Source organism: Anopheles nili, chromosome 3 (genome assembly GCF_943737925.1).
Source record: "Anopheles nili chromosome 3, idAnoNiliSN_F5_01, whole genome shotgun sequence".
In the NCBI taxonomy this organism is placed as follows: Eukaryota; Metazoa; Arthropoda; class Insecta; order Diptera; family Culicidae; genus Anopheles; species Anopheles nili.
In genome coordinates, this window is record NC_071292.1 from 335312 (window position 1) to 398835 (window position 63524).

Genomic DNA, 63524 nt, shown 5'->3' on the forward strand with positions numbered 1-63524 from the left:
AGTAAATCAGGAAAATAACCGCCCACTTCCTCGTGCACTTTTCCCACTAAACTTATCTGATGCAATGGTCCATATCGAACTGTGCCTTGCGAGTAATTTTTAACCACCTTTACAATAAATACAGAATGATAAATTTTATATTATTGCTTGGAAGTTAACAGGCAAAGTTCATATAAAAAATAAAACATAACATGAGACCAACTCGAAAAGTGGTGCAAAGTTATATTTTGTTGTTTCATTTACCTGTTCATTATACTGGCTCATTGTGCACGTTTCTATATCAGAGTTACGGCCCAATACACCTGCTTTAACCGTAAGGTTGGCATAATTTTCCGCCATATGTTCCAGTAAATCGGGCAAATAGCCTGCGGCATCGTGCACAATACCCATTACGTGATCTGCATATCCTTCTTCATCTTCACGAAACACCACTTGAAAGAACTCTTGAACAAGTTCCATCATTTCCTCTTCCGAAAGGACACTGATTTCATCCTGATACATGTGTACCACCGATGCTCCCCCGTTAGGGTGCACCTCGATTCGTATGAACCTGCCATACTTAAGACTCTCAAGTTTCTTTGAATATGGATGACAGTTTGGAGGACGATTTATTGAGCTACATCGCCTAGATGTTATTCCACTCATTGAACCATCCTGCGATTGAGAAGATATTGCAGAAGATGTTCCTCCTCTGCGACACTGTATACCTATATTGGCACGCTTGATTTTTGATCTTTTATAGCACCGCGAACATTCCCGACTACCAGTATTTTTATGTACTGACACTGAAGAACTGCCATGCTTATGCGTACTAGATGAGGTATGCGCTTTAATGTCTGAAGCAAGACTAACCTTCTTTAAGGGACTCTCCAAAGATAGTTTCACATCTGTTACATCTTCCTTTTTAATTGATAAACCATGTTCGGCAGAAAATGTTGCCATCTCGTCGCCCGTTCCGTTTGTTACTTTCTCTTTTCGATCTTCCAAAGATGCCCGTCCCATCAAAACGTCTGTTTTCGGGGAAACACTTTCTGGGTAGTAGGCCTGTGAGCCACCAGGTTCTTTTTTTACATTGTTTTTTTCTTCCACATTTTTTGGGGATTCTATCTTGATTAAAATGTTTGAATTGATCTTATTGATAGATGCTGTTAAGTTATTGAGGGTACTTGTACTGTTATTGTTGAGGTTTGTTGTAGTCAACGCGCTGTTTGCAATGCAATTGAGGCTACTATTGGCTACTGCTGCATGCTTGGTAGAGCCCAATCCACTATTGCCATTCGCCGCAGGAGTCACTGCGTCCGTATCTACTAAAGCCGTTGTAGTATTTGTTGGACTCGATACGTCTATCGTATCACATTCTCCGTTATCCCCATCAAAATTTAGAGCTCTCGTAACATCTTCTCTTGTTTTATCCGATTTTAGTAGTTTGTTTTTTGCAGGAAGATAAACTTTTTTGATAAAAACGTCTTGCTTTTTAACACTTGCCAGATCACTCTTACTACGTTCTAGATTCAACAGTAAATTTACTGGTGATATTGGAGTTCCTGAATTTGTTGCTAGAGCCGCGGCAGCTGCTGCCGCCGCTGGTGAACCAATGGTTGCTGCCCCATGATCTAAGAATATAGCAGCTGTCACGGTACTAGTAGTGGAACAAGCTGGAGAAGTCGTTTCAATAGAGAGTTCCCGTTTGATTGTTTGATGCGCGGCCGCAAATCCAGCAAGATGCTGTTGATGACGGGTTTCTTTGCTCTGTACCATTGTTGCTCCAATAATCCCCAGATGAGGCGACGCTGGTTCAGAACAAAGATTTGAAGCAATAGTATTGGAGTTAACACCTGATGGTTCTGAGGCATTGATACGATCCTTAGTTCCATACTGCTTATTTCTAGTGTTGGATGTACCTTCTTCTGAGCGGCGTCTTTTTCGTTCCTGGAATACAAAAAAAATATGAGCCATCAATTAAAATCAATGGGGATATTCTAAACTTTACTTACTTTCACACGATCTTTGTCCTGGTCCTTTTCACGATACCGAACTCTTTCTCGATCTCGATCCCGATCCCGAACCCGATCTTTGTCGCGTTCTCTATCATGGTCTCGAGCTTTATCGCGATCTCTATTTCGATCACGATCACGTTCCTTGTTCTTTTTCTTTTTATGGCTTTTTGATAAACCTATTAGTATAAAATGAGAGAAAAATAATTGGATCTCAGAAAACCTACGTTTAATGGCAACAACTAAACTTTTTTTTTGCGATTGCTAAAGACAAAATATTTTCCACAATCCAAAAACAATTAACATATCACTATTAATTGTTTTCAACGTGTTTAGAGCACTGTTGCATATTTATATTCAATACAAATTCAAACAAATGGATTATTATTTTTCCTATTTGCAATCTATCAATATTGATCAAACAAAAAATTTCAATAAGCAATAGATGAACATGTTGCAGCATGGAAATAGAAGAATATTTGAAAAGGAAATTTAAAAAAATATTTAACTTGTGCATGGCGGCAACACTTGTCAAATGGCGCATGATTTGCATCTGAAGGTCATTCTTATAATCAACTACCATAAATCTCCATGGTTGATACAACAGTGTACGCACAATGGTGTTGTTTCTAAAGCACCGTTATAAAAGTAGTGTAATCAAATACATTTCTCCTTTTTAAAGACAAAATTTATATCCATAGCCTAATATACATATTATTTGCATGTTCCTCGATATTTCCTATAATAAAAATGCACATGTTATACGCAAAAAAAACAAATTTGCAACAAACGTAAACAAAAACACAATTGGTTAAATGCGCATCATTCAAAGGCTAGACGGACACATGCTTGCGCGGACGTTCTTGTTAAAAAGCATGATGACGATGGCGTACAAGAACTGGCTAACGGGTTACTAAAAAATTAGCAGTGCAGAACACTGCACTTTTAGTCTCTAATTATAAAAGGGGATACAACTATTTGCTTTGGTAACCGATAATCTATGCCATTCAACATCATTCAATCTATGCCATTCAACAACATGAAATTTAAAGACAAAATAACCTTGATATGCATTTCAAAAGGCTTAGTATAATTAGCTTCATAAATGAAATGCAATATTATAGACAAATTATACATAACAGAACAGGGCACAATTGATGAAATAGTACCAGGATTCATGTACATTTATAACATCCAATCAAACAGGCAGACACAGACGCATATACCCAACCCATGCTTTAGTATTATTATTATTTACCATTATCGTAACTGCGCTCACTGATCAGATTGTCCTTTGCCGGTGTTGAACTTTTTTCATTATTTTTAGCATGCATTTTCACTGTGGCTTGGTCTACGTGATTTGTAGATGCCAACTCACTTTCCACAACCATCGTCTTCGCCCCCGTTGCAGCTGCACTCGCCGCAACGATTGTTGACTTCAACGCTGATGATGCTATTGGTGCAGAATTTGAGCTGGCGTTGGTAGGAGTATCTAACATTCTGGTTGTTCTACTACTGCATGATGGATTTGTATCAAGAGCAACAGTGGACGATTGTGTTTTTATGCATCCATTGCCGCTCCTGTTGCTGTTATTGTTATTTGTATTAATATTGCTTGAATTTACGTCGCCCCCACTGTTGCTGCCAATGGCGGCTACTGCACTTGCTGAATGCTGATGCGTACAATACTTATCCGTGTTTTGCACATTCACTGGATTGTCCGCCATCACTTTGTTACTAACGCAGCACGGTTACATGCCCGTGCACACCACAAGATGAATTAACTTATACAAAATACCTCTTATAAGCACATTTTCACTTGCAAAGGGTTTAATCGAGATGTTTGACTTTTCAATCTACAAAAATGGCGGCGAGATACAGCCTCGCCCACACAAGACTATCTTTCGATGTATGCAATGTTTGACAGATGCGAAATATGTCACTCATGGAAAAAATCCTCGTTTTTAAATGTCCTTCAATATCCTAGGATAACCATTACAAAAACTAACCGAGTCAGCCCGGGATAAGGCTATCTGCGGCTGTTGGGAGGAAATGCCTTTCAGCTCACAAAAAATTACCCAAACCAAATACGGCCAGGCCGTTCTTAAATAAATAACAATAACAATATACTAGGATATTTCAGGATACATTTTTTATTTTTTGTCTGATTTTAACAATTTTAAATCAGAATTTTCAATAGGCAGCTAGATAAATCGATAAATCTATAGATAGACGATTTTATAGCTATTAATGTACTTAGATTCTCTTGCAAGCATTATAAAATTGATTCAGCAGGTCAAAACGGAAGGTAGTTTATACCTACTTAAAATTGAAAATACGACAACTCTTCCGCAAAAGGCGACAGACAGAAAGTTATTATCAAATAGTGCTTAAAACTGCTTGTTCATTTTTTTAATAAGGCGTCTCATCAAAAATTTTAACTAATTCAGAGCAATATACATTCCATTTTAAGTATATTTGAATAACTTAATCAACATTATTTAGTTTCAAACCTCAACTGTCCATAAAACTAAAATTGGCTTCTTTTACAGAATGTTTCACGAGTGGAAATTAGCAACATTCATTTTCGTTCTATCAGCTACTTCATGCAGTGATGCATATCGAATTTTGGGTCTCTTTCCTCATCCTGGGTTGAGTCATTTCAAAGTGTTTTATCCAATAATGCGCGGTATGGCTGAGACGGGACACAATGTAACGGTGGTTAGTTATTTTCCTGATCCCAATCCCGTGCGTAACTACCACGATTTTCGATTTGAAGGGCAGAATATCTTAACAAACACTTTTAGCTTGGAGGTAATTTTAGAATATAAAATAATTACGAGTGGATGAAATGGAAATGGAATTCCTATAAAATTTCATGTTGTCAATTTGTACAGAATTTTTCAGGCCGGACTTTTATGGATAACTTTAGAGAGTTCTTTGAACTTGCTGCATGGGGGAGAGGAAGCTGTGAGGCGGCTCTGCATTCTGCCGCAATTAACGAAGTACTACATATTCATCGCTCCGATCCATATGATTTGGTTGTGATGGAAGTCTTTGCTACCGATTGTATGGCGGGAGTGAGCTGGATTATGCAGGTTCCCTTCGTTGGATTGAGTAGTTGTGCCTTGATGCCTTGGCACTATAATCGAGTTGCCTTACCAGACATACCCTCCTACATACCGTCAGAATTTAGCACATTTTCTGAGAAAATGTCAATTGCAGAAAGATTTGAAAATTGGCTGGTTACCAGGACTATAAAATTATTGTACAAGACGATGGAAAATAGTGATAATTTGTTACTACGGTCTAAATTTCCTGATGCTGTAATACCGGATGTAAGTGAAATTGTGCGTAACACATCTTTGATACTAGTCAATCAGCATTATTCACTCAGTGGAGCTCGGCCATTGGTGCCATCTGTGATAGAAATCGGAGGTGTGCACATTCAAGCCTTGAAGCCGTTACCTGATAAATTACAAAGCCTCATGGACCATGCACACGCCGGTGTGATAATAGTATCATTTGGATCTGTTTTAAAATCTGCAACCCTCCCGATTCCTAAACGCAATGCAATGCTAGAGGCATTTAAACAATTAGAGCAAACAGTGGTTTGGAAATGGGAGGAAGAAATGGAAGATAAACCAGAAAATGTAATTACACAGCATTGGCTTCCTCAAAGAGACATACTGTGCCACAAGAATGTAAAACTTTTTGTGACTCATGGAGGTTTACTGAGCGTTTCTGAAGGAGTGCATTGTGGTGTACCGATGGTAACAGTGCCAATATATGGAGATCAGTTTTTAAATTCTGCCGCATTAGTTCACCGTGAAGCAGGAGTTTGTATGGCCTACGAAATGCTTGATAATGTCACCTACGTTTCTCAACGTATTCGTGCTGGCCTAAACGAGAGGTGAGTATTCTGTATGTAACCTGTTGATTGTATTTCATTAATTTATAATTGATTCTATGGTATAGAACATGGCTAATGGCGCAAACGCTATCCAAAGCTTATCGGCAACGTCCCCAAAAACCACTGGATTTGGCAATCTGGTCATTAACCAATGTTATTGAAAACGGAGCAAAACGTTATGAACGTTCATTTGGTTCGGAACTCGCGTGGCCTATCTATTACTCTTTAGATGTGATATTAATACTGTTGCTCATCACAAGTCTATGGGTACTGATAATGCTGAAAGGCTGCCGAAAATTATACTACATTATACGACTGGCATTGAATGGACTTTGCACGAAAAATCCAACAAGCAAGCATAAAGAAACCTAAACAAACAGAAAATTGTGCAACAATACCAGGAGGTGCACATGGAATAACACTTGATTAATTGGTAATATATATATATTATACAACATATATATTATACAACTATTATTATACAACTTATATATTATACAACATCACGTATGAAACTTATCTTCCTTAAACTAGCAATCGAAATATTGAATGAACGAACCACTTGAATGCTTACTGAGGCACGGGATCATTCGTTCTAAATTTTTTAGGTAAACCTGTCCTGCGAAATTCACGCCGCTCGGCCAAATAAATGTCTGTACATTCCTTTTTGAATGCATCATTTCGGTACCATTGCATACTGCATGCTTTAAGGGCATCGTTTTGCTCCTGACATTTAGACACCATGAACAAACCAGAACCCTTGCAACATTCCTCAAATGCTTGTACTTCGGCAGTGCATTTTTCCTTTTTAGCCCTTTCTCGCATTATCTTCGGAATCAGTACTTCTATCTCAACTTTCCGAAGCCGTCTATCCTCTGGATCACCTACGAATAAACTTATGTAAGAATGCCATTTTCAAACCCTGAAGAATATACTTACCCAATCCATGCGGTCCTCCTTTATTCGCTCCAAGAGGAATATTGGAATCGGATTGATGATTATCGTAGAAATGCGCCATTCAATTTAATTCAATATTTATCATCAAATGGCAAGGATTTATTGAAAAGATTGGCGTGATGCTGTTTTGGCTGCAAATAAATGACAGCTGAAGTATCAGCTGATGGTTCATAATTCCTGAATAAAAATAAAAAAGCCAGAACAAATGCCTTTCTACCTTTAAACTGAAGCTGTAGTTTTGCAGCTCCCTACATAAACAACACGTTCTTGGTTATTACGTTTAAAAACAACGATTTATTAAAAATATGATTTTGTTTCGCGAGTTAAATTGCCAAAAAAACATTTTTGTTGCCAACACTTTAAATGCAATTTATTAACAGGTTTACAACGTCGAGTTCAAACTAGGTTTGTTTTTTCAGAGATAGTGTGAAAACGTTAAAGATGGCGTATTTTAGTGATAAAACTAATATGTTTCAAGCGAACAATGACTTATAATTTAGATAAGATCATCCGAATTCTGGCTCGCAAGCGTGCTATAAGCGAAACCAATTGATTTAACATGTCGGATGCGGATAACGAGTACTGAACGGTGTAGAAAAAAGGGACAAGGTTTGTTCAATTGTAATTTACAATTTCCGTGTAATACATGATTTTTTTATTAAATATTATCTCTACACTGTATCTCTGTGTTGGAAAACGTACAAATATGCAATTTATATTGAAGTATCACAAATCATATTACATGAACTATTGGTTAATGATGTGTATTGTTAAGGACTTGATTTCAAAGATTGGATTTTTCTATGGCTATCGATCAGATGGTCGTAGAATCAGAATAGATCAGATATGGCTAAACATCGATAAGAAATTGATAAACTGTGTGTGCATTATTTTCTGAGGATTATGTCGATTGCATTTCAGGGCATTTGACGAATGCTGTTCAGTGATTTCTCAATATTTCTATAGGTCCGTGGAGGTATCACTTCTAATAATACTTTGCTGTAACTCGGATGATCGGAAAGTTGTTTGAACATGTTCTTCGTGTAGTTGCGAGTCTCCAGTGACCCTTCGAGAAGCAGATGAGCTCCAGTTAGTATTAACTTGTCCCGGGTTTCTTTCGGCAGTGTATACACTTTCTCGCTAGATATCTGCTGCACAACCTTATCTAGCAATTTGGCAGCCGTTGTTCGGACAACTGCATTTTGATGAGTGGCTCCTTTGAATGCAATGATATGGACCACCTTGGGAACTGACACGTTTTCGCACATCGACTCTAATGCCTGTGTTGCGTCGGCTCTCAGGAACTTATTCGTGTCAGCCGTACGGTGAAGCAGATGAGTGGCAATATCTTCCGCTTCTCCTTCAAGGCAACGTCGATGAGTAGAGAAAAACTCTCCCGATGCTTGGCATGCAGCACGTGCAACTTGCGATCGTAAGTTACGCACTTGCTTGGCCAACGCCACTGAAAGCAGATGTATCTGTGTATCGATGACTTCCGGATGGTGTCGTATGAGCCGAACAAAGAACTGTAGCCCACTGATGTTCTGCTCCCAATTCGGGCTTTCCAAATGCGCAAGGCAATTGCTTAAGGCATCTTTGGGTTTTTCAAATTTTCGCAGCGTTTTTTGAAATATCACTTCGTTAAGCTTGTTCTTTGCCTTCACTCCGGATACTACTTCTTTGACTGGAGCGATCTTGCTACTCCTTCGAACCAGAAAAGGCTTTTTGTGTACCTTTTTCGATGCCAAAGGTATGACGGATTCCTCCAAGTCTTCTTGGGGTTCGAGATGCTGCAAATTTCGCATGCTGGTCGACTGTAAGCGACTTCTGTTATGTGATAATTCAACTTCTTCACCTTCGTCATGTTCAAGCCGATTGTAGCTACTACGATTGGTTGACAGCTCTTCCGTAGAATATGATCCTTGCAACGGATGGGGACTTGGTGTTGGATAACGTTTTGGTGTGCAGGGTGGCTTAAAAATTACACCTGCATCAACCTTACGATCCTGTTCATCTTCCTCGTCGTAATCGGATTCATACTGAATCTGGTTCGAACTGATACCATCCATTTCACTGTGGATTGGTGTCGCAGCTCTTTCATCGTACCATCCATCGTCTCGACGTTCGTTGGAGACTTCCCTGTCCGTAAGTGAACGGTTCGACTTGAGCGAAATGGTGTCTCCAGCGGAGTTGTTTTTGGTGGATGTGTTACTATAGGAAATGTTGCTACCACGTGAATGTCGTCCATCCGACTGTGATTGTCGGTGGACCGCCGAATCTATGGCCTTATGTGAATTAACCGATTGCGGCCTTGACGCGGACGGCGCAAGTCGACTGTTCCGATCTACGGAACCGGAAGCAATAGGATGCTGTCCTTCTCCATTGATCGTCACACGAGATGGGTCACGGAAGTTAAAAATACTGTTGGAAATGATTCTGGTAGAAGTTGAATCATTACTAGACCGTTCGTCCTGGTCACTATCATAGTTTTCGTCTCGGTGAATGATGTAGCTCTCCTGGTTAATGACAGGCACTGAATGATTCTCTCCAAGAAAACGGGACCGACGAGGTGTACTAGGTGCAGTGCCACTACTGGCCCTTACATTTGTCTCGCAATAGTAATTCTTCGTTCCGCCGTGGCTCGCACTGTTGCTTCGATTGTTTGTCCCGCTGCTGGCAGCAGTATGATGGTTGTTATAGTTGTTACTCGGTGATAAATTGGGACGCTGATCTAAATCTTGCTTCTGCACATGCGTATTCGTTTGCTGTTTGTTATGGCTGCATGAAGCAATCCCCAACGTATGATGTAAAAGAGGAGAATAAAAACATTAAAAATTATTGCCATACTTTTTGTAAGCGATGCTTTGCGAGAGATCATACGATCCCGAATGCCATAGGTTGCGAAGGCCAGTCTATCAGAAGGATAAACGCCGTTCGACCTTCTAACACGCATTTGCCTTGTAGTATCGATCAATAAAGCAATATGAATAGAATGATTGATCCTTGCCGTGAAGGCGTAACTAAAGCCAAGGACCGTTATACATGTACATATATACGAATTCAAATTAATCGCAACGGTGAACGAGCAAATGCTGCTTATCAAAACTACGACTTAAATCATAAGAAACCCCCTATTATTGGAATAAACATGAATTACGCTTCTGTGATGTGGTCGACTACAAGTAATACGTCGCTAGCAGCTGTGGTGGGTTGATTAATTCCGTTGGGTATGTTGACAGGATACACAACACGAGCTCCATTATCCCGTTCCTCGCATTCTCGAGGAATGAACATTTTTTGAGGAGTCTCGAAAGCAGACGCATTCGCGAATGGGACTACATTTGTAATTGCCGTTAAATCGAGGCAACCGACTTCTGAAGACGGCCCAACACCGGGTCTATCTTCATTGCAACTGTCATGATAATCGGTTGCCGCCGATTTTTGTCTAGGCTTGAGGAAACACCACTGGCACAATCGCACAAGCTCTGGATGCGTCCGCAGCAACCTATCGTAGGTACCACCGTTATTGGTGGGAACGATGCTATCCGTCGAAGTTCCACTGCAACCTGGATTGGGCAAAGTTTCGCATTCATTCATTGTGCTCTTTGGGCCAATAACACTATTATTATTGTCACTGCACTGGGCATCGGCAACCGATGGTTGACACTCTTCTTCGTCCTCACAGGAGCAGGGACTAAATTGTTGAAAGCAGCCTAAACAACTACCGCATAATCGGTGATAAGTAGGAACGAGCTTCAAAAACATACTCTCACTAGCAACAAACGGTTCCCAACCGCAACGAAAAGCGCGTGGCAAGTGACGGACCGTAGCCGTGCGTTTAAATTAAGGTCCGCCGAACCATTCGTAGACATTTGACCAAAACTACTGATACGGACCGACCCCACGAGGCCACGAACGTTTCACGATATGATCCTTGAAAGAACGGACACGACACTGAACGGCTGGCCTGGTCAACGTAAGCGCGTTGGCCTACTTTTGAACCATAGGTTCGCGATTTGGTCCTGTGTAGACCGCAAGATGAAAGCCAGTACGTGCGGAATAAATACCACATCGATTAGTACCACCACATGCTCTGGCTGTATGTATTGTAATCAACCGGAGTCCTTCGCCCCTCTACGCGACTGGTCAACGAAAATTGAGCCGTGATGTCCAGTGCGATGTGATATAGCTGTGAAAGCTACACGGCACTGGCCAGAGTAAATGCGTGACGCCAACACCGCTCCACCGCTCATTGGGGGTTACCGGGTAACAGCTATATACTTAGGCGATGAACGGACCATCCCCTGCCTCGGTTTTTCACTGTGTGGGTGTTCTAGCTATCGTGTCCTAGTGTATGGCCTCCCCCTAAACTGGAAGCCGTTCAGAATGTTCTACTGCGTGGTTTGTTTATATTGTCGCCCCGCTATTTTGAAAACGTCGTTGGGCGCATGCGAGGCACACGGTTGGCATGCCTCCTTTCTCATTCATTTTTGAGGCATAGGAAATAAACGAGGACTAAAACTGATATTATAGCAATCGCGACAGCGTTTTTGCAGCTGCCAATGTTACAGTGGCTCGAAGCATGCTGGGAAAATCCCCGTCGTCAGAATGCCTCGTTACGGGAAACCAATACGACGGATGGGGCTCGAAAAAAGCGTTGCCATTGTCGCCGTCAAAAGGTGTTATAACATAGCCAGAACGCCGTAAGTATAGCTTATGATTTGTCATGGGGATCATTAGTCAAAACATCTCCAAAACTGCCACAACGTGGCTGATGGTGCTCCCAAGCATAGCTTGTTTTCTTGTCGATAGCCTGTAGTCGATAGCCTGTTACTGTAACTGAAACCAAGGGATCTATAATTTCTCCCTACCAAGGTCGCTAGATACATTGACCTCTTTTTTCCAGGAGTTTTCTGAGTGAACTGATAAAGTTGGTTCTGAGGCTGTTAAGGGCCACTAAAAATTGTACCCCAGTGTCTCATTTATGGAAGTAGAAGGTGATGTGAACATCGCGTGATTCGAAACTTTAAGACGCCACATAAAACGGGGTCCAGTGACCAGCTAAAATGCAATGACGTCAGCCCACTTTCACGATAGATGGAACGGGATTCAATCCAAGGCAGTCTCAAACCTGACTTAAACAAACATTTTCAGTCAAAAATCATAAAGATGCGCCTGATGCGTAAATGAAAAAAGATTTTATATTATTAATTTTGATGTCCCTCCGTAACTACAAGCATTCTGTTTTGTTATTTTTTTTCATACCCACAACATATGAAAGCGTAGAAGATATAACAAATTTTCTTGATATAGAAAAAAGTAAGCGGTAATACCTATGATTTTAGGGAAGTAAATGCTTATCGAGAAACTCACCTTCCCATTAAGTTGGGGTTGTAGAACCGCATTCCACATCTCGATTGTCTAAAGCCCTCGTTTTCCACCATCGGATCGGTAGAAGGTCGGATGTCATTGTTCACCTGCTTATTGGCACTAGCTGCAGATGGTATCGAAAACAAAACATCTTGCATCATTAAATATCTGTGTTGATGGCGTTTAAAAAATACCTATTTTGGACAACTTACCGATGGTATCACTCATGAACCCATCGCTGTTACGAGAATGCAGTTTACCACGCGAACGAGGTATTTTTATTTCGTAAGGATTGCTATTTTTGATGGCCAAGGATTTGCCTATCGCCTTTTGGTCCATTTCGGGAAATCTGATCAGCAAACAGGTCGAATTTCATAATGCTGGACATTGCATGCTTGTGTAAAACAAAAAGGTTTACCTGCACGATGACGTTCCATTGCGTGAAATTTTGCCATTGGCGATTTGTGGAATGCCGGAAAAAAGACCTTCTATTTTACGGTTGGTACTGGTAACAAATTTTCCAGGATATAGCTCCAACTGTTTGCCATCCAACATCTCGGTATACGGCCTGATGGACTGGCCGTTGCTGTGGAGAGGTCGTGAGGCTGCGCAGAAAGTTATACATGATGCTTTTAGATTATGCAAAGATCAATTTGGATTCGTACAGATTGTCCAAAGCGGTATTTACTTACTATTGGACGCAGCCTGATGGGTAACATTGTCCTGCGATCGTAGAAGAAGAAAATTACATGATCAAGAGTGTTCACAATTCTTAAAAAAATAATTATTAAATTGGCTGCGTAGACGCTTTACCGAGTATGAGACGGGGATTTTGGAACTCCATCCAGGATTTGTCACATGCTTTGTTAAATCGCTTGATTGCTTGATTTCTTCAAACACTTTAAAGCTCGGTTTCCTGGAATATTTTAACTAATTCAATATCGGTTCTGGGGTATTAAAGCCTCGTCAACACATACTGCCTCGTGTCGTCAAAGGAACTTTTCTCAACTTGGAAGCTAGGATATTTGTGTCGGCCAGGTGCGTTTAAGGTGGGTGATGCTGACCCACTTCCTGCCTCAATCCAGTCGACGTCGGCTCCGAACATAATAACTGTGCTGCTACGACTGGATGGCACCTTAATCGCGTACTCCACGCTGTCGTCCGGACCAATAAATGGAAGCTGTTTCCGAGCTAGGCGTGCTTTGACGGCAGTGATCAAATGGTTGCCCTCCGGGCGCGTACCCACTGCGGCACAGACAACGTCTAGAACTAATTTAGGAGAGCTAATTTGTCCTAGCACAGCAAGAACGTCCAGTGCAGCCTGTGGAAACATAATGGACGCGAAACAAAGAGAGTCTGTCAGGCTCTTCAATAACAAGTGCCGATCGTCGTAATACTTACGTGCCGTACACGTTTCTTCCGGTCTAGTGCCGCTTCCGTTGCCCGGGTAATGAGGGAATTGATATCAAAATAGGTACTTGGGAATGTCATTAGTGCAAACAGCACAGTTTGCAATGCATTCTCACGGAACTATTATAAAGTTGAGAAAACGAAAATTCATTTTTATCGTATCTTTTGTGTTAATACATTTGCCCTTTTTTTTATTAAAATGAGTTTAGTATCTAACCTTAGAATTTTTGGCATGCAGGAAATCATCCGAGAGTAGTCGTTGCACGATGGCAGCCGTGGGTAATCGTTGCATCAACGCCTTCGCCACCGTATTGCTCCCTGGACCGCCTTGTCGGCATAAACCGGTCATAATTTGTCCTACTCGATCTTCCAGGTTCTCGAGCGGAAGCCGCGATACTAGGTTGACCAGCATTCGTATCTTATCTTCTATAACGTCAGGATTTCGTTCCGAAGTTAGCAACGTGCGCAACAATGATTCTAAGTACGGTTGAACTTTCGCCAGATTGTCGGATGATTTAAGCGCTTCCTCGATACAGCAGAATCCTTGAGATCGTTGTCGCCAGTCCTGAAATCGGATGCGTAATTTGTCGAACGGTCACTATTAGCTTGAATATATCGATTTATAGCACTGTACTTTCGGCAAATCATTTTAAAAATAATAAATTTGAATGAAGTCAGATAAATACATTTCTCATTTTTGTTGCTGGTGCTGCTACTTTGCTTAGAGATCGCTTCTATCGATATTTTACGCCGAAACCCCTAGCACTAACTTTATCTTTGAACCGGCAGCACCGGTAGCACATGCACTGTTATTCAACAAGAGTTTTCCGTGATGTGTTAGGTTGTCTGCCAAACTAATCACAAAATGACCGGCAACCTTATCCGGTCGGTTCAAGGAGAGCTACTAAACCTCGGATTTGCAAGCGTTGCGGTCAAACGTCACAGGCAGCTTATGTGTTCGTTCCTAACCTAGAAAACTCCTTCGGAGTACGAAGAACTCCCGATTTCCTTTCTAGAACACCGCAGCATGGTGGAGGCCAGGCTATCGGAGCGAGCAGTGTAGACTTTTTGGAAAAACGCGTCGTGCGAGAGCGATGCAAACAATCATAATCGGAAATAGCCTCCCTCTCCGGCGGGAGGAGCCCGCTTGACCGCAACCAAGGTACAATTACTAGCACGAAACTTTGTGATTAGGATTGGTTCAAGTAACGAAAACGAAAGTCTTGCCACGAGCTGCTCTCCATTCTCTCAGACGTGTGGAATTGATTTAGTGCGTTGACACCATTTTATTTCCTTTCTTAAGCGTTGGAAAGAGAAAACGCGCACTGAGAAACGATGGGTGATGGTCAAAAAGTGTGTTCCCGGTTTGAAAGGACGAAGGTGCCTAAGTGTGCGGCATGCGGCGCTACTCATGGAATCGAGAGCGGGAAAAGAACCAAGCTAGCTAAAGTAGATCGACCCGTAATAACGAAACCGGACGTTGATAAGGCGTTATAAGAATTCACCGTCGCTGTTAAAGTCATTTCAGCTTTTTTTTTGCGCGTGGTTGAAAAATATAGGAAAATTACATGGATGTAGGTGAGTCGTAGTTTTCCGTAGCAACTTGTGCTTTCCGAGAAATGTAGTCACATGGGAGAGCTTGGTAGCTCATGTCGCGAGACACGCAATATGTTATTTGGAGCAGTTTCAAGCAGACACGTCATAAATGACGGATTAAATTCGATTTTGACCTTGTTTTACAGACTGCACAACTTGGCTGGCCATTGGTTCATGTCGTGTATCGCTTTTGTGAAGTTACTGGAAGTATGTTCACATTTTCATTTCCGGTGTTTCATTATTATATTAAAAATAAGGAAAAGTACTATGCTCTGCACGTGATGATCCAAAATTGCTAACAAGTAGGGTATAATATCCTATATAAGCTTCTAATTAAGCTTTATAGTAATAGTTTATGCATGTAATAAACATGACATATAAACGCAGTTCGAAAAGCAATAAAATTTTACACCAGGGAAATTTATTGGATTGTGTTACTTGTGGATAGTTAACTTGCAGAAAAGAGATTACAGATGATTTTTTCTTCAATTACCCGGTACAATTGCTCCCTCTCATATTGTTCGTGGTTAGGAATATACAGTCACGTCTCTTTGTCGCAACGATTGCGTGCTGCACTTGATTTTAGATTTTTAATCGATGGAGCTACTTCGTCGGTACGGTTTAAGGTTTTGTTGGTCAATAGTCAGAAGCAACACTGAAGAGAAAGCTGCCTTTTCACGCAAAAGGTTCACCCACAGGTGGCATGTATGTAAAAGGTGTCAAACTATGAGAGGCATGGAAAAGAAGGCTTGTTGATAGCAATCACCGACGAATCGGCGAACTACGTGTCGCTAGATCCTTCTACCGTCAGCAGAGGCTTAGAACTCGCTTCGACCTATAACTCCGACGTATAACAGGTGCCTTAGCATACTTGCTCCGTCCGGCAGGCTGTGGAAACGGTTCGGTGTTACCCTCGCGGTCTTTGTGTAATTTGCAAAAATGAGGTCAAAGCGGAGCTCGAACAGAGCAAGAAAATTGGTCACTCTAATGAGTGGCCGCCGTAGGTATAGTTCTATTTACTGGCCTGATCTAGATTTCTTTCCCTACGTCGTATATACAGACCGTTACATGACGGCTACCTGTGCCCCCAAGGAAAACGAGAGTGCTAAAGCTAAAGTAATTTATGTGACCAAAAAACATGGCTTCGTAAAACTTACTGCACTTTTCAGCTGAAAATGTGTCATACGGTCCACTATTCCCAAATCCTCCCAGGAGCTGACGATTTGATGATTTTGGAATGACCTGGGAGAAATAGGACGCACCTCGATCGAATGGTGTCCTGCGTCCATAGAATATGAAGCGACCTTTCCATCGTCTATTCCGGATGCACTGAGTTGTGCCAATGTGGCCTGTGAAGGCGCCCGACTGAAGGGCACGAACGGTGGCTCACTCATTCCATCGACGGACGTTTGTGTTGCTATGGTTTTGCCAAAGACATCGAAAATGTCATCCTCGTTAACATTGATGCATTTGTCTGTGCGCCCATCGAGCCCTTCGGTGGACATGGGTTGGCTGTTATTGTTCTTATCGCCCGATACCAGTGAGTCGAGAGATTTTTCACTGATGGCCGAGCTTTTGCGCCGATTGCGATGCGGCGACGTAGAAGGGCTTCGTAAGAGATTATGCATGATCTCAATGCCACTGTGTGGCTTAGGGCTGAGTGAAGACGGACTAATATAGATGCTTCGCTGCAAGGAGATAGATGTCGCTGAACGACTTCGTAACCGCGTTCGTCCCCGGTCCTCTGTGGCAGGAGGATTGAGTTGGCCCTTAGCAGCGATCCCTGCTGCTGTAGGTGACCTCAAACCGCCACCGTTATCTGGTTGCGTTCTGCGCAACGTTTTCGGAGAAGGCATCGTATGCAACCGAGGAATCCCGGAGCGTATAATTCTCGGTGCAGATTTGAGCTGTCCTGCAGTATCCTCGCTATTGCTGGATGGCTTTGGCGACGGTGGAGGTGCATTCTGCAGCTTCTCCTCTGTCGGTATTTCAATGTTGAGCTCTTTGGTGTAGTCCTTCTCGTTGTGCTCAGCCTGGGAGGGATCCTGTTCTAAATTTTCGGCATTTTCAGTGCTGTTTGTTTTCATGAGCACCTCGAGCGAGAGATTCGGTTCCAATCTCGGAGTTTCTGCATGCACCTGCTCTTGTGCCTTATCGGCGGAGTCTGATTTCTTCAGCACAACATTGTTAATCTTATTCTCAATGCCCTGAATGGCTTGTTTGACCTGTTCAATTTTGTCGGCGAGCATGGAACTGGCATCAAGAGGCGCTGGGACTACCGATTCTGGTGATTTGGGACGATTCTCACTTGGTGGCACCTGTGACGGCGCTGGTTGACCTGCGGTTTCAGGCCGTTTCTCTATGTCTATCACATCCGCGGAGAAAGTTTTCGTTAATTTTGGCCGAGCAAGAGAAGATTTCGGACGCGTATGTGGCCTGTATGTGGAAGCTACAAACACTTCCTTCTGTTCTCCGATGCTGCTTGTTGCCATCGACTGAGACACGTTGTCTTCTGGATCGGATCCGGAATTAATCTCAGTACAGGACATGTTGAGGGTAGATTTGGCCGACGAAGGCCGCGGCCTGCTCGTAATGCTGCTATTGCAATCAGAAGACACCAGTATCGTGCTCGGAGGAGAAGATCGTTCAGTATCTGCCGATTGGGAGTATTGCCGTCGTATCGCCCCCTTTGAGTAGCCGGTGCTGCTCTGTTCGGAGGACAACGAGGCTGATTTGAGGGATGATCGCGGAGGGGGCACGATCACCGAAGACGTTGCTTCTGAAGCCGTCGATGAGAACATATGCGGGCTCGAGTGTTTGGAGATTTGCGATAATGTTAGTGCATCTTGATCGCTTTGATCGAACGTATCACTGTCCGGGGTGCGCATTTTCACGATCTCGCCACCGAATCGCACTCGTCGTGGCGTTCTCCTAATGTATTCCGCATCAGAGGACTGCAGTAGTTCTTGCTGCATCGTGTCGTGGTTCCCTCCTATGGACTTAACTGTGACACTATCCTCCAGTTCACTATCCGTGAGTACTCGCACCACTCCGAAACGTTTATTTGAGTTATCTTCCTCGCTTTCCTCGCTTATAGAGTTGGAGTTGGAGTTTTCTGCCTCCAGGATGCGCATGGTGACCGATTCCTTGTTGATCTTAATTTCCGTCTCCATGATCACCTTTGAGTCGTCAATATTCTCCAAGCTTACGCGACGTAACAATGGTCCCCCGGATGGTCCTTTGCTAAGGACGTAGTCGTGATGTGGCAGCCTTTCGTCCGAGCCGATTCGATGTGACAAACCAGCTACCCTTACCGGATTTCCGATTGGCGCCGTGTGTGAGACGTCGCTGAAGCTGCCAGATTTCCACCGCTGCGCCTTTGGCGAAAGATGCTGCTGGGAAGCGAGTGTCCCTGAAGCACCGGCCGGTTTCCACGACTTTCGCACCGCAACACTGCCCAGAGGTAGCTCTCCTGGAGGAATTATCGGATCGCGCCGAGGACTTTTGGGCGGGTTTGGTAGACCATACACGTTACACAACAGATCGAAATCACGCCGATAAGCAACGGAAATGCATTCGTAAAACTCTCGGGACCCGATCGTGTTCTTGATTTTGAGCAAGATTTTTAGCGCAATCTCTTGGTAGGTGATCTGTACCATCTTTCCGCCAAGTGCGTTTATCACGGCTCGCAGTATGAACGTTCTTTTCGCGGTAAGAATGGCGGGCTGAATGAGCGAGGGCAAGGCCAGCATAACACCCACGATGTAGCGACTGCTGAGCGGATCCTTGGGATTTCGGTCCATGCCGTAGTTCATGATTTCCAGCATCACCGTTTCTGGCAGCTTGGTTTGCGCAATGTACACTTTCAGCACGTCTAATGCGCCCTTCCGCACGGCGGGAGAAGGATGGCCTAGATTGTCAATAATTGGTGGCAGAAGTGGCGCGAAATATACATCTGTCTCGTCTCGTAGCACTATGATCACGTCAATCAAGACTCGCAGTGCATGCTGGCGCACTTGAAATTCGGGATCATGTAGCCGTTCCAGAAACTCGCGGAAAAGTTCGTTCATGTTGAGCCCAACCGGCAGCTCATTGTTGCGAATGATGTACTCCCACAGCGGCGTCAGTTGTAACACGGATAACACCCGATGATTGTTCTCGACATTGAGCGCCCGCCGATAACGGGCCGGTGACTCCAGAGGCACATTACCAGAGGACATTCCCGGATTGTGCATGTTTCCCCGAGCAGGGTTACCTGTCGCCGAAGACACACTGTCACCGCTGCTTGAGGAACTAGCGGTGTTCTTTGCAAACACCCGGCGGAAAAACATATCTACTAGGGTTGGTAACAAAAAAATACACTTCACTAAGGAAGTGTATCACTTTACAAGCCGGCACTTGCAATTTACACGGGCGAAGGATGACGAGATGAGTAATAGTTCAAAGCATCGTCTACACGGCGAAACAAACCGGACGGTACAAATTGTCACTTAGAACTAAACGCGCGTTTCTTGACCGTGTTCGGTGAAAGCGGCGATCGGGAAATATATAACCGAAGCCACAAGAAAACCCAACCCCAAAGGACAACGGGTGCCTCTACACATTAGCCTATGCCAAACAACTTCATTTCATTTCATTTGAGTTTTTTTGCGTATATGTAAAACAGATCGTGTCTAATTTCATTGCGGTTTTTTTCTAAAGAAATTTTCTCCAATACTTACTACTTGCTAATTATTTTACGGTAATCTACTTAGAAACTATTGAAAAGAGATCGTATGCAAAATTGGGAGCATAACATTCTTCCATAGTCCTTGGTACGCGAAGGAACCGCGTTTTTGTTGTGGTCCACTGACGTTACCATAGAGACACAAACGACCTACATAGGGTCACATCGAGGAGGCTATAGCGCAATGTGCAATATGAAGCGGCTGCCTCAGTGCAACTGCATCAATCGCGCACTATTGAGCAGTGCAATAGGATGCAGAAAGAGATAGTGAGAAACAAATACGCAAAGCGAGACTGTGACAAAACATTGACATTCTGCACTAGTGAATTTGCTGTTGGTCTATAAATTTGCGATTTTCTGTTGACATGAAGAAAGGTGATGTTTCGGATGTGCTACCAAAGATTAGCAAAAGGTTTTTGTACATTTTACAGAGGTGTGAAGTTTTATTGTCTCACAATTATTTATTGTAACGCACCCCGCAGGGATCATGACATCGTCACCTACGTGACGTGGCGTAACAATCGTTATTCGCGCTCTCCGGCTCGCTACCGGCAGCTCATCATCAATTGCCTAACAAATGTACAGGAAAGTTATAAAATTATTTGTGCTGGTAGTTTAAAGTTGAGTTATTTAAAATTGTACGGCGCAGCGCGTGCTGTCGCTGGCGCCCTCTTTCTCTTTTCTTCCAACATTTCTCTACTTTTTTTAGTCTGGACGAGGAATGCAGGCGGTACATACAAAAGGCAAAAGAAGCTAATAATAATACGATACGGTTATCTAAAATCGATTCGATGTTAAAAATAAAACAGTCTCATAACGCATTAAAATCGAAGGCATCCACAAGGCCTCAAGTTACTTCACCCAGCGGGCGGTGGTTTTCTTACAATTCTAAAGGCATATGGCAAGAGTAGTTCGCACGCTACGGAATACGCCCACGGCTCTGGCAGCGCCTTCCGCAGTGCTGTGAAGACACACATGACATTCGCGCATTAGCCTATCTTGCGCAATGCGCTCAACGCTGATGTGTTTCCTACTGCCCCGCAAGGACCTTGATACAAGGCTCCTCTCTTGAATCCTCCCTTCCGACTTCTCCCTCTGTGGGTTGGTGGAAGCACTATTTACATGCGGATAGTTGGCAGGTTTCTTATCATACGCGCTACATACGGCGCCCGTGGTAGCCCGGGTCTATACAAAAATGGTACAATGCGCATCGCAGGTTCACACGTACTCCTCCGACGGTTTCGGCTGCACACCGGTGGGGATGCGCAGCGAGTTCGGCACCCGCCCGTTCACCGTCACGTCGCTGGGTAGCTCGGCGATGTCCTTAAACACGCCCATCAAGCTCTCGAAGTTAGGGCCCCAGTTGAGCAGGTAATCCCAGCCAGTCGCCGAGGGTGACCCAGCACCTCCACCATTCGGTTGCCGGTAGATACCCACCATGTGGCTTGACAGATCGTCATCGGAGGCGACCAGCGTGCTGAGCGATCCTCGGAAGGACGAATCAAACCCATCGTACGAGGACGCCGGTGGCAGATGGGGTGTACCTTTGCCACCTCCGTTACCACCTCCACCGCCACCGCCGCCTCCACCACCGCCGACACCACCACCGCCAGGTACACCAGCACCACCCACGTCACTGCGACGACCAGGCTCGTCCCGGGCCTTGCCGTATTTGCCTCCGACCACGACGTTGCCGCTGGCGCCCGTGTCCCCGCTGAGGCTGTTGTTGTCGTACTCGATCTCGGAGCAGGTGAAGCTGTCATTTCCGCTCTCGTCAGTCGAGGTCGAGCTGTGTGCGTCGATGTCCGCCGGCGAGTGGTGCATGTGCGAGAGATGAGGCGCTGGTACGCGTCCTGGCGCCTCACTGCTGCTGGAAACCGCGTCCAGCGTTGACACTAGGCTCGAGGTTCGTGGCCGGGCGTTTAACCGTTCGATTTCTTCCGCCGTCAGCCCCATACCACCGTGAACCACCGGTACGACAACCGAACTCACGGATACCACGTTGGGTGGCTGCGAAGGACCTCCACCCGGGTTCTTGGAACGGCTGCGTGCACTCGAGCTCTGTCCCGAAAGCTGGCTCATGACGGGGCTGTTGAGACTTCGCTCACTGTTGCTGTGCAGTGCGTCCTTACCGACACCTCCCGAGCTTGAGGTCGTCGCCAGAAGGGCACTCTGCAGCGGCTTGCCGGAGATGTCGTGCAGCGTCAGGATACGCGGTTGCTGTGAGCTCAACTCGGAGCTGGGTGAGAGCCGGGCCAGCGGTGTGGACTGGTGCTGGCGTGCATGAGCCGACGCGTTCGAGGGTGGCGGCTGACTAGCTTGGGGAGGTGGGAGTACGCGGGGCGCGTATGGCCCTCCGGTGGCCGCGTGATGCGGTGAATGACGGTGCTGCTGTTGGGCTGCCGCCGCCGCTGCTGAGGTCTGATGCTTGTGGTGTGTGTAGGCGGAGGCCACGGGTGGTGGGGTCGCTTTGTACTTGCGCACTCCCCCAGCCTCCCGGTAGCCCTTGTAGTGGTACACGATGTCAATGTCTGAGGGTGCGATGGAGCTCGCATTCTCCAGATCGTAGTGCTCCGGGTACTCAGAACCGAGATCCATCGAGGATGCGTTGTTGGGGTGGTCGTGTGGGGCGGATGGGTGATGTGACTGGCTTGGGGGTGGCAATGGGGGGCTCTTGCTCACCACCTCCCGCTCGATGATGTCCGGCCGCTGAGGACGCTGCGGTTCGGTGGAACCAAGGTCTCGCTCCTTGTACTTCTTGGAGATAAGCTCTGGCCCAACTAGATGATGGGCTCCAACGCCTCGCAGCATATCACCACCCTCGGAATGATACCCCACCACGGACAGGTCACTGGAGTGTAGTCCACGTCCACTTCCATCCACGTGCAGACCACCGGACGACACCAGACCTGACCCGGCCAGTAACGTCGAACCACCGGTCCCATTCTGCTTGGAGTGTAACGCTGTGGAGGAATGTCCCAATGCACCGTGCTTCTCCTTGTGCTGGCGACGACATCGCACCACGAGGAACGAGACGAAGATACCGATCAGCAGCATCACGAAGAAGACGATCACAAGCGTGATGCCGATGTTGAGCGGATTGGTGACCTGCGCCGTCCCGAGGACACTCCACGCGCAGCCTTGAGCTACACTTCCTCGGTGTACCGCGCTGCGGAAGATGCTGCCAGAACCGTTGAAAGGTTGCACTTCACCGTTGATGGTGAAGTTGGCAAGACAACCTTGGAAAAATGCCGGCATTGGTTCGGAGTCGCCCGCGTTGAAGTATTCGCGGCGCACGTTTCCGATGGCAAGCACGGTTAGATACGGATCCAGGAAGTCATGCACTCCAGTGGCGTCTAGCTCCGGCAATACCGCTCGACCATCGACCAACACCTGCAGCACGCGGCTGTGCGAATATAACGTCACGTTGTGCCAGTTACCGTCGGCAAGAGAGCCGTCATGGTGCCCACCACCACCGGAAGTGGACACGTTGACGTAGGACGTCTGATGCGAGGTGTATGAGAGCCGACCCTGACGCAGCTCGATCGCTGTGTAGTGCTTGCTGCTAGTGGCGGAGTATATGAGCACACCGCTCGGCTTGTTCGTCTTGAACATGATGCTCATGTACTTGGGGGGATCCTCAGCGATCGTCAGCGTCGGTGCAGCATGACTATCATGCCGTCTGCTGCGTGTTACGTCGTAGCTCCAGATCCAGCTCTTTCCGCTGTAGATGCTCTCCAGCAGCTGCATGCGCTTGTGCTTTTCCGTGATCTCAAACTCGATGAATGCACCGTCCTGCAACGAGTAGGCGTCCAAAGAACCGTAACAGTCGGGTGACAGAATCGATCCTCCACAGCGGCACATCGCCGTGTGCCACCGGTCCATACATTGGCCGAATGGGCCGCAAAGTGGCTGAGCTGGATCTTCGGGCAACCCAACCGCGCAAGGACCAGTACTGCTCGTACTGCGCTGACAAGTCGATTCGATGCCATACGACTTGATTGGGTTGCTGAGATTCAGCGCACGCCCGTTGATGGAGATACTGTGCACGCAACCCACTAGATCGTCGGAATGTACTTGACCTGGACGCTCGAGAACTGGATCCGCAGTCATCAATCCTCCCACGAGCAGATGGTGTTTGTTGAAGTTCAAAGTTCTGAAAAGCGTAAAGGAAAAAACACCCCATTAGATAATGAATGATAATGATAAAGGAAAAAAACACCCCATTCAATGAACTCAAATTGTCCATCGTTTTTTACTGTTTGCGGTTATTAGTTTTAATTAAAAAAAAAGGTTTCAATAACGATGGAGCCGCCCAGTCATTGACCTTAGGGCAATATTTTGCTTCAGGTTAAATTAATTTTCATTGTCGCAACTGTTTTCACCTCAATCATAGTCGAAAGTAGCTTGGCTACAGATCAGTATGTGAAGGATGGCAGGATCTATGGAAAGGTTAAATAATGATTCGCTTACCCCGTAGGTCCCATATCGTCTGCGTAGCAACTGGAATCGCCCGGCCGGCAGTCATCACAATAATCGCCATTTTCGGTGCACTTCGAAACACTCAAAGACATGACGCGCCCGTTGCGCGTGGCCGTGATTTTGTGCCACTCCCCGTTTGAAATCGATCCGGCACGTCTGTTGGCCGTTGAACCACCCTGTCCCACGACCAGTGAGGTTACCGCGGTCCGGGCTCCGCCGTACGAAAAGACCGCACGCCCATTCACGATCTCCATAGCCACGAAGTCCGACCGGCCACCGCTCTGGATGCCGTAGTTGTAGATTAGCAAAGCATCCGGTTTCGTAGTGGCAAATACCACCGAGATATCGTTGGTGGCTGCGTCAAGCGCCGGGAACGCCATGTACGAAAGCTCCCGGAACCCGTACGTGCTTTTCTCGCAGTGCCGTCCATAGCGGCCCTCGACGCAGCTGCATTTGTAACCCGGTTTTAGGCTAACACACAGTCCTCCATACAGGCACGGATTCGGACGGCATGAGTCGGCGACCGCCTCACACTGGTTGCCCCGGTAACCGGGTCGACACAGGCAAAAAAAGGACGCACCGTCAGAGCTTTCGCGGCAAGACCCGCCGTTCTTGCATGGTCCACTCGAGCAAATGTCACCCCGTTCCAGTTGGCAGTACTTGCCTTCACGATTAGACGGGCAGGTACACTGGAAGTCGTATCCTTGCCGACGGCACTGGCCGCCTGCATGACAGGGATTTGGAGCACAAGGGTCCTGCCGCTTGTCACAGCGAGCCCCAGTGTAGCCATCCGGGCAAGCACACACAACTTCGTGCCGTACAGGTGGAGATGTGAACACAAGGGATTGGCTGTCCGCGATGTGGTTATGTTCCTCACCGTACACTCGAATACGAGCGCTGCATACGCCTCCATTCACGCAGCTCTCCGCGGACTGGCACGGGTCGTATCCGATGGAGGTTTGCACGCTTGGTAACAGTTTCCCGATAGCATCCAGCTTGCGGGATACACGCTCCACTACGTACTGCTTCGAGCGATAGCTTTTCGAGGGCACATTCCGTACCGCTAGGGTGCAATGCAGGGCTTTTCCTGTGTCCACCATACTGTACAGGATCAGCTCGTCCGAGGGTTCGAGAGACGCTTTCACGATGTCGATGAAGTTGCGATAGTAGTTAGCCAGGAAGGTAGTGCTGCTGACGTTCTCCAGACGAACCGTGATAGACTGCTCAACCGTGGCATTGTCGAAATGCAGGAACTCTACCGACACCGTGGACGTCACATCCGGGTGTTTTCCGTCGTTTCCAGACACGAGAAACGACAGCCCGTTGGCGGGAAGGTGGCTTGGGTCGGCAGGTCGCAACTGACATCCATTCAAAATAGCGAACGTCGTCACCGGCTGTTTATTGACGTCGCTCAACAGTCTACAGCGGTAGTCGCCCGTTACATCCGGATCATTTGGATGCACGCTGGCAACATCTCCTAGCATAGGCCCACCACCGAACACGTACACCAACACGTGCACGGTTCGAGGAGTTGAAGGACTATCGTTCTGATCCAGTACATTAACGGTGATCGTGTGTTGAGCGCGCTTGCGAGGCTTACCATTGTCCTCTACTTCGACGAGCAGCTCGAGCTGTGGCGTCTGTTCGCGATCAAGACTACGTACCGTCCTTAGGATGCCCGAGTGACGCTCGAGTGTGAACAGCGACTTATGTCGTCCTCCGACTAGTTGGTACGTGAAAGGAGCTCCGTTTGGTGCAAGATCCGGATCAGTTGCACTCAACGTCATGACGACCGTATTGGGAGGTTCATTTTCCAATATCGAACCCACCGTATCCTTCGGGTCAAACGTAGGACCGTTGTCGTTAATGTCCGTTACGGTAATCCGAACAACAGTGGTTCCCGTTTGTGGTGGAATTCCCGTGTCGATCGCACCTAAAAGCAGTTTGTGCAGAGACACCGTCTCTCGATCGAGTACACGAGCTGTCTCGATCTGCCCCGACTGAGGATCAATTTTGAACGAGTGATCATTGTTGCCACCCATGATCGAGAATGTGAACTGATTGTTTTGCGGTCGAACGTCCTTATCCACGGCTTTCACCGAAATTACTTTCGTGCCAACTGGATCGCCTTCAGAGACGCTGGCCTCATATAGTTCGCGTTGAAATTCCGGTGGATCGTTCCCATCCTGGATGGAGATGATGATCTGGGCTTCGTCGGTGTCATTGCCTCGAATGCCACCGTAGTTTTTGGCCAAAACTGTCAACACAACTCGCGATTGAGTCTCGCGATCGAGATTCCGCGATACCACAAGGACGCCCGTACTAGGGTGAATACTAAATCCCTTGTCGTTGCTCGAGCCTACCAATAAGTAATATACTTTACCATCATCCCCGGCGTCCTTGTCGGTAGCTTCAATGATGCCCACAGTGGAGCCCACTTCAGCTGATTCGGAAACATCAAAGTGGAACACTGGTTGGATGAACTTGGGAAAGTATTCGTTCACACCGGTCACGTGTACGATTATCTTCGACTCGTTTCGCATCGGAGAATCGGGATTATATGCCGCAATGGTTAGCTGGTACTGATCATGCTCTTCGTAGTCGAACGTTGCTCGGGAAGTGATAATGCCAGTGCCAGTCTCGATTGTGAATAGATCACGACCCGAGCCTCCCACGATCGCATAATTGATAATCGCGTTCTTAGGGGAATCCTGATCGTACGCATGTGCCTGGTAAACAAACGAGCTGACAGGCGAATTCTCTGCAACATATGCGTCGTACATCGACTGGTTGAAGTATGGCGCGTTATCATTGATATCGGTCAGAGTGATCGTTACCATGGCGACTGATCGTTTGGGTTTGTAGCCCAGATCTTCTGCGGTGATGTTTAACTGATACACCTGTATGAAGTCATAGTCCAGCGGCTGACGGATGTTAACCGCGCCGCTCACACTATTCACGGAGAAGTCATTCTGATCGTTTCCAGACAGTATCGAGTACCGAACCATTCCGTTTGGCCCATCGTCATTGTCAGGAGCACTCACCGTAAGAATAGTGGAGCCGACAGGCTCGTTTTCGGGCACGATCACTTGGTATGACGGGCTCTGGAACACTGGAGCGAATCTGTTCGTTCCGGTTACGATTATGCTAACGCTAACCTCGTCATGCTGAGAAGGAACTCCTCGATCGACGGCTCGCACTTGCAGCATATAAGTTTTGCCTGGAGCCACCAATTTGTCGCTTAGTTGCCTACTAACGACGATCCATCCGTCGAGTTTGTTGATGGTGAACTGATCGGACCCATTTCCTCCGACTAGTTGATATTCGATCTCGGCATTTACGCCAAAGTCCAACTCATCTTTCGCTACCAATTGAAGGATGCGCTGGCCCACTTCAGCCCCTTCCGGAGCTGGTGCCATGTATGAGCGTTGGCTGAATACCGGCGGATTGTTATTCGCATCAACAACGTTGATATTGACGAGACATTCGGTGTACATCGGTGGCTTACCGTTGTCGATGGCGAGTACCGTCAATGTGAAGCTATTCTCCGGTGAGGCTTCGAGTTGTGTGTGCTTGTAACGAATCCGGCGTTTGCTGAAAACCTCCCCCGTTGCTGGATCTATCGTAAACATGTCAGATGGTTGTTGCAGAGAGTACGAAATGACCGAGTTGGGACCCTGCTTGTCGCGATCTGTGGCAATCACCTGTCCCACGAAGGTGATCGGTTTTTGCAGTTCACGGAAGTTGAAGCTATAGTAGCTGTGCTCGAACTCGGGTGCGTTGTCGTTCTGATCCTGGATCGTGATGGTTAGCGGTGTCTCCGTGCGCCAAGCGCCATCTACTGCTGCTACCTTCAAAATGTACTCGTCCTGCTGCTCACGGTCTAGGTGTCCTGCAACTGTTACATTGCCCGAACTCGAGTCGATTGCGAATTTGTCGCCCAAATTTTCCGTGAAAATATACGTAGCATTCGCATTCATCCCGATATCCGAGTCGGAGGAGGTGATCTTAATCACAAACTGTCCTACTTCTGCGTTTTCCGTCACGTTGACGGAAAAGAGGCGTGTAAATTTAGGTGGGTTATCATTCTTATCCAGCACATTCACCACCACAGTCGCGCTGCCAGTCAGCTGTGGCACTCCTTGGTCGACGGCTTCTACCACCAACGTATATTGTGCAATGTCCTCGCGGTCCAGCCGGGTGGTTGTGAAGATTTCTCCCGTATCAGTGTTGATCTCGAAGCTGTCGAAATCATCTCGCAACCGGTAGGTGATCTGGCCATTTTCCTCCGAATCCGCGTCACTGGCGGTGACTTTTTTCACAAGTTGCGATGGCGACTCCTCTTCTTGTACCTCCGCCATGTACAGTGATCGGTCCATTACCGGTGCGTTGTCGTTCGCGTCAGTTACATTGACAATCAACTGCAGTACACTGCGCAGGCTTGGTCGGTCAGAATCTGCAGCCTCGATCCACACCTCATACTGCTGGTGACGTTCATAGTCTAGCCCGCCTCGATTTACTACCACTTCCCCGGTACTCACGTCGATGCGCAACGCGTCCCCGATGTTGCCGCCAGCGATTGCGTACCGAATGGTTCCAATCGACCCTTTCTTTGGCGACGTAGCCGCAAGCTTCGTCACCATCTTGCCGTCTGCGATGTCCTCCGGTAGCACGAACTGCGTATCGGAGGTGTAGGAAAAGACAGGGAACAAGTGTGCAGATCGTAGGGTTACTACCAGCTCGCAGGTGGCCGTCCGAGGCTCATAGCCTTGATCCTTCGCCACGATCGTCAGTCGAAAGACACGTTCGGCACCGGTGCCGGAAACCGGGGTGGACAGTTCCGTCGCAGCCTCAATCACGCCGGTTTGCTCGTTGATACGGAATTTGGACACATCAGGACCGACGATGGAATAAGAGAGACGCGCGTTTGCATTTTCGTCCCGATCGATCGCTTTGGCCCCGAACACAAACTGGCCACGCTTGATGCGGTCCGGAACACTGACATGAAATGTGGGTGACCCAAACGTGGGACTATTATCGTTGACGTCCTGCACAGCGACGGTAAGATTAACGATTGTCGCCCTCGGCTCCGTCGTCGAGCTGTCCTGAGCCATTAGAGTGAACTGATAGACGGAGACTTCTTCACGATCGAGGACGGAGGCTGTGGTGATTTCTCCACTGCTAGCATCCAGTCGGAAGCGATCCGAGTGTTCTCCAAGCAACGTGTATCGCAGCTTTGCGTTCAGACCCGCATCGCGATCTATAGCCCGAGGCCACAGCACTCGCGTCCCGATAGGTTGATTTTCCGCGATCGTCGCCTGGTAAGATTGGCGCTCGAACTCGGGATTGTGGTCGTTGATGTCCTGCACCAAAACACGCACGGTCCCGGTTCCTGTCAATGGTGGCGACCCTGCAATGAAATATGGAAGCGGAAAGAGTGTCCTTGTAAATTTTATAATTTACTCAGCGTACGACATTAAACAATGAAACTTACGAATAAAGAAAAGTACTAAAAAGTGCAATAGCTTTACTCAGATGTAAATGACAATTACCAAGATTTCAAGCGACTTTTGCTACGTTTATGTGTTTAACTTCTGGTATGTTCATAATGGATCTACAGCAAAGCAACTAAACGCATTTCTAAAATATGTTTTTTTGTCATATCTGTACCGGAAACCATTGCGACTTAAATTTTCAATTTTATAGTTAACATATTAAAATAAAAAATAACTTGAATACAAAAGATTTCGTTTCAAATAAAACTAATGGTAATAATTTTGTTGCAAATCCGAAAAGAAACATATGAACAGTCTGATGCTATGCAGGAAAGTGGACGAGTGTCAATGTGCTTTTGCAAAACAATTCTATCTGTTGTCGGTTTAGATTATCTGAAGCTTTCCTTTCATGCTTGCCTCTTCTGTGTTGTAGTCCAGCGACTAAGCAAATCCTAGAATGCGATTTAATGCTCTGCTAGCTACACCATGTTGTACTGATCAGGAATGGCAACATATGAAAGCACCTTTTCAGCTGAACGGAACGAACAGGTCATATGAGAGTACGATGGGGTGAGAAAATTGTAGACAACACGAACGAAGGGATGAAACTGTAGCTGTAGCAGCATAAAGCCACAAATCGGCATACCCAGCATATATATATATATATATATATATATATATATATATATATATATTTATATAGCTTTCGCGTCCCTGTATGTGTACGGGCAAGATAGATCGTGGTGGCAAAAGAGAAGCTCGAGGAAAACATGAGGAGTAGATGGGAAATACGAAGAGAGGAGGATGAGACACAAATGACGAGGGAACGAAAAGAAATAAGAATAGGAGAAGAGTGAAAAGCTGATATCATTTTTTACAAATTTTAAGCTTTATGCAGATGAAGTATTTATAGCCCGAGGTAATAAAATGTTTCCAGTTATATACATACAACGCGTCCAGCCTGTGACATGGCTTCGGCATCTTGACGTTGCTTACATTCATCCCCATCCCGTTCGACTACCCTACGCAACCCACCCCATAATGAAAAATACACCATTGGGATGTGGGCTGGCTGACGTCCGTGTGCGTGCATGGTCGCTTGCATCTCAGAATCCACCATGGATCCGCGGTTGTGGTCGAACGTGTGTGCGTGCGCCACACAGGGGGTGTTGTGCTCCATCGAGAAAAATGACAAAAAGGGAGAGAGAGACCATCGAAATTGGCCGATAAGGGTGCGTTCACGTCGCGGTTCTCTTCTTGGCAGCTTCCTTTACGCCTGGGGTGGAATAACGTGGAGCCACCCTTATACTCTCACCTCAACCAATGCTCCATTACCATTCGAAACTGTCAAAACGCTGTGGTAGCCCATCAGCCAGTGCACTTCGGTGAGTAAAGGGAAAAGAATTAAATCGTTGCTCGGCATTATGCTGGCTACCAGCGCACGATTGTTTCAATTGTTGTACCACGCGGTTCGATTCCACTGCAGTTCATGTGCGGTTGCATGGGAAGTGGTCAAAATGCTCCCCACTTATATCCAGCAAGAGAACGATCAACAGAGACGGAGAGCATGTGCAACGACGAATTATAGGAAATTGAGTGAATATTTATGGGTGTAGTTTATCAGCCGCGGGGTGTCTCTTGACGTCACGATTTTCCGAAGAATCAATACCATGCCGCTTTCTTTACCTCCGCAGCCCTCTTTTGGTGCTATATTAATTTCATCGCAAATGTGCTCGTTCCTAAAACGAGCCTTTAGAAAATTCTCCAACCCGTGAGATTAAGAATCCCCTGACTAACATCACTAACTGGAAAAATTGTCAGAATTGATCGTGGTTAGAGGAACATACTGGAAAAATTGTCTTTTATGGTTGTCCACTAAGCATCGATTTACGGTATTATAATAGGCTTGCGGCACATAACAAAAACATCAATTGGTTGGCGATCGTGAGGGCAAAACTGAACTGCAGCATTTGCTAGAGTGCAGACAGTATGTAATACCTGTCAGAAAATCGGAGAAAAAGTTTTCTTCTCTTTTGGAGACCGTTGCGGGGGATCGCTCTATTGGAACAAAACTAGCAATGATCTGATGCTGCCGATCGATAGCGAAACAAAGCAACATATGCAACATACCTTACCGACTTATACACCGCTCACTAAAAGGAATTTGCGAACTTGTGACACAGAGACCACGAGCACACGAGTTGCGATTACTACCGCCATGCAGAGCTGTATGGTTGAATAATAGATTCGCTTATTGAGAATCCATTATTTACGATCATTCCATCGATAATCCCAGTTGCTAGATGAGCCTCATAGCGACCAACAGCGGAAGGGACCGAGCCTACAAACGCAGGAAGGCGCAGATTCCCTGCTGCTCTATGAAATATTTTCCTTTGTTTTTGAGTTCAGATTTCAACTATGACCCCGGCGGGGATCATTGCTAGTTGATCGGTTGGTTGTCGCACCAGCAGCCACGTCTACAACACGGAAAATTCATGCGCAGGTATATAAAAACCAGTCGAATCCATCGTGACTAATGTCGCAACTACCGCATATTGCGGTCCCGCAAACAGTTGTACACAAGCTTATTTCAAAACTTCGACAAATAATTTCACAATTATCGGTGCTAGAACCGCCGAAGATCACGCAAATCATTGTCAATAGAATATCGATTCGATTCTGCGGCAGTGCACTTACCAGTGTCCATAGCGACGAGTGTGAGGATATACTCCTCCTGCATTTCCCGATCCAACGCACGAAGCAGGGAAATTTCACCCGTTGATGCGTTAATTTTGAAGAAATCTGTGTCGCCTTCCTTGAGAAAGTAGCGCACTTGTGAATTGAACGGGGGCGTGTCGGCATCGTAAGCGCGCACCGTGATAACATAGCCATCGTTGGGTGGAATAACGTTCTCCATGACGTAGGCGAGATAGGGAGAGTCTAGAAAGGTCGGCGGATTGTCGTTGATATCGGTGATGGTGATCGATAGCCGGGCCGTGTCGAAGCGCACCTCGCCGTTCTCGGTGTCGCCGGCGCAGTCCTCGGCGCGCACAGTGATGGCGTAAAGGGATTTGCGCTCGAAGTTGAGGTTTTTCGCTACTCGCACAACACCACTGTCCTCGCTGATGGTAAAATCTCGGTTGTCGTCGCCGACTGCTATCGAAAAACGTACGCGTCCATTAGCGCCTTCGTCGATATCGGTGGCGGATACCTGTGCGTGAGGGTCGCGGTACATGGGAAAAAAGCGAAATGAAGAGAAATTGGAAAAATAATAATAAAATTAATGAAACAAATGCAAACTGTGATCGGCGGCAAAAGCTGCTTCAGTGCAGCTTAGCGCAAACATAATAAGAAAGTTTATTAGGTAAGTCAATTACAAATGGACGCACTGGCGTGGAATTCAGAAAACCAAAGAGGTAACATTGGAACTCATGAATAATTTATATGCAGCATGCAAGCATGCGAAGCGGCGATATGTAAAATGTCAAATAGGCCGAACGGAGCGATCTGCGATTTGCAATTTTACCACACAGAACATTCTATCAGTGTTCCGATTTCTTGAAGAAGGCATCACTATGAGAAAGCACAACAAATGAATCGGTTCTTGAGATGAATATATTTAGAACATTTTTTCTCGCAAAGCAACCGTCGCCTAATCGTTCAATTAACACTTGGGTTACATCAGCTAGCGAAAATGAATTTATACTCATTCATTGTAATTTGTAATAGTTTAGTGCTGCATTGATGTGCAAGCAAGCGAAACGTTGACTGGGTGCATCGCGGTTTGGGATAAAATTGCTGGTGTGCGTGTCGTAGGACCGGTGCATCTGTGTAAAATTGCAACCCGATAAAAACGGAAAGAAAGAGAGCAACGTCGCAACGGTCGTGACCACTGCAGTTGGCTAAAACAGGCAGCGTGAACAGCATCGACGACATTCAGGATAATATTCGCCGCGCGGTACACCAAAGAAAAATGATGTTATGAATAAGGCATCTCGCAACGCTTTCAAATTAACAGGGAAAACGTTTTAAGCCAACCGCCGGCGCTGACAAAAACGTCTACGAAAGTCACAAGCATAACGCAAAAGGCCGGCGAAGTAAGTGGTTAGGAAGTAGTTTGCACATACGAACGCATTATTTAAGGTGGTATTCGGGCGGTATCGAGCAAATATTTTAATGCGATGAGAGATGGTTCGGTATCAAAAATTCTAAATGGTTTTCCAATGCCAACTCCCGAAGATTCCGTCCGAGCGAGTATATGGGATCTCTAAAGAGTTCTACGCTAAGAGACGCATATTAAGAAGCAAATACCAACCTGCAACACGCTCGCCCCTATGCTGGCATTTTCCGCGATGGCCGCACTGTACTGCTTTGGGTCGAATATGGGGCTGTTGTCGTTCTCGTCCAGCACGTTGATGCGGATCTGCGAGTGCGTGGACCTGGATGGATCACCCCGATCCTTGGCGATGACCTTTAATTCATAGCTAGATTTGGCCTCTCGGTCCAGCTGGGCAGACACACGTAGCAGCCCGTCAGCTTGCCCGATGGTAAATGGATTCATCGCAGAACCCTGGTCACCCAGCTGATACTCTACATATCCATTCCGCCCCTCGTCACGATCGACCGCTTTGATCGCCATGATTACCGTGTTGATGGGGATATTTTCCGCGACGCTCGTTTCATTTGGGGTGACGAATTCTGGAGCCAGGTCGTTTATGTCCTTCAGAAGGATCGTCACCTGCAGATGATTCGTTAGCTAAGGGAACTTGGTGTAATGTCAATGATGAATTGTATTACCTGTACGGTGGACGAGAGACGTTTCTCGGGTTCCTTTGCGCAGTCTTTTGCGGTTATCACAAGGTTGTAGGAGCTTTTTGTTTCGCGATCGAGTGCCCGGTGAGTCCGGATTGTACCGTTCCTCATAATTTGAAAGTCTTCATTATCGTCGCCGGCGGTTATTGAGTACTCGATCCGACCGTTGGGTCCTAATGATATGGAGAAAAAATATCGATCTGTTTGAGCATATTCTTTTCTGACTGGTAATACCGATAGACGAGTCGAAAGAGAGAGTTTCCGTAGCGTATTTAAGCGTAATTTTTGCTAGAATGGCATTCCTTAACAGTAGGTAGTCAAAGGACAACAAGGGGTGTTATAGCTACGTATAGTAAAGCTGTATACCACGAAGACACTGTTAACCGCTTGATCGTTAGTGCATTTAATAGATGGAAACAGCTCTTTATGACTTCGGTTGCAACCTATATTTTCGACAGACTGTTTATTGCAGATCAGTGATGTCGCTCTTTCTCTTGCTGTCCCATTGCCATCGAACACTGCTGAATTAAGTATAATTATCGTACACAGTGGAAGGAGAATTGCAATTGCTCCAATCTAAAAGGATAAGCGATGTAAAAAAAGCTCAACCCATAAGAGTATGACGTGAGCAAACGTCTTATTCGACGATTTGACTAAAGAGCCCATCTCGCGGTGTTCGAGGATACATAACAAAACAATAAAAACAACAACGTTTAATCGATGGCGCGAATCTCCCTGCCCTGCCAGCATCTCATGGTGCAACGTTGAGGGTACGCGAATTGAATGCAAAAGAATCTGGTGTATATTAATTTGCATAAACCAGCGGAATGGCAGGGATTGCAGTAGCGACGCGACGAGTCGCGTTCGATTGCGTGAGCCGGATGAGTAGCGTTCAGAAGAATTCGGCACCAGGGGCAAGTGATGTCATTGAACTGGAATGGTGATGTACATTAACTCCCTCTCTTCATCAATGAGATGGATCGATAGATAGAGATGCCTGATAGATAGAGATGCCTAGAGATCGATAGATAGCCTAGATGTTAACGGGAGTCGGCATGCGTAAGCGTATAAAACTGTTATATTTATCATTGATAACCGAATAAGTAAACCATTAACCAAAAATGGAGAAGTTTTGTTTAAAAAAAGACTGGGTTGTGTGATATTTGTGCCTCTTTTTTGCAAGGCGCCCTTACATGCAAATCTTGCTTCAATGAAAATCGTTAGCTTGTCGAAAGAGCCGCAATTAAGAGTTAAATTTTTACTGCGCAATTTTCAGAGAACTGTTATTATGAAGAGCCATATCTCCATCGTAGCCCTTCCATTTCATCCCAAACCAATATATGTGAACATATATCAAATTTTAAAGTATTAAAAAAGTTAACCGGAAAAATCTTCGTAGGAAACAGAGGACCAGTTGATTTTCTTTTCTACTTGTTGAATAACACTCTTAATACTTCAAACCCCTTAATACTTAATGTCATCAAATTTCCAGTCGATTCGGCAACGAACTAGAATCGGGAATCATTGGTGTTGGAAAGGACCAAATAAAAATGAACATTCTATCGATATCTATAAATTGTGAAGTCAATAAAATATAAACCTGAGCCGTGGCCAACCTACACATAATTGTATGGAATGTTTCCTCGGTGGCGGTTCGGAGCGTTAGTCGTTTCGTTCGCATTATGTCCGTTCTTTACTCATATTTTCCTTCACTCCTTCATTCCGAAAAACTTCCTTCATTATAACAAGATACATCCAGATGGAATCATTTACATGTGCACACACGCATACTAACCCAGTTAATAGAAGACAAATGTATACACACGATTTTGTATTAAATACATAAAAAAATTGGTAGAGCTCAAACTGATGATGGAAATTTGTTTTCCATGGGATTAAAATACTCTTTAATGGAACTGTTGCTCTTCTTCCAGCATCTTTTCGATGCTCACACCCACAAGCCGATAGAGGGGACATTTTAAAGCGAGATTATAAACAATTTTATAACTTATCGTCACTCATCCACTCTATTCGGCGGCACCCAGGTTAGTTGCTTCTTGGTGGGAGTTACCAACGTACCGAGCTGTGCAACAGGCACACGTGATGTGTTTGTTGCTTGCCAGCTGGCTGATCAGAACGGAAGAAAAAGCTACATTCTCAATTCAATGGCAGTCGTTCCTGCCAGCCATCCGGGGAATCTGGCTCAAGAAATATGAAAAGGGGAGCTTAACCCGCTGTAAACCCGACGGGAATGGTAACCAGCCAGGAAAAAGTTAGAAAGGAGATGAACGAATGATGGAATAAGACTAAAGACGTAAGTAGAAGCAGAGAAAGTAGAGAATACATATGTAGGAAATGTGAATGAAGAAATTTGTGTTGCAAAGGTTGGACGAACCGAATTCGGAGTTATAATAGGAGAATCGATGCTGAGCGAATCGAATAGGAACGCGAGGGATTTGACGAACTGCGGCAAGATGGAGAACGTCTTTAATGGTACACACACATGAACTTTCTACAGATGGGTCATTTCGTATCCATGTAGGATATTTAATATGAACAAGGATTATTTAAATCGCAATTTACAGTTGCATTTCTGCTTTATTGTTAGCGTATTTATTTGGTTGAAAAATAAGCGGGATTGCTTAGGTTTTGGCAAGTAAACTATTCAAATGTTAACTACAGCGTGAGGACACACTAATTTCAAATGAAAAGCGTTTCATATGACTTACCGGAATCGATGTCGGTGGCACTAACGGTAACTACATCCGAGTTGATTGGAGCATTTTCGAAAATTTCATTGGAATAGCTCATTGGATCAAAGATTGGCGAATTGTCGTTTAAGTCGACAACATTGCAGTACACTGTCAGAGTGCTAGAGAGGCTCGGATATCCGTTGTCCTGCGCCTGTACAACCAGAATGTAATGCTGAACCTGTGTTACGAAGAAAGTCATAGAGATGGATCAGATCTAACCATGAAAGTGACACTGGGAACTATGCTATTATTATTTTGTGAATCATATTCTTACCTCTTCGTAATCGAGCCGCGCCGTTAGGGTGAATATTCCCGTTTGTGGATTCAACGAAAACACGTCGTTTGCCCAGTCCGAAATGACGGTATACGTGACGGCTGCATTAGTGCCCACATCGGGATCGGTAGCCGCAATGACTCCGACATGGAAGCCTCGCTGGGCGTTCTCGGGAATGTCGAATGAGTATGCCGGATCGGCGAAAACTGGCGGATTATCGTTAGTGTCCGTAACCTATAACAAAAGTTTAATAGTATTCGCATTGGAAAGAACACCAAATATATAGATTCATCGCATTGATACAGAACATAACGAATGTTTTGTGTAATAAATAACAAAATCTACTGTACTGATATTCACTTTAATTAAATCTGCTGAAAAAATGTTCAACGTTATAAAACTTAAACGGACCATCATCATCTTTTGTTGCATTAAACATCGCTATGATTTTACCCACGGTTTTATTTAATATCGTCAAAATTAACCACCCAATCCTCGCATTCGACAAAACGAATCGATTCCGAGGTTCGTCGCTTGCGGTATCGCGCAAGTCTCTTGTTTTGATGGTTCCCTTCTCACTGCGTTCGTTGACTTCTTTAAGTCCAAAGCACACGTATACATACATATGCGAACACCATAGAGCATGTGCTTGGGTCTGAAAGGAGCGCCTTAGTGGATAGCCCTATCTAGTCTGTCAAATCAATGCTTTCTTTTAGGATTGGGATGCTGTGGGTATGTCATTCCTAAAAAAGAAGTGGATCTCGACTCTAGCTTCAATGGCGAAGCCAATGACAGCAACGTTCTCTCGGGATTCATCTTTCTCGAAGACGATTGTTCATTTAGACCGATGTGCCACTATTGAAGGTTTTCTCGAGCCTTTGTGTTATCATTGCCGCGTGCGAGTCGAGAGACAGAAACGACGCAAACCTTTGCGGTATAAAAAGCACCGAAAGATCCATGCTCCGACAGAGTGGGATGACACCGTTACCTTGAGAAACCCGTGACGGTCGTCAAGGGGCAGCCTTGGCAGGGAGGCGCGAATAGGACGCAGCAAAAGGAAAAACACTTTTGATCTCCATCTGCTTATTTATGATTATGATTATTTTTATTAAATCATTCCCATTCGTGATTAAATATAAGTATGTTATTGTTGCATGAAGCAAAACGAAACGAAGGATTTAAAAGAATGAGAAGTACGTGAGAGTGACGGAGAAAAGCGGGTCAAAACACGGAAAGCGATGAAATAGGAACCATGAAGGATAAATGATTCATTTGAGTTTTCTTTGTTTAAATTGGGTAAGGTTCTACGATCAGTTTGGGACACCACGCGCGAATACTAGTGTCAAAAAGGGAACGTAAGGAAGAAAGAAATTGGTCGGTTGGTTGGGAGTTCGATTAATAGACTTCAGCGTTTGATGTTTGAATTTGCCTTTGCCTTCGTCTCGCAGGCGCTCGGGACTAACTGACATTTTCTCTTTTATCGGTTCCGCAGCCAGCGACCGCGGCTGAAGCGAAGAAAATAGTCTTTATTTGAATATTCATTTCATCCTCTGCGGCCGGGGGCACACGAAAGAGGGTTTGTTTTTTTTTCTTCTTCATTCGGAATATGAGTACTACGATTCGACCTATGGCTGCGGAGAATTTCTAATAAACAACGAAAAAGACGGTTGCCGGCTAGAGGCAAAACGCATGGAATAATAGCACCAGTCGGGACAGAAATCTGATAGATGATACGAAACGTATAACGCTAACCCGAAAGAGATGTCTCAAGGAAACCCTAATAAACGATATGCGAGGGAATGAGTCCGAGATAGAAAGGCAACCGACGTTTCCAAAACAGTCAAACACATCCGTATAAATGAAGGTATAATACACGATCATTGTAACCATTTCGCTGAAGGAAACAGCGCATAGGGAAGAAACACGAGGCGCTTCATGCCCTGTTCCAGTGCCAAAAAGGAACAGCAACACCCCATTTCATACCCAAGCTAGCCGTGTTCAAAACATAGCTACGGCTCATATTGATATGTTTTACCAGATTTCCATTTTGTCTATTCCCCGTTAAACACGTTTGTCAAACCATGGGAGGGCTGTTTTGTGGGACTGTTCATTAATTTGCCGTCCATGATGGCTACTCTCGGCTTGGATTTTTGGAATGCTGTTCCCGTAGATCAATCTGCCTTTTGACTAGCATAGTAGATTTATGTCAAACTGTGCATAATGTAGGAAAAAAGTGTGGAGGTTTTCCTGTGCAAACTAAATCAAAGCACGGTACTACGCTACATAGAAATATGTGTGGTAAAACGATAGAATTTGCCTTCCAAAAACACATTACTTATTCACGTTCCAGTATTAATATGATTCAAATTCATGATCGAGCATTTGTGGGAACCGGGAAGTTTTGCACTTTTTTTTTCATTTGAATATTTTCACATTATTCATCGTGTAACCCTGATGCTGAGCCCAGCAAGTTCACTGCTATTTGTATGGATCCAATCTGTAGCCAAGCAATCATCGAAATAATTCGGTACATTTTTGTATCTTGATCATTTTTCTACAAAACGAGCTTGGCAAGATAATATCAGCCAGGACGCTCTAGGGCTGTTAAAAGGTCCGTGCATTGACACATTGGGTGAAGAGCTGAATCATAGTCGAAGAAACCCAAACCCAACAACTTGAGCGGAGCTGCGCGTGGTGACAGCATAATCCGCGGGCTAGCTTGGGAAAGGAGAGCTTTAAATTTGTAAAATGTCTGCCATTCCCAAAGAAACCAGCGTAGCAGAAAACGACTGTATGAGTGGGATTAACATTCGAATCTCGACAAGAAGAGAACGAACAGGGGTGAACAAACCAGTCAGTGCGGCTCTAGCAATGAACACTACACATACAGAGCCGGTCAGGCAATGCCTGCCTCGTGTTGTCAATCAAACTTTAATAATAAAAGATAACATATGTTAAAGCACATGCGAGCGAATGGATGAGGAAAGCAACAGAACAGCAGGAAAGCGCGAAGAACAACGAGAAAGAAAAAAATAACCGATCATTGAACGCAGAGTGAGATGAATATGGCGGACGACGTGGAATTTGTAGTGGCTGTAGTCGATCGGAGAGATAAAGTCTTCGTTCCGTCCATCGGAATGTTTGGTTATATTCACAATTTGAGGTAATTTGTAATACGCTTTGAAACACATCATTGTGCGCCGCCAGCACCAGTGTGCGTGAGCATACGTTCGCGAGTAAACAGAGGGCTGCTGTTAAATTAGTCCGTCATTCTTGTATGCTTTATATATTGCTCGAATATTTCATGAAGAGCCTCTCCAGCTATGTGTGCAACAAGCAATCCACGACACGGAAGACCCCATTCCTAGACCATCGTCGACATCTATTGGACAATTTCTCAAGCCCCTAGGATATAGTAACTAACTTTCAAATGACATTTAAATGTTTTCTCCCAAAGAAAGGTTAGAATAGGATGATGGGAAAATCAACGGAAAACATACGAAATCCAGCAAGCATGGTCGAATAAAACATACGCAGTGTGAGTGCGTAAACGGTCGTTTTGCTTTTGTCAGTGGCGACTTGGGTTTGATTTTTAATAAAAAAAATTATTTTCGAAAATTACCATGCACTTGTGCTCTCATCTAAGCATGCGTCATCACACTTCCATTTTTCGCAAATAACAAATCGAGATCCGCGGGCGTACGGATGACTTGCGGGAGAAGAAAAGCAATGGGGAGTGTAGGCGAGCCTGTAACCTTCGACCGCACCCAAGACTTATCTTCGCGGTGGAGTACGGGACTGGAAGCTAAAGGAGTCGTTTAGCCCTGGCGCAGGTTTCGCATTCGCACGCTGTATACGCGTAAGTGTTGCAACGCATTTGGTAAGCGTTTTTCATCTCTTCCTTCTTCGAGATGGCTTTTGTGATTAAGTTGCATCCACATCAAATGCATCTCCCTCCGCCTTCAGTTCCTTTTGCATGGAACAGTACGATCCAGTTTCGATAAAGAAGCGAAAGGACGAGAAGCTGTTTGATGTGCTGCGAAAAAAGCAAGCTGGTAGTGACAAAGGGCATGGCAGGACCGAAAAAGCTTTTATAATTTTACAGTAATCAATCAAACATGTATGCGGCTGAGACAACCATCGATTTGGCGCGGCGAAATCCACCAGGGCAAAGAGCAAAACATTGATCTCGTCTTACTCATTCAGGGATAGGTTAGCATGAGGCAAAGGAAGAGCCCGCTGGAGGCAACATCCATTCCAACCTACCTGGATAGTGATCGTAGTTTCGGTGCTCTGAATGCCATCCGTTACACTGACGGTCAGCCGGTATGCGTCCTCTGTCTCGCGATCGAGCGTATCACGCAGCTTCAGCAAACCGGTTTCCCGCTCTAGCGTGAACTTGAGTGCGTCTCCCGAGACCAGCATGTACTCCAATTTTCCCAGCGTATCCGGATCGGTTGCGGTGATGCGTGCCACTGTCTGGCCAACTGCCAGGTCCTCCGACACGCTGAACACCAACGGAAGGTTCTGGAACTTTGGTGGGCTGTCGTTCTTGTCCAGCACGTTCACTCGTATCTACGAAGAAAATAAATTGAGAGGAAGAGAGAGAGAGATACCGAGAGAAAATGAGAGAGAGAAACGAAAGAATTTATATAGTGACACGATCTAACATTTAATTATTAGCACATAGTACGATTCGACTCGGCATCAATACATTTTTCGAAAGTTGTGACATTCCAAACGAAGAAAAACAGTGCGCGTTTCTTATTCCATTGAGGGCAGACGGAAAATCACCGATCAAGGATCACATTCGACAAACCATTTTAATTTTCACTTCAGTCTGTGCATACGCCGAAGTTTAATTTGATTCGTGCGTTACACAACTGCTCCAACCATCGCATGGACGATCCTTTCACTGCTGATCGTAAAATATTTACGACAAAAGCTCGATCTAGCAGCTACATCGATCCACCGTCCATTGGTGCATCAACAGGTAATACCTAGAGGACAATCCGCGAAAAGGCGTTAACTTTGTAGCGTGTGGTATTTTGATTGGTGCGAACCAGCGACGCATTACTTGGCGTTACCAGTTGGCTGAGTTGTGTTTTTGCAAATAAAACGGCAACATAAACCCGGTGGAATTGTAATGTAAACAAATCGGACTGAGGCAAGACGTCGTTGAGCGACACCGTTTGGCCCAAACGATTGCAACTGATCGCTGTCTCGAACACTCGCACGCTCTTTGAAACAGAGTGGAACGTACCGAGAATCCTGCGGTGGAAATGAACCCGGCGTGAGCGTGCGTACCCAGTCTGAGTTGCAAATGGGAAAAGATTTAATTTTAGGGTTTTGCATGCACATAAAAAGGGTTTGAAAGGAAATCCGAATGATAAAAGAGCTCCAAAGGCACGGTATACTTGTCAGAAAAGGCTCTGGCCCTTCTTTTTCAACAATGCTATATGGTAGGACTATATAAAAAAATAAAATAAAAAAACATTTGCAAGCGGCTACAAACGTGGCGACATTACGATGCAATGCGTCTTCCTCACATCCTACGGTCGGGACGTCAAATGGGCTTTACCATATTTAATTCGCATCTTCGCACTCATCTCTTTTCGCGTTACGGCTAATTTATATGTTAGGACTTGGAACTTCTCATCGTGTCTCTTGGATTTATATCTCCGGCAGCATACGTCTTGTAGCTTAGAGTATTGTGCGAACATAGGAGTAACTATGTTTTGCTTTCGCTCAAAATGTTACTTAACCTTGGCCAATATAAGGAGAATGATGACAAGTATCATAAAGTTGAGTTATACAATGTGAAACATATCATCAAACATGCTGTTAATTATTGAAGAAATCAAAATTCTAGTACTCAAGCATCTTCCTGCTAAGAAAGGTGATCATAAGCGAAGTACTCACAAATAAGTTAATGATTCAACACATAGTATACAACAACTGAGATTTTAAAGACTTGAAATAGAATTTTTCAGTCTATATAGTAAGGTAGAATATTTTGTAAACTGAACCTACCGTAAACATGAACTGTAGGAACGGTTTTCACTACTCAAAGCTACCTGCATGAACAGAGATCAAAGAAAACGTGCAAATCATCGAGCAAGGAGGGCGAGTCTGATGGATAGTTATGAGGTAAGAGAGCGACAAGGTGGAACAGTATAAGTTAAAATGCCACAGAATCTTCCAAACCGTGCAGCAAAAATCACCAGCGTTCCAAGAAAGAGGAAGAGCGCCGACGCACAGCGTGCTGATTGGCAAACGGTGGGGGGTTCTCTTAGGGTCATGAAACGAGCGAAAAATAAATGCACCAGTGACGAATGAGACTGAAATTTAATGTTTGCGTACCGTCATCTCGTGCGATTTTATGTTTACCAACCCAGCCGACGGGCAACCGACCTGGCAACAGGTCCAGTACGCTTCATCTGCATAGAGCCCCAGAGTACCGGGATGCGAAAAGGATGCACAACGCAATGCACTTAATGGGTCGGGGAACGTGGACTCTCGGTTGGGCCAAAACGGGAAGTAGGGAAAAAATGAGCCCCAGGAAATTTTGTTTTAATGTTTTCTTCTCTAAAGCAGGTAAAATATCGAAACAATTACATTTTTAAAGGCAATTAACGACGTCTACACTCACTTTTCTCTCTCTCTCTATCTTTGTATCGCTTTTCTTTCCTTTTAGTTTTCTTTTTATTACTCATTCACTTCATGTGTAGTTCTAACAGACGTGTATATTCCAAAGAAAGAGAAGCTGCTATATTTCTTCTTCTATTGCAATCAAGCACTTTCTAACACATTCCATAGCAAGTCCCTGTATAAACCTGTACAAAATGCACAGCGTGTTCGACTATGAACGAGACAAGCACTTACGAAGCATATGTAAAAACAAAATCTAGAATGGTTATGAACAAAATTGAAATATATTACCACCAATAAACATGCAAGTCCACCATGTTGAATTTTAAGCAAAAACGACTACGAAAGAAGAAAAACGTCCGCTATGAATCTCGAGGATTCCACATTATTCGTGCAAGTGCATGGCGATGACTTTTTTACCTGAGATCAAGGGTACAATGAACAGCATGGTTTGTACCATCTGTGTGAAAGAGATCTGTGGTCAAAACGGTGGTCGATTAAAAATGGTGGACCAATGAACCGTTGATGGAATGATGGCAGGCAGCGAGGACGTGGGCTTCGTCAAAAGTATTCTTCGACCAGAATGTGGAGGGCCTTAACAAAAAAAAAACGAACCGACAACATTGCAAGACGTATCGTATAGGCATTGTTTTAGATTCTAAATAGTCGTCACACTAAAAGAATCCACAGCGAATTGTGTTTATTGTTCGATAGCTCGGGACACGAATTCGGAACGATTGTTGGCGATATTTAGCATATGAAAAACGTTGGAGGATTTGCTTACGAATATAAGATAAAATAAAAAAGCAGTAAGAGTGTGAAATGTTTTGTTAGTTCATTGAAATATGGTCGAATGAAAAGCATATATGCTAATGAAATCCCTGCTAAAGTCACCATTCTCGAGCTACATTTCAACGACGAAAGTGATAATGTTGAACAATAATAAATTTGAAAAATATTCCCACTGCTTGAGGTGTAAAAAATCTACGGGTACGGATGGAAACCAAAGCACATTCACTTTGCACAGCAAACACTTCCTCTACCATCGTTTTGAGAAAACAATTCGGTATGGCACAATCCACCATCGTCCACGAACCGGTGCATTTCTACAGACGCAGGCTTCCTCAAGTGCAAATTTAAGTGCACATAAATCCAAACTAAAGGTACCCTTTACGCACAGGCATGCCGGAGCCCTTTGTCTGGTGCTTAATTATTCCAAGACCTGTCCGGTAGAGGCTGGGAAAACGTTTGACCACCGTCAGCGCAGCAAAGCATCAGGAAAAAGTCCCTGAAATACTACAGCTGGGTGGTGGAATGTCGGGTAAGAAGGAAGGCATACACATTGGGGCGACACGCCATCACTCATCGTCGTTAATACTGTCGCGGTTAGGGAATGCGCCTCGTTGTTGAGGGAATTTTGAAAGATACCGGACTGCGATAGAAGGGAGAAAACGAAACAGCAAAAAATGGTTCATGGCTCGCGAATTGGTGGAGAAAAAAATGGAGCTGGGAATAGAATACCAAGGGAATGGCTGCTGAAGGGGACGTAAGGAGCCCACGTTGTCGAAAAAGGAAGGGCTACTTGCACCGTACACCTCCCTACATTAGGCGGCCTATGTAGGATTTTCCCTCTTATTTACGGCCTTACGTAAGGGAATAGCGTGGCACGTTGTAGAAAGACACGCATCCGGAAGAGAGAGAGAGAGAGAGAGAGAAAGAGAGAGAAAGAGAGAGAGAGAGAGAGAGAAATCAGCTTTTTACTCATAAAAGAACGCACATGCACAAAGCTTTATCAACTTTTTTTTAAGTTGCAACCGGAGCCATTGGAATTCATCGTATATTGTTTAGCTCTAGTCGAAAATCAGATATTTTCAAATATCTAAGCGTTTATCGAATGTGGTTTTGAAGAAAAGCACGAACAAATTTTGGAAAAATTCAATAAATTAAAAGCGCACTCATTCTTAGTATATCTTCTCCTTTACTTTATTATGGCCCGCTCACAATTGAGCACGCCGTAATGACATGGCCTAACTTGCTATGTTTAGCCAAGGCTTTCGTGAGTTTTAATTACTCGTACCTGGATAGTCAAAACTGCATACTGGGGGAGGGGGGGGGGGGGTCTCAGACGATATTCGATAGAAAAAAGAATAGAAAAAAGAATGATCATGAAATTATCCGACGTAGCAATCAATTGAGTTTTTTTTAATTTTCCTATTATACGAAATGCCAAAAAAGGGCAAGTACGAGATTCAAACCGGATGCGACACTAATAAAGGCACTTGAGGGACGAAAACGTCTGCGTAATAGGGTGTACGATATAGGAAAAGAGCAGCAAGAAGTGAGTTTTGTGAAATCGTATCACTGAACCCGTCAATCGTCACCCGAATAGGCCTGTTTCCGGCGGTACGATAGACGATGTAAGAAGGCAACTTTCACTTACCTATGCAGTAGATAGGCGCTGCAGCAAAATACATACATTTCAATTAAAGGTACATACTTTCAATTTCAGCAGTACGTGCAACTCGAGGATCATGAAAATCGTGGCTACCGCGAAAGATTACCGGTGCCGAGCGTATTATTTTTTCTCCACAAATCGCAACTGAGCCCTAAGAGATTGTTTGGTTGTCATGGAAATGCCGCCGTCGTCATCAAGCCCTAGTAGTCTACTTGCGCGCATGTTTTTTTGCTTTCGTTGTGCGACGTGCCAGAAAAGGAGCTTTGAAAGCCTAGATCACTATTGCATTATTTCGCTTTATGCTAATTTGAGTTATTGATACCTACATCCCACGATTTGCCAACTCGATGGCAAACATGTCGCTTTTCCGGACGTACCATTGGAAAAAGCGCATAAAATGGATTGCGCTCTTTCAGATACTTTTAATTAAATCACGAACCAAACAGGTACTCTTCCGCGCCTTTGCCATTGCTTGTACGCTGCTGCGGATGATCTATCTCGACTTCAGCCAGCTTTGTTCTGCCAAACTAGCTTTCCACGGATCACACGTTGTGGTTCCCAAGCGAATAGCGAAAAACGTGGTCGCAAAATCAAACCGATGCCATTGGGGTAGAGAAGATATACGCCCAAAATTAGTGGCCATCTTTCGCTCTCGAGGAAATCCCTTACGTCCCAATCGAATGCCGGTTCCACCGAATAGCATGTTTAAAAAAGGACCTTATTCACGTTGCCTCGAGCTACGTTCGAACGTAGACGGATGAAGGAAAGACATGGAAAAATGTGCTCCGTTCGACAGCAATGGCCGACCAGCGTAAACGTTAAGTGCCACGTCGCGTAAGCACGCCGGTTCCGATCGAGGCACGATCAGCCGCCAGCTACAGAAGCATCGAACGTGGCGACCATCGTTGGGGAACACACAAACAGGATCGCCTACTTAACATTCAGGTCTCATAAAACATTTAGTCGGACTATTTTATCATAAAAATATTTTGAAATATGTTGATGCGAGGCGATTTTATGACGATGATTGATCTAAGGAATTTTGGAGCGCTTTTTCGGCCCTTCAGCAGACGGAGAACTTGTTATGGCCGCTGTGTTTTCGAGTGTGTTAGTAAATATGCAGGTAATTTCAAATTTTGAATGCGACCACCAGGTCTGGTGAGACTTGCACTTGGTAAGGCTTTCTTATTATTACTATTATTATTATTATTATTATTATTATTATTAATTTAAGGACGGCCAGGCCGTATTGTATTTGTATAATTGTTTCTGGACCGAAAGGCATCTCCTCCCAACAGCTGCTGTGAGCCTTATCCCGAGCACACTCGGTTAGGTAAGCCATTCGATAAATAAACAAAGTTACCAGTACATAGTTTTAATTGCTTCGTAGATTTGAAATCAATGTGCAAGTGGTAACGTTAAAATGTATATACATGTCCTTGCATGTTGTATTTATCCAAAGTGATAAGCTATACTACATGAAAATTCAGATGATCAAATTTCACAATTTTTGCAATAATTTTGCAGGTTGACGAGGTGTATTAAAATTATGAGGTGATTTTCGAAGCAGACTGAAAGAGTAGATTTGTGACCTGGCATAGCGCACGAGCAACGACCGCAATCTACGGCATCCCTTCACCGCAACCCACAGCAATTTGATATCCCATCAGAAAAAATCAGAAAAAGAAAGTGAGCGAGGAAAAAAACATGCTTACAAGATTCGATTCGTTGAATCGTTTGAAGTTTGGATTTATCAGCAGTCAGGCTCTTGTTAGAAAGCTCCTCGTGTCATCATCGAGAGCTCGTTTTAAAGCAAACGCAAACGAAACTATTATTATAGTGATTATAATAATAGAAGCTATTATACTTAATTGTTACTATGTTGGTATCTATCATTTATATTACTATACATACAAGGACCTCGCATAAATAGTGCTGTTAGCTACGTCGAAAAATCGGTAACAAATAATATTTGTTGAGTGAAAGCATTCCAAAAAACCTAAAACACAGCTAAAACCAATAAGCAGCGCGTCTAGTACGAGCCGGAATATTTAGTTAAACAATAATCACGCACTGGTATGTGGTGGGTCTGGTAACGAAACGGGCAAAACAAGATTGTGCTACAAAGAACTGGAAGGTTTTGTCGAAATGAATCATTAAACCATCTGTTGTCCACCGATACGGCTAGCAAAACTTATTAAACCTTCTGCATGATAGGCATACCGTTAAAAAATTGACTAATTATTCAAATAGTTTTCCAAAAACAAACGATAATTACTATCGATTGAGACGCGAGCTACTGATTGAAGCCCGTCTGCCCTTCTTCACTGGTGAAACAGAAATAGCACACGTAAAGATTGCGATCGCAAACGATTCAAATGCTTATTAAAGCTTTGTGCTGGTGTTCGACTATGCTCATCTATGCTGTAAATCTGCCTCCATTTTGGAACACTCTCGGCCGTAATGAGCACAGGAATGGCTGGGAATCCGTGTAGTGAGGCTCTTCGTTGAAAAATTGGACACACAATCGTGGTGGCCGGTGTTCCAATTGACCGAGGTTTTGTGGAGTGATGGAAATTAGTTCAGGAATAATGATCGAATGCTTCGCAAGCGATCGCCTCCGGGAAGAGTGCGAGTGAGTGGTGTTTAACGGCTATTGGGGCCCACAACGTATGGATATGTGCTTTTTCTGGCTTTGATTTTTGAACGGAAGATCGAACAATTACATTTTATGCTGCTTAAACATGTGATTGTAGGTTTGGGCTGAAGACCAACATCCTCTTTGTATTTCTTTGTAAGCTCACTCATCACATGCACACACTACACCACTTTGCTATGCCCTGGGCTTTCATATTTATGCAGATCGATGGCATATTATACAGTTATTGAAAAAAAAAACTTTAGAGATGTACGAAGGATTATCTGCAACATATTATGTTTGAAATTAATTTGACGTATGGATGTCCAGCTCCTACCATTTTATTTAAATAACTTAAACAGATATTGAGTATAGCTCGTTTTATTTATAGTATATCTCTATCATATCTTTTCAAATACTAGCCATTGGAAAAATATGCACGCAACGAAATTTTAAGACACATAAAAAGTTCATATAATGCAGCGGATCCCAACGTGTCCCAATGATGGGTCAGCAAACGCAAGCCATCAAAACCAGTGTTTTGTAATGTTTTTTCCCTAAAATCACCTATAATCTCGCGTCATTATGCTTGCCTAGAAGCTATCGAAAACGACGTACAGCTAGTTATTTTGTTCTCATTATTCACCTTACTGGCAACCGAACAAAATGGAGCCAAAGTCCCCCGGGCCATACGCGATTAACGAAGACACAATTTCCGCAAAAGGTTTCCCCAAAAGTGTAAAAGAAAATAAGGCTCGCTTGGGTAGAGGATATCATGCAAACGTAAAATCTGTATCGACATCGATCTATTTCGAGAAGTTTGCATAATGTGAACTGGTGCGGTACTAAACATTCCGAAAAAAGGCTAATGTCTTCGGGCTTATCAAGCACACCATCCAGAAAAAAGTTAGGCGTAAAGGAACACCATTATACCATCTGCACAGTGGGAGCTTTTTTGGAAAACAATGGAAGCGGACGGTTGCTGCTCAAATGGCTTGAGCACACATTCGTAAACAGCTACTAGCGGCATTTTTCAGCGGATTTTTAACCAAGTAGAAAAAAATAATGGCTTTAAGACGGTCAAAGTCAAACGAGCAGATAACAACATTCTCATTAGCATTTTCTTACGCATCCCATGTGCTCTAGCCATTCAAGGGATGATTTAATTAGACCGTAATTTCCACATCATCTTCAATCGTTCAGCTACCGCGACCATTTGGTAGCGTATTTGCGTACCTGCAACGTAGAGGAGCGTTAGTGGTCACTTACCCGTGTGCTTGTCGTCCTGGGCACGGTTCCGACGGCGACGGCGTAAACCTCGATATCGTAGTGCTCAATACCAGTCTCGCGGTCGAGCTCAGCCGCGGTTGAAAGGATTCCCAGCTTGGTGTCGATGTCGAACAGCCGATTCACTTGGCGTCCGTTCGAGCCCGACGTCACGTTCGTGACATAGTACTCGACATCGGAAACCGAGTTGAGGTAGGCCGACACGGTCAGGATGCTGGTGCCGATCGGTTCGTTCTCCGACACACTACCAGAGAGGTCCTTCTTCGCGAACACAGGACCCCCGCTGGAACCACCGGCACTCGTCGTAAGGATGGTGATGTACGCATCGCTACTCTTACGGTCGGCCTGAACGGCTTCATCGGTGGCTCGCACCGACAGCTGATAGCGCGTCTCTGGCTTTAGGATGGGCTTACGCAGCGTTAAAGCTCCGGTTGCACGGTGCAGCTGGAAGAGATCTGTGCTGCCACCGATCATCTCGTAGGTGACGAGTCCGTTCGAACTCGAGTCCGCATCGTGCGCATGGATCCGCATAATCTGCGTTGCACTATCCCGATACGGCAGGACCGCGGCATTCATCGAAACGAAGACGGGCGCGTTGTCATTCACGTCTTCCACGATGACGGTGACCAGTTTCTCGGCAGATAGGCGCTGAGCTGGTGGATCCGCCTGGTCCGTGGCCACTACAGTCAGCCGGTACGTGTCGATTGCTTCGCGGTCGATTGAGTGCAGCGTGTGTATGACTCCCGTCGTGGCGTTAATGCCGAAATGACGCTCACCCGGTCGCTCGCTGTCCTGCGGGTCTTGATGGGCGATCTCGTAGCGCACCTTACCATTCGAACCGGAATCGGGATCCTCGGCCGTGACCGTCACAATAGGCGTGTTGAGCGGAATACCTTCACGGATCTGGCGCACGATGGCAGTGTTCGGAAACGCGGGTGGATTATCATTGGCGTCGATCACGTGCACCGCAAACAGGATGGTAGTTGCGAGTCGCGGATTGCCACCGTCAGCTGCCGAGATGTTTAGCGAGTAGCTTTGGGTGTCCTCAAAGTCGAGCGCTCGGTGCAAGAAAAGCGCCCCTGTCAACGCGTCAATGTGGAACGTGTCCCGACGGTTTCCGGCCGCGATCGAAAAGGCGATCTGTGCATTCGCGCCCAGATCGAGGTCGGTTGCACGGAACCGCATTAGTTCGGTGCCAATGGGCGTCGTTTCAACGATGGCGATCTGGCTGAGCGTCTGCGTAAACTCTGGTGCATCATCATTCTCGTCCAACACCTCGATCGTGACGGTGGTAGAAGCGCTGAGTCGGTTCTGCTTGGATGCGTCGTGTGCGACCACCGTCAACCGGTAGGAAGCGGTCGTCTCACGGTCGAGTCCGCGGGCTAGCGTGATCTGACCCGTGGAGTCGTCAATCGCAAAGCGTTCGGCACGGTTCCCGGCAGAGATGTAATAGAAGACGTCCCCATTCAAGCCCTCGTCTGCGTCGTGCGTGTACACGCGAATGAGCTGCGTGCCAATGGACGCACCCTCGGAGATTTGCACACGGTAGGGCGCACGCACGAACACGGGCGCGTTGTCGTTCACATCCGTAATGAACACTTTTATCTTGACTCGATCGCGCAACCGCGAGACACCATTGTCCGAAACGGTGGCCTCGAGCGTCAGGAAGTTCTGGCCACCTAACGCTTCACGATCGAACGCACGTCGAGTGCGTATGAAACCGTTACGCGAGTCGATGCTGAAGTCGTCCTCGTGATCCTTGCCAACCGTCGATGCTCCCGTCGATGACGCTGATGACGCCGTCAGAGTGTAGATCAGCTCGGCGTTCCGACCGATGTCACGGTCAACCGCGGTCAGCTTGCCCACGAACGTGTCAGCAGGCTCATTTTCGGCCACACTGAACACAAACGTACCGTTCGTGAACTGGGGCGCGTTGTCATTTTCATCGATCACGTGCACGATCACGGGCACCGATGAGCTGCGTGGTAACGGTTGACCCTCGTCGGTGCACGTGACAGTGAGCGCGAAGTAGTCACGCTCCTCACGATCCAGGGCACTGCGCACGAACAAGTAGCCATCCGGGAAGATACCAAACTTGCCGTCTACGTTGCCTTCGACGATCGCGTACGAGATGCGACCGTTGAGGCCTGCATCCGCGTCGGAAGCGGCAAGCGCGAAAAAACGTGAGTTTACTGGCATCGACTCGAGCAGTGACGTCTCGTACGAGGTGTGATCGAACACGGGCGTGTGATCGTTCACGTCCTCTACGGTCACCTGTATCGTGGTGCGAGTTGTCAACGCAGGATTGCCTCCGTCGGTGGCGCTGATCTCGAGCAACAGCACCGTGCCCGGTTCGGTTGCGATGGAGCGGTTGAGGTAGAGCACGCCACTCGATTCAGCGATGCGGAACAACCCATCTGGGTTGCTGCTTAGTCCGAAGCGCACCTGGCTGTTGGATCCGGTGTCCGCGTCCTTCGCCTTCACCAGGTATACCTCTTGTCCGACGGCCGCATTTTCCGGAAGCCGGATTTCGTCAAGCTCGTATAGGAAAGCGGGGGCGTTATCGTTGACATCCGCTACCGTCACGTTCACTGTCGTTTCACCGTACGCTAGCCCGTTTCGAGCTGCCACCGTAAGCCGGTAGAGGGCGCGCTGCTCACGATCGACGTGTCGCGCCGTGTTGATGACTCCCGTTCGCTCGTCGATGCGGAAAACCGCGTTCGGATCACCGCGGACGATCGAAAATTCCACTCCCGAAGAACTCGCTATTGGACCGCTCGAGGACCACTTCGTGCGAATCTGGCCCACTTCCCGGTTAGTGTCCTGTGCACGTCGCTCTAACCCATTATCCTCAAGCAACCGGAAGTCGTACCCAGCCGGGGTGGGCGCGTCGAACCGGATCTCTTCCACAAGCGACTCCTTTGCCACTTCAATAACGGCGTCCTGCTTAGCTCGACGACCACCACGATCCTTACAACCCACGAGTACGCGATGGATTGGCTTGGGTGACTTCTGCAGGTTGGAACGTAGCGTCAGCACTCCGGAGGCGGCATCGATGGCAAAGAATGCGGCATCAGTAGTCGGACCGCTGATCAGCTCATACTGCACGATCGCGTTCTCGCCGTAGTCTCGATCGGACGCTGTCAAACGAGCCACCACGGTGCCTTCCGGGGCGTCCTGAGCCACCGACACAAAGAGGGCACGCGGATACAGTTCGGGATTGTTGTCGTTGGCATCCTCCACCGTCACGTGTACCGTGGCACTTGACGATTGCGGTGGTAAACCGTGATCGCGTGCGATCACCACCAGCGTGTACGCGGGCACTTGTTCACGGTCCAGCGCGACCCGGGTCGAAATTTGTCCCGAAAGCGCGTCTAATTCGAAGACACCCGGAAAGCTGCGCTCGACACTCGGGTGGAAACTGTACGTGATACTACCGTTGGTGCCCTGATCGTGATCAACGGCAGCCAGGGAAACGACGATGGTCCGTGGAGGCGCCGTCTCACTGAGCGTGACCCCCAACACCGGTTGTGCGAATGTAGGTGCCTCGTCGTTCTCGTCCAGGATCGTCACCTTGAGCTGGGTATGCGCCCATTTGGGATTTGGACCGCCATCTCGCGCCGATATGCTTAGTTCAATGTGACCCAATACCTCGCGATCTAGAGTAGCACGTGTCGTGATAAGCCCGGAGGTTGGATCGATGCGGAACCACTGGTCCCGGTTACCCGCTACGAAGTCGTAGAAGATCTGCGCGTTGACGCCCGTGTCTTCATCCGTGGCGGTTATACTGGCCACGTACGTGCCTGCAGGGGCCAACTCGCTCAGCACCGCCGAGTATTCGGACTTCTCGAACACCGGCTCGTGATCATTGACATCATTCACGTGGATAATGAGGTGTGCGGTGGCCGTGCGTGCTGGCGTGCCCCGATCGATGGCCACCACCGTGAGGTTGTACTTTCCAATTTCCTCCCGATCAAGAACGCCGTTCACACGCACCAAGTAGAAACTAGGCGACTTCTCAAGCCGGAAGTGCTGCAGGTCATTACCGGCGACGATCCGCAGACTGGTGTCACCGTTGAGCCCTTCGTCTGCATCCACCACAGAGACGGCTGCGACGACCGAGCCATTGGCTGCGTTCTCATCAACCGTGGCGAAGCTCCCGGTCGGTGGAAAGTACTGGAACCGGATCACCGGATCATGGTCATTCGTATCGACTAGGTTCACCGTGACGTACGTGCGCCCATCTTGTCGCGGTGTGCCGTGATCGCGCGCAAACACCGTGAAGACGCAGCTCTTGGGGCAACTCCGACCACTCTCGTGACAGTTCTGGTGTGGGCAAGCAAGCTGCTCCGTGGTCGCGATCACGCCCGTCTCCGGATCGACCGTGAACTGTGTCTCCGAGTCGGACAGATAGTAGGTGATCTTGCTATTGTCGCCCAGATCGTTGTCGGAGGCCATCACCTGCAGCACGGGCGTGCCAGGCAGGACACTCTCGTTCAGCGATACGATGTAGTCGCTATGGTCGAAGATCGGCGGGTTGTCGTTCACGTCCAGGATTGTCACGTTGACACGTAAGTACCCGTAACGTGCTGGTTCGCCGCCATCCCGGGCCGAAATGTTGAGTGCATAGAAGCCACGACTTTCGCGGTCCAACTTGCCTGTTGTCTCCAGATGCAAGTAATACACGTCACCATTCGGACTAGTGGTCACAGCCAGCCGAAACTTTTCCTCGTGATTGCCTCCGACGATGCGGTAGTCATCCGTGACGCCATTCTCGCCCACGTCCCGATCGGAGGCCGCGTCCAGCAGTAGTCGCGTGCCCGTGATGGCGCTCTCCGAAAACGAGACCACGATAGTGGGCTCCGGAAACTCGGGTGCGTTATCATTCACGTCCAGCACCGTGATGCGCACCTCGATAGGATACGTAGGTTGGCTGGAGAGGATCACCAGGTCGTACCGATCAGCACGCAGTGCCTCTCGGTCCAGCACGGCATTTGTCTTGATCTCACCCGTGGCCGCGTCCAGAACGAACTCCCGCGGGGGCTCGTTGAAGCGGTATGTGAAGCTGGGCTTGGTAGGGATGTAGCCCACCACAGTGCCCTTTGGTTTATTCTCGAACACGTTAAACTGCACGCGCGTCTCCACTGCACGCGACTGCATAGCACCGTCGCTGGAGGATCTGCGCCTTGGTACGATCACAACACCTGGTCCTGGCCCTGGCCCCGGCCCGGGACTATGGGCTCCTACCTGCTCGATTGCGGCCGCGGCCAGCAAACCCAGTGTCACCACCAGTAACCAACAAACCATTTTCCTAGCACTGGCACAATACATCTTCACTCTTCTTCTTTCTCTGGCTGCTGTGGTGCACCGTTTCCTGCGGCCTCTCTCTAAATATATTGCTGCCCTCGATTCACTCGGGCTTAGATGGCACTGCCATATGCCAGGAGTCCCGTGAAATGACACGATAGTGATGGATACCTTTGGACACCTGTGCTTGATTACTTATTAGGTGCGTCATAATATTGCCAAAATGTCACTGAACAGAGCCAACTTTTCACTTCGCTCTCGCTCATCCCTTGGCTCGCCACATGCCATAGGAAACGACGCCATATGCACTAATAACTTCACGTCAAACGGCCTTCTTCAAGCCCGGACACATTCACTGTTGAACGCACAACACATGCACTTTATTCGCGTGAAATTAGCACAAAAATTTGCAGACATGCACCCTCGTTCGGATGATTAGATGATTCATCATCACTTCTAGATGGCATGTAGGAAGTTTTCTTTGCAGTTCGCAACGGGCGCAGTGGGCAGTGTATACCGGAAATGTCTGAATATGAAAAATATGTAAAAAATATAAAATAGAATTAGTAAATATTCCAAAACTTCTTATATAATTTTGTAGCCTCCTACAATGATATTTTGTGTCTACTAATGTAAAAATAAGATAGATAGTTTGGAATTTAATTTTATGTAAGAAGCAACAATCTAGTTAGATAAGGATGATAGGAATTAAAAACAATCGTTCATTTCATTTCTGTGTAAATTGAGATACAGATGAAACGTATTAACTGAAGGTTTCATATTTTTATTTGCGTTCACAAAATTTGTTGTCGACAATGTTGAATGTGTACATTCAACAAACATATATTTTTTGAAACTAACGAATCATTAGCTTATAATTCACGGCACAAAAGCAAGTTTGAGGGTACTCTGGAAGCATGTTCTACAGAATTTGAATAATATGAAAAACTACATGTATTGAATCTAGTCATGGAGAAAAAAATGTACGTTTGCTAATATCCGCAAAATAATCCCAATTTGTGCAAAATTCTTAAGTAGGGATCATGCGAGCAAGAAAAGATGAGGATAAAGCCTCCATAAAAGCTGCGTATCACAAACATTCACGAAAAGAACACATCCTCATTGGACCGGTGAGAAGACGCGATATGCAACTATGGAACGGCACATAATAATTTCGAAATAGCTGGAAACTTGTTTCGCTCGCGGCTAGACAAGCGAAGCGAGCTGATGCTGTGCCGATCCGCGCGATCACGAGATTTTTCTTCCCTCGCATTCCTTGGAAGTTGGTGTGCGGGGATGAAGCCACCACCATCCGAAGGCACAACACAACGGATCAGATTGTCGCTTCGTGGTCAGGCTTGGGCCGCGTTTGTTCCTTGCCTCCAGCCCTGGGCTTTACGAGCCTGCCCTTATGCTCTGCATGGAGCCCTGCTGATGCGCTAGTGTGAGGAGAGAGACAATCGAAACCCACACACGAACAGTGGTCCACTGGTCCACCAGGTTGAATTACACATACAAATCAGCCGGGGTTGGCACACGGTTGAATCTGGATACAATTTTTTCTCGCGATCGTGCTCGCTCTCGGGTCTCAAACTCGATCATACCATTTACGTCGTCCTGAAGCGGGCTCGAAGCGATTCTCTGCTCAACCGCGCTTCGATCGACAGACCAGTATTTCTATATTAAGAGATACAGGTATTTACTTCATCATCATATTTTTAATATATAAATACTTTTTAACGACAGAGAGAGAAGAGAGAGAGAGAGAGAGAGAGAGAGAGAAGTCTCGGTCTTAAGCCAAACTCGATTTTATGATGCACATTATCTTCGCTTCCTTTCACTCCTCTGCTATGTCCGTCTCGTTTGCAGCCCCAGGGGGGCATTCTTTGCTTCTCTAGGTTTCTGCAAAACTAATTCAGGGTCTAACAAAGCCATAGGGAAAGTAAGAGCCAAAGAGTAGAAGAGAGAAAAAGTAACAGCACGTTGAAGATGGCGGTCTGGAAGCTTTAAAAAAAGGCCGAATAACCTACAGATTCTCGAGAACGTGCAGGTCAACGAGATTTTCTCCTTCGTCGCTTCGATAGTGAGGAATATTTTTATGCCTTTTTTCTCTTTTTATCGTTTTCTCATTCCATCTTCCAGCATTTGCCCGCTCCTTTTGTCTGTTTCATTCTTTCGTTTTGAAAGCTTTCTTTGGAAACCCCTGCATGCCTGCACTGCAACGTGTTCCAGGAGGCAGGAAACTTGAACTGTCCGTCGATCGATTGCCACATTCGTTGGTATTGGTGATAGGGACGCACGCACATGCACCATCGCGATCATCATTCGAACACTTATGCTTGATGTTTTTTTTACTTTACGCTTAATTATTCATGCCCCACTCAACAAATCACCTGACCTCATCCTTCCAAACCCTGTGCCAACACACGTACAACTATCTTCTCCCCTTCGCGCAGAATAGGCTCTTTTGCGCGAACTAACCGCTTAAAGTTTTGGCAAATGGATTTCAGTTGCGCCAGCATAAAACGTGATTCAGCACGGTGTCGATAATGCTGTGCGTCTTTCGTACTCTTGCTGAGATAAGCATACCACGAGAAACCGCTGTCCTCTAACACATTCCATCTCGTGGCTATAGCGATCTCCTCGAAACATTTCTTCCCCCATCGTTGATTCTTTCTCTCTCTCTCTCTCTCTCTCTCTCTCTCTCTCTTCTTCGCACCTTTTTACTTAGAGCATGAAGCAGCAACATTCGTTCTCTTCGTTACCATGGCAAGCTGTGAGGTAAAATGGAAACACATATAGTATAAACATTAGAAATACACATTTTTTCCTTCCTTTAGCTTGCGTCTACGACCAACGATCGCCGAGTTCGTTTGATGGCGTTTGCGCTGGCAGGTAACATGCCCGTGTGGTTGAACCTTACGTTTTCTTCGCGGTTTTACACGATCAAACCAAAACGCATACCAGCATGAGCTGGTTGACCCATCGGACCTAGCGCACACCTTTTTGTAGGCTCGTGTCTGGTTAGCCAGGTTATGGCCACCCGGTGACTTCTAGTGGTTTTGATATTCCCCCTCTGCATTTGTTAGTTCTCCTTCGCTCGATTGTGCTAGATAGTTCAGGTTCTTAGCTGGCTGGATCCAGACGCTAATGTGGTCCCCAGTTATGGTATGTAATATGGCCGACAACACAATACATTCTCTTCATGCTCAATCACGCTAGCTTGGTTGTACTCCACAAGTGTATATATATTTATATATATATATATATATATATATATATATATATATATATATATATATATATATATATATATATATATATATATATATATATATATATATATATATATATATATATATATATATACACATATATTATATATACGTATAAATATTTAGAATTATATATACATTTATATACCATATGAAATGATTGAAAAAAAATACAAATAGCTGCCTCGGGATTGCGTCCAAGCTTGCTGCAGATGATACAGTGATGATAAAATAATGTGCTAGAGGGTTCGTCGCTTAAAAATTGTGACTATCATTGAAGTCTTTTGTCGGTTCTGAATGACGCGCTGTGTTTTGAGTTATTTTAATGTATGCTTTCTTATTTAAATTGCTAATTTTACTTTCTGTACGTACAATAAAATGTATTCTGTCTTAGTTTTGCTAAAAAATAAATCATTTTCCCTTGAGACCGTTTTCTAATGGTCGATAAATTTGAATTGGAAATTAAAAAAAGTTGAAAAATTTTATCACATTTTATCTGATCTTTCACTGCACTCAAACAAAGGATTGCTTTCAAAAAGATTAGTACAAATAAGACGGATACAAACAATAGAAACATATGACAATGATAAATTTTGTTTGATTAAGGTTCGTCGCTTAAAAGTTTTGACCATCGTTGAAGTCTTTTGATAGTGGGGAATGATGCGCTGTGTTTTGACGTATTTAAATGTATGTGTTGATATTCTAATTATCCATGTTACTTTCTGTGGACCCAGAAAAATATATTCTGAATTAGTTAAGCAAAAAAAAACAAAACATTTACCCATGAAACCCTTTTCTTACGATTGATAATCTGGAAAATCTCATTATTCATTATGTTATCATTTTCTACACCCACATAAAGGATTGGCTACAATAATAAAATAAAGCGGAAACGGTGTCGTTATTATATGACTAGCTTACATTACACAAGAGTAACATAAAATCCATTGTAGAATTACAATTGTTGAACCAATGATACAACTGTTCATTAGCGCGCAACATGACTCAGGTACTTTTGGCATGTAGAAAATGGTAGTCACATCGACAGCGAAACATAAAGTAGAATAATTGAAGTTTATTGTGAAATTACAATTTTAGAATAATTCGGTGAAAAGAATCGATTAATTGAAATTAGTTTTCATCGCTCTCGATGCAAAGCACTTGCCCGTTACTAGCAAGGTGTTCAACGGAAACCATTCATGCTAGAACAGCTCCCGTTTGGCATCCGTTAGTTCCCATGTCATCTGGTCGGCGTTCCAGCTATACACGTATACTTTCGTGCTATTATGCGTTGACGATTGTCCTGTACGTTGCTTGTCGGCAAAGTCAGTAAAATGAAATGTTCGTCATGGTTTAGGGAATGTTTCCGAATCGAATACGAAGCGTCATGGACGATTCTGGATTCTTATTTCTCTACCTTTTGAACGATTCGCTGTGATATCGCAGGGACGACACGTTAGAATCAAATAATTTGGTAGCTTCGCAATCGAAGAGCGGAAGTGCCACCGAACCTGATTCAAAACCTCTTCATTCGATTCGCGTCTCACCTCATTGCTTCAATTAGTTTCACGATCAGAAAAAAAACTCCATCTTCTACATGAAATTCTTCCATCTCCTACATGAAAGTATTTTTAAGCAAGTTCTCTTCTTCCATCGTATTTTTTTGTATTAAAATATAACTCTGTTTTGATCATCGCTTCCGTTCAAGCAGATACAATCATAGCAAGCAACACATAGCAGATTGCAGACTCTCCTGAGCAAAAAGCAAAATTCTTCATATTAGCTGTTGTATAAAGGTCAGGCATGTTTCTTCCACAATGCTGGTCCGTCTGCATCATTGATGGTAACCAAACATTGGACAAGGCGAATACCAGACGATCAGTAGATGAAGGAAACTGAAAACGAAGGGGCAATCATAAATTGCTGATTCAAAGTAGAGGAATTCACAAGCGTTCCCGAACCAGAAAAGAGACGAGTAATTTCAATGATATTTCTTTCCCCCTCATGCATAGTTCAGGAGCAGAGACAAAAGATAGTTAAAAGTAATAAGAGCAGCAACAAACAATACAAATAAACTCTCTTACCCATGGGTCTGTGAGGGTGCTTTCTGGGGTTTCCTCAGTCAGATTTCGATTATACAATTATATATAATTTCCCATAAATAAGGCAGACTGCTCATAGACGTTAATTGGAAGCTGGTCTCAAATGTTCCCCATTCTCGAAATACTCACAACGAGTTAAATAGAATAAACAATGGCAGAATGTTTATATTGCACAACAGAAAGAGAATAAGGACCAAGCTATAGCTTAACAGTTGCGCATCACGCTCATCATTTTAGTCAATTGATTGGTTCATCGAAATCCGTCATTGATGGTAATTTTTATTTTCCTCTCGCCGGATCTTTACTCGAGTGCCCATCATTACATAGCATTCGGATGATTAATTAACAACGTATCATTATTTCCTTGCATAAAAAATTACAGCCACTTTGAAGACATGACGAGCGTTAGAACAGAACACCCATCCTTATTCGATCCTTGTTCAAAGATACCGTTTTAGAAACATAAATGGTAATGGACAGTAATTGCACACATACACATACTTGGGAAAAGAACTGAGTTTGTCCTGCGTTAAACTTTATAACCAACACTAGACCCCGAATTTGAAAGACGCTTTTTCGTTACGGGTGAGAAAGGATGTTTGCCCGAGAGAAAAGGGACGTGATTGTGGATGCGCACCTTTTCGGTCAGTGGATTCACCGAACAACGACCAGTGTCTGGAAACACGAAAGCAGAGAACGAGATAATTCTGCAAAATCAAAAGAGAAAAAACTGGCCTTCCGGACCGTCGTCGAAAGCACCGAATTTTAATTGAAAGCAACAATTAAGCGAAAAACAAAATCCCCAACATAAGTAACAAACAACCTGCGTTTGCCACCGTTTGCTACCGGTTATCGGTATTTAGTCGCTGTTCCATGTCCACCTTCTGCGTCCATGCGTCCTTTTGGGGCTATAATTGTTGCAGTAACGTTTACACCGCTGCCGGTGCAGTAAGAAAATACCTATCGGAAGGAAACTGGTTCGCAGTGCCAAAAAACGAGACGGGTTTGTCAAAGCCTCCCTTCGATGTGCCAATCGGAAGAGGAAGAAAAAAATGATGCACAGTATCTTTAGACAATTTTTGAAAAATGTTCTTCCACATACACATACACTGGCATAGCGAAAGCTTCTACTCTGTCGCTAGTTACCGCCACTGGAGATTGAGCACGTCGTTCCACCGGGAAAAAGGAAAATTACACACAAGTAAGTGCACGAGCAAATCGTGCGCGCGAATCAGGAGACGATCGGGACGATGAGCATGATCATCACGTTTTACATCTTTCTTCGGGATGCATCGAGAAGATGCTTGGCGCAACCCGGATCGTAGGAAGTCCATGTTGCATGTTCGAACACACGCCGTACACACAAAAAGGATGTGCAATTGCCACATTCCTTGGCAACTGCTCAATTGCCTTCTATGGGGGAGCACCATGCCGACCCAGCTCTCCTCGGGTCAGTTGGTAGACTCTCGTTCGGCTTCCTGAATATTTATCGGGCTTCTTTGATTCTCTTTCTCGCATGTTTTTCATACTTAAATTTTAACTGTTTCATTCATTTCGCTCTAAACAAAACTTATCACTTTACTATCAAATTTTCGAGCCCTTAATCAATGCTTCTGAAGGACTACCATTAGAAACATAAAATACCCATGCAATATGATGGATAGGGCAATGCGGCATGTGATCGCAATAAGATAGATGATAAATCATGTGTTTTTCATGAAAAATAATCTCATTGCAGTTGCTTCGTTTGAAAATCAATATCCATACATGTTAATCCATAAATTTTACAAAAATTTCAAATATAATGTTATCAGTTACTTTAGCATATAAACTTTCATAACACGCACTTATCGTTTTATATACTGCAGTTTGTTGTTGATATTCCAGCAGTTTCGATCCTTGAGTTTCAACCGGGAGAAATGGGGAAATTGTGTAAACCAAATTCTTACGCGTTGTAATTCTCTCTTTTCCACTTGCTGTAATATTTTTATTCCTTGCACTCCTCTCATATTCACACATACATATTG

General features: G+C 45.3%; 3 protein-coding genes across 3 annotated transcripts; all 3 read right to left on the bottom strand.

The window, feature by feature from the left end:
- Positions 1-6421: 6421 nt before the first annotated feature.
- Positions 6422-6966, bottom strand: LOC128725649 (COX assembly mitochondrial protein homolog). Its single transcript, XM_053819409.1, has 2 exons — positions 6847-6966; positions 6422-6791 (listed from the first exon to the last, which is right to left on the bottom strand). The coding sequence occupies exons 1-2, from the start codon at positions 6923-6925 to the stop codon at positions 6478-6480; spliced, it is 393 nt and encodes a 130-aa protein (XP_053675384.1). The 5' UTR covers positions 6926-6966; the 3' UTR covers positions 6422-6477.
- Positions 6967-7734: 768 nt separating this feature from the next.
- LOC128727637 (uncharacterized) lies at positions 7735-19571 on the bottom strand. The gene is made up of 10 exons (XM_053821567.1): positions 16398-19571; positions 13862-14209; positions 13636-13764; positions 13212-13555; positions 13048-13150; positions 12927-12957; positions 12653-12839; positions 12447-12583; positions 12238-12358; positions 7735-9642 (listed from the first exon to the last, which is right to left on the bottom strand). The coding sequence occupies exons 1-10, from the start codon at positions 19569-19571 to the stop codon at positions 7782-7784; spliced, it is 6435 nt and encodes a 2144-aa protein (XP_053677542.1). The 3' UTR covers positions 7735-7781.
- A 1613-nt stretch (positions 19572-21184) lies between these two features.
- On the bottom strand, positions 21185-56144 carry LOC128722674 (cadherin-related tumor suppressor). Its single transcript, XM_053816351.1, has 9 exons — positions 50796-56144; positions 42049-42357; positions 37783-38016; positions 37485-37686; positions 34741-34928; positions 34259-34681; positions 32641-33154; positions 24440-29858; positions 21185-24122 (listed from the first exon to the last, which is right to left on the bottom strand). Exons 1-9 carry the CDS (start codon positions 56142-56144, stop codon positions 21185-21187), a joined length of 15576 nt encoding a protein of 5191 aa, XP_053672326.1.
- Between the last annotated feature and the right edge of the window lie 7380 nt (positions 56145-63524).

What these genes read in the sequence shown, in the direction of transcription:
- LOC128725649 (XM_053819409.1), bottom strand. Translation starts at nt 6,925, where the DNA reads ATGGCGCATTTCTACGATAATCATCAATCCGATTCCAATATTCCTCTT. An exon ending in AGGAGGACCGCATGGATTGG is followed by an intron (nt 6,792 to 6,846) that starts GTAAGTATATTC and finishes GTTTATTCGTAG; the next exon opens with GTGATCCAGAGGATAGACGG.
- LOC128722674 (XM_053816351.1), bottom strand. Translation starts at nt 56,144, where the DNA reads ATGTATTGTGCCAGTGCTAGGAAAATGGTTTGTTGGTTACTGGTGGTG. An exon ending in CCAGGACGACAAGCACACGG is followed by an intron (nt 42,358 to 50,795) that starts GTAAGTGACCAC and finishes TTTTCTTCGTAG; the next exon opens with ATACGAGTGAACGTGCTGGA. An exon ending in ACTCGTCGCTATGGACACTG is followed by an intron (nt 29,859 to 32,640) that starts GTAAGTGCACTG and finishes ATTTCATTGCAG; the next exon opens with GGTCGCCACCATTGACAGGA.
- LOC128727637 (XM_053821567.1), bottom strand. Translation starts at nt 19,571, where the DNA reads ATGTTTTTCCGCCGGGTGTTTGCAAAGAACACCGCTAGTTCCTCAAGC. An exon ending in ATTTTCAGCTGAAAAGTGCA is followed by an intron (nt 14,210 to 16,397) that starts GTAAGTTTTACG and finishes ATCCGATTTCAG; the next exon opens with GACTGGCGACAACGATCTCA. An exon ending in AATGGAACGTCATCGTGCAG is followed by an intron (nt 12,584 to 12,652) that starts GTAAACCTTTTT and finishes TTTGCTGATCAG; the next exon opens with ATTTCCCGAAATGGACCAAA.